We start from the raw sequence: 60,948 nt of genomic DNA, 5'->3' as shown, positions 1-60,948 counted from the left end.
GCCAAGAGGGGATCTCATCAATGTTTATTAATCTCAAGGGTGGATGTCAAGAAGATGGGAACAGACTTCTTACAGTGGTGGTGCCCATCAACAGGATGTTGTTTGAATGTTGGTGTCCTCCCCATAGTAACAGCACTGCTTTAGGATCTGGACACCTATTGTGACTGGCAGCCTGGACACGTCAACCCTCATTTCTTCTCCCTTATCCTGCAGTTGTGCCCACAAGGGATGTTAGTTCACCCATTTCCACCTTTCTGTCCTGCAGCCCCCGCACCTTCTACCTTTTGTTGCCTTGTTTGTTCTGCAGATCTCCCCTGCTCAGGATTTACACATGTGGGGGTTTCCTCCTCTGATACGTCGCTGCCTCTCTCTGTCCGGGACAGGACAGTGTCTTGCTTGCTGGACAATACAGAGGTACTTTGAAACCAGAGCAGCCAATTACTTTTCCTTGCCAGATTAGTCCCAGCTCATGCTGCCCTCTGCACAGACATGATGGTGCTCCAAATACAGAAGGGGTTTATATTCTAGTCACGGGGGATAATGGCTTAGCAGATAAAATTAAGCACTGCTTAGTAAAGGATACTTAGGGAGCAAGTTACTGAGACAGGGTGTAGGACATAGGATGTTTTTGTTGAGTGCTGCTGTGGAGCACAAAGGCACTAAAGTGATCCCTAACAGAGAATGAAATTGTAGATCTCTGTATGTGTGTAAGGAACAAAGATCCTGTCTCTGCAGAGTATTAAGTGTGAGCACCAGTTGGTTTGTGTCACAGGCCTCCTGGCAGTTAAGTACATTGCCACAGCAAGCGGATCTCTTGGTTTTACAAAGCACGGGCTCCTTGAGTTGTCATTGCTACTAAGAAAAGATCAGTTTTCATGAATGGAGTACCGGGATAAGCGCTATGGGTCTTTAGGGCCATATGAGTGCTCCTTCACTGGATTTATGCTGCAATTCCTAGGGCACTTCAGGGATTAATAGTCAAATCAGTTTTGGCGGCGCTGGTGTTGTAAATCCAATGATCCAGGCTAAACTGGTGCCTGGGGAAGCCGGTCTCTTCCAACAGCTCTACATCTTCATTTCCCAATTTATCTTCAGATATGATGTCTGAGGGAGCGAGATGAGTGCGTTAGTGTGTGTCCCAGCAAGAACGCTCCGCATCAGGAGTCGAGACTCTCATCGCTTAAACATGAAAAAGAATGGGTGAAGGAACTGAGAAACATGGAATATGCAAAGACAGCTTTTAGTTAAGAAAGAGAAGGCTCAGAGACGGAAATACGCAAACAAAATTAGTATAATGCATGTTTCTGAATGCACAGCATCACCTGCTCTGCCTTAGTGTGTTAGACTTCTGAAGCTTTTTGCTTCAAGTAAATCACCTTGGAATAGATTTATAGTGATATAGATACCTCATATATTTTATTAATACCAAGTTATAGGTACCAGGATTGGCATTTCTTATTCTATTAAATCTATGTATGGCTTTGTTTCTCTCTAGAAATAATAACAAAAAATAAAACTATGCAAGACCCCAAAATTGAAGCAATCTAACTGTGTGCACTAGGGGGCCATATTGCTGCACCTGTAGGTATTGCTGAATTACAGTGGTGGGGAAAAAAATTGGTGAGGCCAGGCTAGGTAAGTGTCTTGGGGAAAGCTGAGTGAATGAGGAAGCAATTCTAGGAAGAGCTTTATATCAACAGTCAGAGGAAGCTAAAACTTAAGATGCAGAGTGACCCAAAAACAGTATTTAAAGATATTTGTGTGATACAAGAATAGAAGATCAATGTTGTTGTTTGGTGGGTTGGGGTTTTTTTGTTGTTTGGTTGGTTTTTTTTGTTTGGTTTGGATTTTTATATGTGTGTTTTGGTTTTTTTTTTTGTTTGTGCTTTTTGGCTTTTTTTTTTGTTTGTTTGTCTGTTGGTTTTGGTCTTTTTTTTAAGAGAGTAATTATGAACTGAAGTGAGAGATGAGCAGAAGTATGTAAACTGATGTGTGTAAAAAGTGACTCAGCCATAACGGCTGTTATACTTTAGCTAATTGTCATTGCTACAAGAAATAAATATCATAATTCTCTAGGACTGTCTCAGCAAACATTTGAGCTCTCAGTATTGTTTATTCCTCTTGACCAAATCACATTAGCAGCTGAATTTGGTCCCCAGGGACATCTGTACTTGTGAAAAGAATTTCTGTTTAGAAACTTCTGATCTGATTTCCTCTCTCTGATGCCATTTCCCCCTTTTCCCAGGGCTTTGCTGAAGCATCATGCTGCTGGCCTGCGGAGGTCCCGCTGCTGTCCTGGATGGCTGCCTGGTCCTGCTCCCACCGACATCTTCTCTGGCCCTGCGGGGGACCCAAAGCTGAGCCCTGCCAGATGTTTTGGGCATCTGGGCTGACCCTGCTCCGCATACCCTGCTATCTCCTCGCCCCACCTGTGCTGGTAAACCTGCGCCGTGCAATTCCAGGGATTCTGTACTCATGGGTGCCCTGGAAAAACCCGTCTAGGAAAGGGTTGTGTCTGGGGGTGACAGTGGGGCAGGCATGGTGAGACCTGCCATTTACCAGCTGGGTGGACAGAGTATTTGGTATTAGCGGCCTAAATTTTCATTTAATGTCAGCGTAGATTTGCTAGAAGAAAGTTTCTAAGTTTTGTGTGTGGCAGCCCAAACTCTTGCATATTATGGGTCTGCTTGACTGATTTTAGATGGCTGTGGGCGGTTGATGAGCGTTGTGTTTTGATGTGCCCTGTATATCACGAATGTTTCTTTTCCATATATTTTCCATAATTTTTTCTTGTTTGTCATCTCATCTTTTAAGTCATGGATTAGGAAGAGCTGTGCTCCCCCTTATCTACTATACTATTCTTTCTGGCTGAAGGTTCATTATTTCTTTACAGTCCTGGCTCCTTGTTATCTTGAATTGCAAATACCACTTAAGGGTAAATAAAAGATACTAGCTTTTGTGCACGTGAAGAAAATAAGAAAAAGCTTGGAAACAAAATCCGATGTAACTTAATAGCACAGAAATCGGAAGGCAAATAATAATGCTCAAATGATTCAATGATTTAAAACCCAGATTTTAAAGTGAACGCCAAGAAAGAAGCAGGTCTTTTTGGCAGGCTGGCTGCAAAGCCCAGGCCCTGTCACTGAGGCTGCTGGCACCAGAGGGCAGACCAAGACCAGGGTGGGCTGCCCATGCCCAGCTCTCCTGCCTGCCGAGGGCTTCTCGGTGCTCTCTGCTGAGGATTTTCTGTGCATATTGCTATGTGTGGTTATAATTTAACTGTTTCAAGTCTAAATTTAAAAATTCTTTCCTCTTTTGGAAGGCATTTCCCTGTTTGCAGCTTTTTTTAGCATACAAGACTCCAGCTCTCCCATATGCCAACCTCTTCCTGCCTCACAGTAAAATTATCAGTGGAAAGAGGATTTTGAAGGCATTCAATTCACCGCAAGTTAAGGAAGCCACTTGTTAAAACACCAATATATTCTTACATCAAAATAAGAAGCTATATCCTTCTTGAAATATTAAAAATATGAGCAACCCTAGAATACCTGGAGATAACTACTGCAAACTAGAACTACCCAGCCCCGCCTCACAGAGCAACACTGAAAAAGCAACACTTGCTCCCCAAAACAGAAACGAGTCAGAGAACTGAGGCTTTGGCAGCTGCTGTTTGGTTTCTGTGCTTTCTGACATCATGTATGATCTACACACGTCAGGATGACAGACATCACTGCTGCTGCCGAACAGCTTGTATTTGCTAATTAATACCAGCATTCTGTATTCATGTATTATTCTATGACAGTCTGTCTTACAGTTGTTACTTTTGCTGTTCTTTGAGTTTCATTTAGGTCTCGTTGAATATTTTATTTTAAAACATAATTAACATTGGCTCATGTGTGACAGGGATGTATGATGCAAAATGGGTATTAAAATGATAAATTATAAAGTAATAATAGTAATTGGATTTATTGCAGATTGAATAGTTTAATATATTTCATTCGGGTTTGGTTAAACTCTATAAAATTAACATAATTCATTAAAATTTAAAAGGAATACAAATAAAAAGGTTTGAGGCTCAAAAATCAATTATAGTGGATTTTAATTAAAAATGTTTAGGCTTTTCTCAAAAAATGGGTTGTCAAATTCTGCAAGCCTGTGTGACATGGTTTGGTTGTCTTGGCTTGGCACTTTACCCATGGTACGTAGGTTTTGGCCAAAAATGTGTTACTGCGTACTGTATGTTACTGTTTGTAATATAGTGCAATAGAAAAGCGATACCTCTGAGCGCTTCATGCTGCAGCACAGTGGCTGCTGCAGTAGTCGTGCTCCCCTGCAGCCAGGATGCTTCCTCTGGTCACCTCCAAAGCTTCTGGCAGGACCAGGACACCCACCTGCTCAAGGCGTCTATAAGAAAGATGGGGACAGACTTTTTAGAAGGGCATGTTATGACAGGACAAGGAGTGATGGTTTTAAACTAGAAGAGGGGAGATCCAGGCTAGACATGAGGAAGAAATTTTTTACACTGAGGGTGGTGAAACACTGGCCCAGGTTGGCCAGAGAGGTGGTGGATGAACCAACCCTGGAGACATCCCAGGCCAGGCTGGACGGGGCTCTGAGCAACCTGATCTGGGTGAAGGTGTCCCTGCTCATGGCAGGGGGGGCACTGGATGAGCTCTGAAGGTCCAACCCAAATCTGTTATGTGATTCTATGACCACACGCAGTGAGCTCCTAAACACAGAGAAGGGTTTTACATACACTGTGTATAACTTGGCCTTGGGGCCCTGGAGTAAGATGAAGCGGTTTTTACTAGGACTAAGGTGACAGGAAGGAAGAGGCACTTTTTGCACAAGGCTTATGTTAAAATACTTTATGTTTCACTGAAGCATCTTTTGCTGCATTTCCAGAAAGTGTTTAAGCATAAAGTGCTGGGGTCAGAGTCCAGACAAGGGCACCCCCCAGCCCAGGGGCTGTTCCTGCTGCCCAAGCCCACAGAGAAGCAAGAGGCTCTGGCTGTGCAGGGCAGTGTCTGCAGCACAGCTTGGACCAGCCAATGCCTGGAGTTAGGAACCGGGGTGAAATCCCCAGAAAGTTGAAAAGGTTCATTAATTAAACAGATAAAAATTTCTCATTTTTCCTCTGTAATGAGGCATCTTTCTCAAAGGCATCACTATCAGCAGGCCCTGTTCCTGCCAGACTATTTCAAAGCAATACAATTAGGTTGTCAGGAACGAACCATTCTGTTTAATAAAATGAGCCAGTGTGCACCCCTCCAAAGGGACGCATTGCTGAGTCCACACACGTGAAAGCTTCAGCTACTGAGGCTCCCTGTAGCTTTAGATCCTGCTGGTTTGACTGTATCTGTCACAACACCCAGCTCACGCGAATCTTGCCTGTAGGACATGTGTGTCTTCATGAATTCAGGTAGTGTGACCCAAAGAGAAAACAAGTAGAAAGTATTTGTGTGTTGAAACTGGGCTCAACAAACCCCATGTTGTCCCTTTTGCTGCAGTCAGCACCTGAACTCACAGTGTCCTGCACTGCTGCCTGAGGCAGTGAGGTGACAGTGTCTTTGCCCAGCTGTTTGGGAGCAGTGTATAGTCACGCAGGTTATGTATAGCCCGTCACACTGGGCTGGTGATGCATGTAGGCAGCATTTTTTCTTTTTAATGTTCCCTGTATCCACATTGGCTTTTTATCAACCAGTTATAGAGGTGCTGGTGACAATATAAAGCCCAAAGCTTCAAGAGCAATTCAGGTTGATCCTCTCATGAGACTGCAATGAAGGGCACTGACCCTGTGCTCAGGAGTCTCCCGGCAAATCCACTTGATGTTTTCATACATGGGAGGATGAAGAGCAGCGACAGCGCGTGAGGGTCTTGACTCCCACCGCAGGCAGGGTCTTAACAAGCAGTGGTCAGGGTGGTCAGCTGCCCGCACAGAGCAGCTCCCTATCTGTAATCTGACTTCTTCTGAACTGCTGGTGTGTGGTGAGGCAGCGAGGACGTTAATGCTGCATTGTTTTGGTAACTGGAAAAAAAGAAAAGTCCATCCAAAGCCAACCAAAAATCCCCTGTTTGAGGCCAGTGCTCTAGTAAGTGCCTTTTAAAGAAACAATAACCTGGTGGAATAGAAAATATTTTGTCCATCTCTTCAGTAGAAATCTGTTAAACTCTGGAGAGAGGCAGGTGTCCAAGGAGATAAAAGTAATAAATGCATCTGCAGTTCTGGAGTGAGCTAGCCTGTCAGGCTGGTAATTAAATGAAAGCCCCTCTCAGGAAATGCTGGAAGCTAATAGATATACATGGAGATGCCAGTTCATTTGCCTCAGCAATATATGTTAATTTTAGCATGAGATTAATTCATACATTTTTGCAATGGGAAAAATGGTGGGGGTGGGAGGGAGAGAGCTTTCATCCTGTCAGTGATTATTTCAGGTGGTAGAGATTATGAGCATCTTATACTTCTTAAAAACAGAACGGTGGGTGAGAATGGGAAAGAGAAAATGTTTAATTTAAGCAGATCCTCTAAACAGAATTAACTAATCACAGGCTTATAACTGACCTGAACTGCATTTGCAGACAGCTGCTGGGGGATCTTTTGCTTTGCCACAGCTCAGCAAGTACAGAGCCCCAGTTAGCAAATAGCTTGAGTCTCTCTGTCTTGGTGTGGTTTAAAAGGATTTCTAAGAGTCACAGGAGTGTGAAATTAGGAGTGCTGCAGTGGCGGATCACACCTGCGGGAAGAACAGCAGTTATTTGAGAGTGCAGAAAGCTCAAGGATCTTTGGTAGGTGCAGGAAGGGGTTGACTTGTCTGTAAAGTGGTTGGTAGTCACTGACAGAACTGCACGTCTAGACTTGGGGCAACAAGTGCATTTCTGCTCAGGACCTCAGCAGCGTTAGCAATGTGCACTTATCATTGGCAGAGCTGCCCAGCTCCTCCTGGTTTGTGGTTGTCCTGTTCTGGAAGACAACTAATTCTGAGGCCAGACAGACATCGAAGTGGGTGGGATGTTCACCTGATGCAGAAGAGGGGCCTGTGACCCTGCTGTGTGCACAGCAGGGTGTGTTTGTGTGTTATGGTCCTTCTCTGAGGGCTTTTTGACTCTCGCATCCCATTTCCATCATATCATCGCCATGAAGCTCTTATATAACATCCCCACAGCTCTCATGCTCACATTAGAGGATAAATATACCATTAACGTTGCGTGCTCTGCCCTGCGGTGAATCCAGAGTTGCCGGGTCTGGCTTGTGGTGTGTGCCACAGCACAGGCTGTCTGCTGCTGCAGCGCTAGGTTCTGCTGGGTGCGGGATGCTTGTAGAAATGAGGCCCTGATTTACACTTCCAAGTGTGGCATTAAGAGCATGACTATAGGTATTTCATCTCTGAAACACATAGTGAGCACAGCAGGCTTCTTCCTAAAAAAAATCCTCTGATCTGTAAAATTATCAGCATTGATGCAGCAGAAAGCAAAGCAGATTTTCCTTTATTTTCTTCTGCCTTAGAGGAGGAATACTCACTTGCCCTTCAGTGTGATTACAGCCCATTTACCAACACTTCTTTTTTAATTTCAGACCTACATTTTGGAACAGTGACAAGCAAGGGGTGTTTCTTTTCAGAGCCTGGAGCAGTCAGTGCAAAGGTAAAGTTTATTTAATGAAAAGAATAGTTCCAGCTGAATTCACATTGTGAAATTACAGGTCCATTTAAAGCAAAAAGGAAATCGTGGCAGGTTAGGGTCAGGAAGGAAGATATTGACATCTGCTGCAAAGTGCATCCAACAACTGTCTTCAAATTTTTAAGTTTTTATAGGACATTTTTCTTTTCTTTGTATAATTAAGCAAAATAATAGAACTAAAAAATATGCGCTAGATGCTGAAAGCAAGCTCAAGGCTTGCTCAGGATTGCAAGTGGAGACATTATAAATGGTGTCTCAAATGCTGACTGATTTCAGAGCTATGGGCTCTGTCCTTGCTGTTGTTGACCAGGACAGAGGTCTGTGGCCTTCCTGCCTGTGTGTGTGTCCCCAGGGGATGTCCTCCCTGTGCGGCTGGCCAGGGCAGGACCCCCGGGGCCACGATCCCCATGAGGGCTGGCCCTGGCTGCACACCCTTTACTTTGCAGCCAGTGCCCTGGTCACACAGAAGCCACCTCAGTCCCTTTTGTTCCAGACTGCAGCTGTTAAAATGTACATTTTTCATGGGAAAGAGGGTTGCTACCGGCTTTTTGTAATAACACTTTAAATGTTGTTTGTTCTTAGCACTCTTGCTACAGAGACTGGCTGCTACGTCTCTTCCCAGGCACAGCTGTAATGTCCTTCTGGCGCTGCTTTGAGGGCTCCCTGTTAGAGAAGTGAGCTAGAAACAAACCTGGGAATATTTCGTAAATCCTGCCTTTATCAGCCCTGTGTGTTTGCCTGTGAGAGCTGTGGGAGACACAGAGGACTCAGGAGAGCTCGTATCGTTGCAGGAGGGGCTCCTGTGCCGGGGAGTTTGTCTTAGTGAAGCCCTCCCTCCTGCCTGAGGAGTCACTGGAGATTGTCAAGGGGACTGCCAGAGATTTGAGAGACTTTGGGGCATGTCTTAGTGTCTCTGTCTTGACAGCACTGAATCCAGCTGAGCCCTTCCATAACCCTGGCATTTAAAGAGAAATTGTGTTTGTAGTTGTCCTCCTCTTCTGAGTTAAAACAACCAAAAAAGATAGAAATAATCATTTCCCACATCGTCTTGCGTATAAAAATACCAGGCTCCACAGTTGCCCCCATTTTTGCTGCCTGCACAGGCATGTGGTGTCAGCTCTCAGGGTAGAAACCAGGGATGTTAAAGTTGCCATGAAGATGTATTACCTGCAGATTGCAGCTCAAATTCTGCTCTGGCTTGGTTGCACCAAAATATTTTTGTGCTTTGAACAGAGGTGATGAATGAACAAACCAGTTGGAGCCCTTATTCTCCCTGAGCATCGGAGGAGGCGTTTCCGCAGGCCGGTGTTGAGCGCACCATCAGACACAGCGCGGCACTCGCTGCAGCTCCGCTCCAAGGTCCCGGTGCTGCCAAGAGCTGTGAGTTTAAAACTGGCTGAGTCTCTCACACAGCAACATGATTTACTAAACCACTAAGATATTGGGTCAGCCTTGTAAATCATTTTAATTATTTCACTAAACAGGTTGTGGAAATAGATCAATAGAAAATATGGCATTTAGGCTTACAATGCTGTGCATTCATTATGGGAAAGAAATTATATTAACTGATTTAGGAGCTAATAATAACCGAAAATAACAATTTAATGGAAGCCTTCCAATCCTGTGCTTTGAAAGCAGGATACAGCTATACACAATCTACCCATTTTAATCTCAGTCAAGTATACATAGCAATTTTTTGACTCTCAGAGAAACGTCAGTCAAGTAAAGTACGAGTAACTTGCAGACTTTCAGCATCCCATAGATTACATTATAATAAAACAAAAACAAAGACACTGTCAATAACCATTTTTTTATACTGGCAGGGTCACACGAACGAGGCACATGAAAAACAAGAAAATATATTGCAATATAACAAAGTAAGTGGAGGTGTTGCACAGCAGGGGCTATTTTCCACTTGCAATTGCTGTTTCCATGAGACAGTGGCTTGTGCTGCTGGGCTTGAAGGGCACTTTTGTCTCTAAAATATTGGGGTTTTGTCTCAAACATCTGAATATTAAATATATGCTTTATACATGAAATATATATATAAAGAGAGAGGGAGGAAAACAAACCAGAAAAACCTAATCTCTCCTGTGCAGCAAAAGCCGAGTGTCACCGTTCAGTAGTTGGGGTCAGCATTGCTCTATTACAATTATTTTACTGTAGCTAAACTAAATTGGGTACGCTGTGTCCTGGTTTTCTTAATGCATGCACAGTAGTCACCTGTGCTGTTAAAATACTTTCTCCCAAAATAAGCTGTACATGGTGACTATTTAATGCCTTATTGGCCATCGAGTAACTACACTGAACCAAGCGGGCACGATTGTGGGCAGAATTAAACTGCAATCAGTGCACCTCTGTTCCCTGCTCGTTTGAAGCCTGCAGTCTACTGATAGGCAGCTGTCACATCAGCTGTCTCCACTCTGGTTTGCAGGCAGAGTTAAGCGTTTCTTTAAGCCCTCAGGCTAGATAGCGTTTGAGTTATGCGCTTTATCACACCCCTATTAGCTAGGGATGCATGATGAAAATCATTATCAGTGAGTTTATTTGGGAAAACACCTTATTTTGCTTCTTGGTTCAGCATATGAAGAAAAACCCAAACACTTTCTCTCCACTGAGAAAAGCTTATTTTAGAGCAGAGTGAAACTTTGAACAGTGGCGAATGGTGCTGCTCCTGCTTATTCACCTGTCTCCTTGAGCTCCATCCAGCTGTTTTGGGAACACAGAGTGTTGCTCAAATAAAAATAAATGGCTTCAGCCTGATCGCAGAACTGACTGAGCACATTTCCCTGCGCAGGCTGTGCAGCATGATGATCTCTTGCTCCCCAGATCCCACGGCAGGTGAGTTTTAGTGTCCTCAGGTAAATGGCCCCTGCAGCTTCTCCAGCCTCCTCCCTCTCCATGCTGCAGTCGCACTGTCAGCTATAAACAACCACCGCGAGGGGTATTTTCCCCAAGCCCTGTAAATGCCAGCAGCAACAGATGAGCGCTGAATGAAGGGAAACGTGCTGTGTGAACACGTGGCATTTTCATGGCATGGAACATGAGCTGTGCTTTCTCTCATGCTGCTCTGCTCCAAACCTGCAGTGGCAAGGTTCGAATTACCCTGGGTAATGAGCCTAAACAAGGCTGCCTTTTCCATGCGCATTTATGACTAGGTTGACAAATACTTTCTGAAGCTAGCAGAGCTCCATGCGTTTGATTTTGAGATGGTTGGCTTTAGTGGAATGCTTTAGTATAGCACAAGTAGCATGAGACCTCTCTGATGTTAAAATAATCAACTCTTAGGTTAATAATGAGATTTTATGCTCTTGAAAAATATTGCAAACAAGTTCAACTTCTCGCATGTGACACTGCAACAAGCTGGATTTAGAACCATTTACTCAGTCTTGATATTAAATCATGTTACAGTTCAGATTTTGACAGGTGCCTGCTGTGTGTTACTAACTACCATTTGCTGGCGTTTGAGCTCCCCCAGCCCCGGTGGCAGTGAGGTGTCCCTTGCTTCCGAATGACTCTACGTGCTGAAAAAACTGCAAGGTGGCCACATCAACAAACCCACAACAGCATCAACGCACCGGTATGTACTCAGTTTTGGTTTTCCTGTCTTGTCAAACACTGCCTATTTCCCTGGAGACTGAAATGCCAGTGTTATTAATTATTAAAAGACGTCACAATGTAAGGAGTCTGTCGCTGACTTCAGTGGGACTCAGCTAGCTCAGATACAGTCATTAGCTCAACAAGGGACTTGACCATAAACTGAGGTTCATTTTAACCAGGGTTGCAATTAGCACCTTGCTGTGCATTTAACTAACTTGAGACTTTCATACCACTATAAAAGTCAAAATTATATCCAAGGCCTCTGTAAATGGATTACACTATTATCATTATTTGTAGCACTGAATGATTGTATTTTTACTGTCTTGCACTCAATTAGCATAAATGAATCACAAATGTGAGTGTATTTGGTAAAGATCATAAAGTAGCTGATGTTTCCTTAATCAAACTGTACCTTTCCATTGTCTCATTTGAATTTGTTGCCTTTAGCTTCTCCTGTGCACTTTCTCGAGTGCTACATCCCCTTCAGGGTATCAGGTATCCCTGACAGACATGGGTCAGTCTAGGTCATCACTCAGTACAGTTATTCCTTGGCCTGACTCAGATTTACATGTGCGCACCATGTCCTTTTCCAAAGATTTATCAATGTTTGTGAGCAAGCTCAGCTCCCAAGCTCATGTGCTGCTTGGCTTAGTCGTGGCCAGGCACACTGACTAGGTACTCACAGCTTTCCAGAGCTCAGAGCAATGTATGTTCAGTGTAACAATGTGGGGTGTGTCAACAACATCCTAATTCCTGTCAGAGACACAGGACTAACTAGGGAGAGCAGGCTTTTAAATCCTGAGGCACTTGAGGGTCCCTTCAGGAGCCGCCGGGTGGCTTTTCCTTGTGCTGCCACTGTCCTTGCTGGCTCGAAGCTGGGGCAGAGCGCCTGAGGCTGGGCTGTGCACTGGGATGCTGGGCAGGAGGTTTCCTGAGCTGCACTGGCCAGGGCTCTGAGAGCCCAGCAGCCCAGCCCCTGCCGTCCTGCTGTCAGGGCTTTTGCAGGGATGCCAGGAAGCTGAGAAATTAAGAGTCTCCACCAGCATGTTTGTGAGTCTTTGGAGGCTCCAGAGAGTTGACTTTCTGAGAGCAGGTCTCAGAGCACAGACCATGAGAGGGCACGTGTCCCAAGGGGTAATTTGGTAATTCAGTGATCAGACTCTTTGCTGATGTTTGGCCAAGCTGCTCATATCTAGGTCGCAGCAACCCACCATGCTGCTCTTCTTGGGAGGGAAGGATGAGGCAAACCCAGGGTGAGTGTCAAAGTCCTGACACCGACCTTCCTCCTACCCATCCTAACAGCGGAGCAGCTCTCCCTGTGGGGCTGATGACACATTTTTAAAACTGCAAAGACAGTTGATTAATGATATACTGACAGGTGTCTGTCACTTGGATCAACTCTGACAACTCTGGAAGCAGTGAAATACAAGTGTAAATAAATTATAGCATATGTGTTAAAAAGAGCCTCTGCCATGGGAATTTAGAGCTAAATTTCATGTTTACCATAGGTTATGAATACAGAAGCACTGTTAAAAAAGATGAAATTAAAAACTATTATAAAAAACACAGCACTTGGAAATCAAAAGTATCCTACTAATTTTTGCCTGAACAGCTGACTTCAGCTGACAGCCTAAATATCAACACCTGCCTAGTAACTACATAGGCCACCCTAAACCCCAAAATGAATAATGATCTTCACTCAGTTGTCAGAGCAACTTACTAAATTCTGTGATTCTATTATTCTAAATATTTTTCAGGCTTGTAATGCAGAATTCGTATTCTAGTTATAAAAAAACCCCAATCAATTACTGCAGATTTTCAAGACACAAAAATCCCCAAATAAGAGCCCATGTTATGTGGGCATCTGTTTTTTCATCCTGCTTAGCATTCCCAAAGTTTTACCTGTTGATTCCTATTTCAGGGGTACTTACACCAGGATGAATGAAAGTTTTGGACAGATCTGGTCATAGCATAGAAAAAATAATAGCTTAACGTCCTCTTTCTCATCTTCCCCAGAGTAAATTCTGAAACTGTTCATTGGAAAAGTGTAACCCTCAGTTGAATTGTAAGCATTTTTGGAGTTATTTTCAAGATATTAGACCCTTAACTACAGATGATTATCCATACAAGACTTACGAAACATTTTAACAATAACAGGAAATCAAATCTGTAAGCAACAAATAGGGAAATCCATTAGCTAATGCTACAGCACAGTCCTCTTCGATTTGACTCTTCTTAATATAACTGTGATTTGCTTGGAATATCCATAATTGCTCTAATTAAAAGGCTGTCAGTCACTGGAGGAAAAATAAGAGATTTCAATCCATTCATTGACATCAGAATGGAGCCCTAAAAAAGCCATCTTGCTCAGTGCTCTGTTTTGAATTGTCGTTGATGCAGGTCTGAACTGCATAGTTTCCGTGGCTGGCTCCATTTATAATAATATGAATTTTTTACTCAGCAGAGATTGCTGGGTTTTAGAAATATGGCCTAAAACCAACAAACCCTCCCTCCATTCCTCTTCCCCAGCCCCTGCCAAACCCCCATGGCTGTGCTGATAACAGGTGTTGCTGCCGCTCCGGGGCAGGACAGGGGGATGCAGGAATCCCTCACGGCTGCCCTCCTGCCTTGCTGGGCTTCTTCCAGCCTTGGTCTCATTCTCTTTGGTTTAAAGCCCCTTAATTTTCCTATGGAATAGCTATAACTGCTCCTGCATGAACAAAACCCAAATTTGTCTGGAGACCGAAGCCCCCAGCGCTGTGCACCACAGCCCCATAGTCTGCAGTGCCACAAGGCTGCTGGGGGGACAAACACACCACAAAAGCCCAAAAAACAGTTAAAAAAATAATCCCACGTCTTTGCTGTAAGGCAAACTTTTACCATCTAATAACTCTCTTTATTAATAAGCAATAATTTGTACATGTTGGTTGGTATTTTAGCACTCTCCCGTGGCTTGTAGCACTGGCTCTCCCTTACCTGGTGGCAGAGCCCCAGGGTGACAGAGCTGGTGTCCCCATGGGCCAGCAGGCTGCAGGTGTCCTTGACATCCTTGGTCGAGAGCCCTTCGCTCTCCCAGCAACACGAGGCAGCATACTCACGCTACCAATTAATATTCTCACAATAACTTCCCCCCAACCCCCTCAATCAGTCTTTGCTAAAAGCATTAATTAAGACTTTAACATTTTTGATCCCATCAATTTTCTGTTCTTTTCTTATTAAATAGATGTACTAGGGGAGTTTGAATAATAACTGCCCGAAGTTTGGGGATAATGAATAAATGAACTTTGCCAGCCTCTGGCTAAGCATGAAATTTACTGTGTAGTAACAAATGGAATAGCGGCAGCTCATACATTAACCAACCTAGTTTTGACACAAAAGTTTGGGAGCACATTATTTACTTAGTGAGATGGGACTCCAAAATGTTTTATGCAGGAAATGAAAAATGACATGTTCAGTCATTCTTTTGCTTTCTCCATCACAGTGTGAAGCTGCTTGCTCGCCCGTCTTCCCTTTGGTACATCTCTGTCCCTCCTGCCCACACAGCGATGGTTTCAGGACTGCACATGTTATTTCCCTTGGGAATTCTGCCAGAATAGGATCATACCAGGAACAAGGTAATTTTGCTTTTTACTTAGTACTTTGAAGGTCACCTGTGTGCTGTAAAACTACTTTTGTTCCATGTATTTTTACATGTGCATGGCTCCAGCATCAGCTCTGTTACACTCTTGTAAATCCATTCATATTTGTAGAAATCCATTAACTCGCAGTGAATTTATAGCTGTATAACTGTGAGCAAACTATGGCTGATGGTGCAGACTGGAAATATTACAAGGAAAAGTGCAAAGTTCTATTGATTTTCTCTCAGGAAGAATGTGTGTTTCCTTATGATTGTTTTATAGATGACTCAGCTCTGGTCCCTAACAGCCATCCCTCATGTTTCCCAGCTCTGCTGCTTGCTGGCTCTGCGAGGGGGAGCTGCTGCCTGTGCTGTCCCGCAGTGCAGGGCCAGGGACGGTCCCCACCCCACTTTCTCTGCGTGGCACTGCAGGAGACACGCTGCCTCTCCACGGCCCTGCAGTCCAAGCACTTATTCCTAATGGATTCTGACAACAAACACCACCAGGAATGCTGAGATTTATGAAAGAGCAAGATTTGCCACTAGCCTCTGTCCATTAAGGGTACGGCAAAACCTCACTTTGCCCTTTGTAAATACAATCAGCAGAAGTGAGGCAGTTGCCCTTTTCAGAAGAAAGAGCTCTCTCAAAGGACAGATGTTTTAGCAGAAGTCCTTAACATGCTCACAAGCAATAAGGCTCCATGTCCTTTATATTTTTCCATCAAAATGTTTTGCATTCCTTTAGGTGCTTTTTAAAGACTACATCCTGTACTGAAAGCTGGAGCCTTATCTCTAGCCAGTTATTTTCCATGCACTACCCAAATACTGTGCCAAACATAAGTTATGCATTTTGCAAAAATGCACCCCAAACCTAGAGGACTTACGCTGCACATTTTTGAAGGCAGAAATATAGCCAAGGTAAAAGTAGAGCCAGGTTATCTCAGCAATCTGCTCCCTTGTTGAGGTTATCCTGTGTGCTGGGAATGAATTCTCTCTGCATGTGTGCAGGTCTTCACTGGAAATAAAAGATGCCTGTTGCTCTTGTTAGACAAGATTTTTCATCAAATCCTCAGGTTATTGTTTAGTAGTTCTGAGGTTTTATAGTGATTTGGAATATAAGAATTGTTATTCCTACTGTGGCACACTTAATTCTGATCTCAGAAAGGATAAAAAAAAGTTATTTTTAGTTGCAGCTTTAATATTTTTTCACCTTTAATGTGACTGAAGTCTAAAAGACCTTGATAATTCTACTCCTGCCACTGCACACAAACCTTCCAGTTGCTGCCACAGGTAACAGGCTACATTACATAGGGAAGGACAAATGCAAGATGATGTATTTCCTCCCATGTTTTCTGCAAACCACACAGTATGCAATTCAAGACATAATGTACTCCGTGAGTGATGAAACAAAAGTATTAGAGCAAAGCAGATGATGTGTTTACTAAGAGACTGCTGAGCTGTGGTTGACGTTGAAATAGAAGCATAACTACTCCTAGATAGACATGCTCCACTGCTTCAGGCGTCAGCTATTTGTTTAGATACATTTAGGCAGACTTTTCTTCTTCCTCTTGTGGAAAAATTTCTGTTCTGTTCCTTAGAAGGAAGACGAGTCACTGGAATAGGCACTGCCCTTCAGAAAAAAAGCAGCAGTGATTAAGAACTCATCAGAGGACCCACGGTTCAAACCCAGGCAGGTCTCACTTTCAAGATCAGCTTCATGACATGAAGGATTAAAGCTCTCATGATGTTATGGACTCCATGTGTACCTCTGCATTGAATACTTGTCCTTCAAAAAGTTCCCAGACATGAATGCTGGGATTAATTTAGGCATGGTCCAACATTAATATAATTTTTTCTACCTGTCTTTTCCTTTCAGGTTAGAAAAGACTCTCCCTCCTATGTGCGTATGGAAGCCAAGGACCATGCTCTTCAGTGTTTCACACTGATGCACTTCCAGGTTTGCAACAACCATCTCCCTTGAGTTCTTTGGAAGAGCAGTTCTGCTTTTTGGGGGATGATTAAGGATTATTCCCCAATCTATGGGATACTACAGCTGGCATTAAAGGGATGAATATTCTTACAAAGATTTTAACACCTTTGGATCCCCGTGGTGAGTTTGCCCCAGTGCAAGTGGCATTTTATTACTATAATGTAGTAGCATGTATGAAATACAGATGTGGTTTGGTCTCACACCTAGTGACGAGTGGCACAAATCCCTCAATATTACTGGCAGTTCTAGAAAAAGTCTGACCTTCTGAGAAGCTGAAAAATCCCTTCCTACCCTCCTTCTAGAAGGGGACTCGGGTACAAGGTGAAGCAACAGCACATCCTGCTTTTGCTCCACAGTTTGTGCCGAGTCCTGCCGGCGCTGTAGCTGTCACTTTACCATCTTTTCTAAAATGCTACACAAATGAAAGGGTAAGAATCACAGTCAGACACAGGAAATTGCAAAGTACTTCACTAAATTCAGCTAAAGAAGGTCATGTTTCTTTACCGAGTCATCCTATTATCTCACTTAAAATCCAAGCATTTTGGAACAGAAAAATAACTGCTGTATTTACTGTAAAAAAGGCTTTTGCTTCATTAGAGGAAAGGTCACTTGGTAAGACAGGTGACACAATTATGTAATTTAAAAAAAACCCTGAATATATTTTAAACAAATATTAGAAGCGGCTCTAGGGAATACAACATTCCTGGCTGATTCATCTTTTCCCCAAGAGGCCTGGAGAAAACAAAGCAACTGACCTGGAATGCTCCACACTGTCACACTGTCCATCTGACCTGATCTTGCATTAACTGCCCAGAGAAAACTGGTGTTACCACAGGAAAATGCAGCTACAGCTTGTGACGAGCTGTCAGCACCTTCTGCTGTGTGGTTTGGCCATACACGGGGGTGTGTATTAAGTAACTCATTTAAATTTTGTGCTGCACCTTTCCTCAGTTCTCTGTGCTGTGACAAGGTGGGGAACGAACACAGTCACAAAGCCTTCTCAGGGTGGTTCAGGACACAGGGAAAAGCAGACACATCTATAAAAACTTTATTTCAAAATCTTTTTATTCAACTGTTATTCAGCAATATACAATACAGTTTATAAACAAATGTCTTACCTTGTTTCCAATCTTCATTTAAAAATAAATATTATTGACAGTGAATATTAATTATGGTAAGATGTACCTTTTTAATTAAAATGTCTCCAAAAGAAATAATTTAATTAAAAAAGAAAAAGGAAATCCAAAAAACCTAAACACAATAATCTACTAAAAATATTTCCTTTCTTAGGAAGGGCTTTGACCCAACATCTTTACATATTGTCATAAAGATAACTGCTCAACAGTTCGTGCAAAATGAAGAGTCAGAGGAAAGGTTTAGAAAAGAAAAAAAATATTACATTAAAATAGAGAAATCAAAAGTGCCATGCACAGAGCAGGGCTTTCCACCATAGAGTCTGGAAACTAGATGCATTATTCTATGTGGTTTACTTTCTGTGGCTTCCCCAAAAAATAAGGTTTTCCCCCCACGTAGAATTTATCATGCTTCTTTCAGTCTCTTTCTGTCCATCTTTAAAACTGTAGGTATTTTTATTTTGTCAGGGGTTGGTTCTGTTTTTAAATAGGTTCCTTTCTGTTTGGCTGAGGAGTGGAGGAAGTAGTCCGTCAGTGGTTTACTAATAAATGTACAAGCTTATGCAGTATTAACAGGGACATATATAGGAACGGATCTGTAGCATAAATAGGTCCTGTACCTAGAAAAGAAAGAGACAAGGGAGAGAAAGAGATTTTTTTTCTTTATCTTTTCCAATATAGAGGATTAAATGCAGAAGAGAAATACGGGAAGATTTATTTTTATCACTTCAGAGCCAGGGGTCAGAAGCTTAATTTTAATAGTAAAACAGCATCCTCAAGCTATCCAACTCAAATAGCTTTCTCTTCCCCCTCCCAAATCTAATGCCACTTAGGTCATTTCATTATGCATTACTAATGGCATGCCTAAACTTGGCTTCAGCCAAGTTACCAGCAATTGAGATTTCTATAAATACACCTTAATCTGGTATATAGTTTCTTGAGAAATGACAGGTATCAACCACCCATTACTTTAAAGGGAAATGACAAATGCTGTGGCTGTTCTTCTTGATTAACAGGACATGAACCCATTTCATTTGGAATGGGAACAGCAAGACCTTGACATCTTCTTTACCTTTTATAGGAAAGAGCAGAATTTTAAATTAAAAAATGTGCACGGGAGCTACAGAAAAACAGAGGTCGGATGTGGAACACATCTGTTACAGTCATTTCTTCCAAACCCGGGGAGGGCAAGACTGCTCCTGCTCCTATGAGGTAAGCGTATGCAGCACAATATAGTGCTGAGGGGGAGTCATGTACGTGCCACCACAGGAATGCTGGTGCCTGCGCCCTTACGGCTGCAGGTGGAGGATGCAGCTCTCCTGGGGTAGGGGCAGACACTGATGCCTTTGCACACAGCAAGATATGGCATCCACAACCATATTGCAGCTAGCAAGGCTGTTCCTGCCTCGTATCCACTTACACAAAGATACTTGTTCAGTTATTTTATTTTCTAGTTACCTGCTCCAAAAAGAGAGGAATTTGCTATGTGCCACCACGGTGTAGCCCCTCTCCCTTGTGTGGTAGGGCCTAGGTTTGCTGGCCATGCTCTGCCAAGAACGCAGGACCCACCAGCATGGTGTGGGGCACTGGAGCTGCTCCATCTCTGGAACAGGTCACACTCTGCTGCCAGACAAGGGACTGCAGCTTCTCACTGCCCAGGCCCACGCAAACAAGGCCTGGACTGGGCTGCAGCAGCAGCTGTTTGGGTCCCAAGTGCCAATGGGTGATACCTTTCTAAAGCCATGACATGGACTAGCATATGCAGTTGTCACCAACCTTGTCACATGACAATGTGGCCCTGACTGACATCTCACATGGCCATGGGACATTTCCACAGGGTTGTTGAATGCAATTGCAGGAGCCGAGCCAGAGCTTTGACCTGCAGCTGGAGTGCACAGAGGCACCTGGGGAGAGGCTTCATCAATGCTGAACACCCTACATACAGGAGTAATCGATGCTCAAAACACTGACAGTCACCCAAAAAAGTGACTGTCAGAGCCACTTACTTTGCAAAGTGTGAAGGCTTTAAAAAAAAAAGTTTTTGTGTTCAGTACCTCTGGAAAAGGAATCAGGCCACATCTATTTAGGAAACTCACTTCAGGCACCCTAATGTGAATACTTTAGTCTTGGTCTCTGGGAGATGTGAGTCTGTCAGCTGTGGCATGATCAAAGGAAATACCTTGAACAGTTCTGAGTAAACCACTGCTCTTGGGCTTGCTGTTAAGGCTGCCTCGTAATCTATATATACCTCACCAGCAAAGCTAGAGTATTATTATCTAATATAAAAAATAGTTCATAGTAATGTGGTATGTGCAACTGAGGAACTCAAGAAGTATCCCCATAGTGCTATCTCAGACACCTAGACTGTGCGGAGATTATTTAGTTATTAAGGTTTTAATTAAATCTGTGCACACACAAACACATGGCTAAGACTGCCTGTGTAGCAACAGCAAGGCATTAAGATGAATACAGGATTTTTCTTTTTAAAGCTGAACATCATTAACAAACACAACTCAGGTAACTAAAGGAGTAACTTGTAAAATTCTTGCAAAAATACACTAGAAATGTGTGCAGAAAGTGCACAGCACCTGCTGAAGCTCAGTTCCTGGCCAGCACATGGAGCAGACAACCACCAGCCCCAAATGTTTTTTTCTATGCTCAAACCTGAGGGTAGTGAGAATTCCTTTTTCCCTGCCAGGGCTGAACTTGTTCTTGCAATGAACAGGACTGGAGTTTGAAGACATGCTGGCACTCACCGAAAAGAAACCTGCACCTTTTAAAGGTGGAATTCCTGTGGAAATGGTGAGGAACTCAGCCCAGAGAAATGAGCTCTTGTAGCTCAAGAGCTCTTAGAGCCATCGGACTGAAGGGCTGCAAAGGACACCAGGTGAGGATTCTTTCTGGCTTGAACGGAAAGCAGTATGACTCACAACGCCATGCGGTAGCTGTGTGTCTGCTTACCAAGATCATTCTTCTGCCACTTTTACCTTTATGTACTAGTTTTAATCTCACTGCAGGACTGTGAATTAATGCAAAAGTCTTTTTTTTTTTTTTTAATATTTTCCTCTTGTAAAAATTGCCGTTGTTTTTAACTTAGATTCTCTGTCTTCTTAATTTGACAGCAGAACATAAGTTCAGAGTCTGTTAACAGAATCTCAGCAGTTAAATAAAATCTATTTAAAAAAAATATTTAAAAGCAGTTATTCTTACTGAACCCCAAGTACAAACTTCTTTTTTTTCATACTGATTGGGTGTTACTCTGCTCTAAGACTTCAGGCAGTAGAAGCAGATACACAGAGCGTCAGACTTCTCCCTCTGAACACAAGTAAACCAGAAATATGATTTGCAGTAATTTCTCCCTGTTTAGTTAACCCAAGCCCTTGTCATTATGGGTAATGCTGTTTATAAACAAGCTGGACTTAGTGTCCTCGATTCTGCTTGTACTGCAGTACTGGAAGTCTTGACTTTTACTTAATAAATTGCTACATTTGTAAATTTAAACACAATGTGGTCTTGACCGTTAGAATCTGGACAAGCGATTGACCCAGATTTGAGAACACATTTTCTAGCCAAAGACTTTAAATCAGGAGTACACAGTTACTTACAAACTACAGACACAAGGAAACATTTCATTTCTATTTTGAATAGTCATTTGATGCTTTGTTATTGAAAGCTTATTTATCACTACGTAGATTTACAATTTTTCTTTTAGATTATTTACATACACATGGCTTAAAGGGAAAGTCTACACTGAGCAGAACAATAACAAATTGTTCTGTTTGTGTGTGGTGAATTGCTCTCTGGCATCACTCATCCTTTTCGATTTACAACATCACAATGTTTTACTATACTTTTCTATTTAATAATTTGTTTTGTGCCAGCATTCATCAAAGTTTGATTTAAAACAGTTAATCCAGTTGAAAACAAATATTAATTAACCAAGTGACTTGTGACACGTGGAAAAAATGGGATGGTTCTTTTACAAGCTATATTTAACACAGTTTCCAGCAGTTTCCCATTTTTCTTCCTAAAAAGAATGTGAAAAGTCCCTTGATGTCTCTGAGATAGTGGCAAAATGCAGTGGCCCATATAATAAAAAGCTGAAAGACATCAGTAGCCTATTTTCCTTGAAAGATGAGATAACACCTAAAATCTGCCTGCCTGTTCATGCTGGAGCGGGACCCCAGCTGGCAGGGTCACGAGATGTTTCCCCGTCCCAGCTTTACGCAGCCCCCCCATCAGCCTCAGCCTCTTTCCTTCCAGAACATTGTTCAATTAAAACTCTCAAACCTGGCATTTCATTAAGAGGTGGGGGATAAAACTGACCATATAGATTGTCTCATTCCCTCAGTCCAGAAACTTTAGATTGCGCTTGAGACATATTCTTGGAGAAACCGCTTCTATGATCTTGTATCTATGGAAAACATAGGTGTTTATATGGGTTGTTGGTCTAGGATCATTACAGACAATAACCTCCTAGATAAAACACACATTTGGAGCACTTCCACTGAATTGAAGGGAATTTACCAAACTTCAGATCTAAGAGCTTCTTCAAAGTTTTTAATTAAAAAGACACCATTACTAAAGTCACTATACACTCACTGAACCGAAGAGATAATAAGCTACACCACATTAGAATTACTCCACAGTCTGAGACATGAACTTATAAGCTGCATATATCCATCTTCCACTCTTAAATACTTCCAGCACAATTCACACACTGCAGTTTTGCTCTCAGGGTTTTTCCTAAAGCTTTGTAACTGCTGCCTTCAACTTCCTACTCCCCACCAAGGGCTAATTCTCCAGGCTGGTGTATGGAAGCGTAGCCAGAGCCTCTGAGAACTTCAGCACATTCTCCTAGCTAAGCCTAGAGCAACATCTGTAAGGTGAGCTGTTCTTGTTAAAAGTAGTATGTGGCACTATGGAATTCTATGCAAAAACCACCATGGGTCCCCAATGCTCCTTTCAGCTGGCTGTGGATCATCATGCCTGGCACAACTGACAACAGCTCCTGAGCTGCCTTTTGGAGTTGCTAAGCGTGACAATGGTGACTTCCCATGTAGTTACAAGCGCCTGCACAGGCCCTGCTCACCACTGAACCTGCCTAGAAGGAACAAGGCCAAAATTAGTTTTCTACCCACTACACATTTCTATTTATGATTCACTGAATTTTGGAACAGCTTTCCATAACTCATCTCAAGAAAAACGCCTCACAGAAGTCAGCACATGTATTTATTTCTACACAACCGTGCAGGTATCAGCTAGTGATCCTGCTTTCTCATCCTTTGTCCACACCATCAAGGTTTTTAAGGTCAAGCGTAAATCTCCTGCAGCTGGATGAAACTACCAGAATTACCCTCCATACCCTTCTTGAAAATGCTGATGTTCCACTTTCCTGATCCACACTGTGATCTCAAACTCCCCAGGAAACTGGAACCACTACAAGTGGAAAACACTGGCCAGATTTTTGTAGAACTGTGTTATTATTTTAGGTCTTCTCAGTTACACCTGAGGTTCACCCTTTGTCTGCCTTCTCTCTTGAGATACCCACTGCTATGTTCAGGCCTATATTTAGAAGTGAATTGCCAAAATAATACCCTGTAAGGAGGGCAAGTGAAAGCCGCTCCTATCCTAATTTTTAGAAACTCAACAGGTTTTAGTGTTTCAACTGAACAAACAATCCCTTCCAAACATGCATTGGTACACAGATCAGTCAAGTGCTCAGTTACCCTCTGTGGAGGCTCTTCCCTTTTTCTCCTAAATCACGAGGACATTATTAGACATAAGCTACAGGATTAGATGGACAACTGATGTGATCCAGTTCGACAGTTGCTGCAGCTCTGCAGGGCAAAAAATTTTTGTATTAAACACAGCTACTAACAAACAGAAAGAGGGGTAGCTAAACTAGCGGATTTGATTAATGTAGGGAGGTCCATAGAAAGCAAGAAATACTTCTACCTTTATAAAAAAATATTTCTATTTTTTAAGTTACCAGAAAAATATGCAGTTGCATTGTCAAGAGGCTGGTAAAAACCCATCTCCCACTAAAGTTACAAGAAGTAGGGACACACAATATGGGGAACGGTCGGTACATTCTCCCTCAGTATACCTGCTTGCCTTCTGTGGTAGGCAAACACGTAGGGAGCAGTCGTAGCCTTACGGAGAGCCTGACTGCGAGACACCACATCTGGCTGGGAAAACCGCTCTATGAAGGGAAGGTTGTGCCCCAGCAGTGCCCAGCAGAGCCGAGTCACACGGAGCTGGGCCCTTGAGGGGCTGCTCTTGGGCTCTGTCCTCACCTGGAGACAGCCAAACCGACCTCCCCGCCACTCCAAATACCCGCTCTTGGAAAAACTTCCAGAAAACACCAGTACGTGCTTCAAGAAAACACCAGCACTCATTTATAACAACCTCTGAAAGGAAACACTGCTATAGGCAGGGTCAATGTAGAATAGGAACGTATCCTGAATACTTAAAAAGAGTCATTCATTCTATATAGATTATACGGCTTAAATACTTTATATTGGTCTGCATTTAAATAAGCCGGTAACTTTTCTCTTTTGAGACCCGCAGCTGTTCTCTGCTTTGTAGTACATTCCCATAAACAGATTTCTGCTTTGGTACCTGTGAGATGATCTCTCCTCACCAAATATCTTATTAAAGGGAAACAAAACATGCAAGTATGGATTTGTTTCATTTCCAGAACTTTCTGCAGTTCCATGATCTAAAACTAACTTAACAAAACCAGGCACCATTAATTCACTCTTTGACACCTAAATAATGAGAGATACAAAATTATTTGTAGTGTGATTTGCTGGAAACTGAATTTTGAACTAAAACATATATAAAAATAGCTAACACTATTAGTGGTAGTTCAGGTGGTAAATGAGCATCCAGCCCTACACATCCTTCCTCAGCACTATGTGTGCAAGTCCCAGCATTCTGATACATACAAATAGCAAAAAGCACAACTCAAACTACCCAAATCATAAGGCAATTAAGAATAATGGTAGTGGGGTTTCAGTTACTGAGCTTTGAAGAGAGTCTGGGCCATGGTCTCAAATTTTTCATTACAAGCAGGAGGACTAAAAAGCCCGTTGCAAAAAGCTGGCAAGCCCAATATGGTCACACAATTCCCGAAGTCAACACTTTAGGAAAAGAATTGCAATAAAAGTCACACTGGATGGAACCACAGATTTCACATTCTGTAATTGATACAAGTTGTAAATATTTGCAACCCAGAGGTAAATAAGACACTGCAGGTCTCACTTGACCATCTTTTAGACGTGATCAGGATTAGGAGTAAGCTGCCAATGTAGTTGTAATTATCACTCCAATCAGAGTTACTAAAGTTAAGCAGATCCAAGTCCAGATTATTTGAGGATTTTTTTTGAAAAATAACCCTATCCTGTCCATACTTAAGGACGGAGCAAAGTGCGTTAGCAGAATGCACGATGGCACAAGGAAAATGGCTGTATTGAGAGCAAGTGCCTGAAAAAAAGGAGCGCCTGTAATTTCATAAAGAAAGGATCACCTTTTTGCTATAAACAAACAACGGCATTTTGGGAGCAACCCACAACGACCCTCCAAACCTTTCCAGTGATTGATATGTGCTAGATATTAGCTAACTAAAGACACTGACGTGCCCTAGATCTAAGGGAGGTCAGACTTCACAGAATAAGCCAGAAAGGGGCTATTTGGAAAAACCATGGACAGGGTTTGTTCCTCAGTGCCCTCTTTACCTGTGAAATCTCCAGCTTCCCAGAGTGAGGGGGATTCAGATCAGAACGCCGATTTTAACATTTATGAAGCAGTGAAGTAGTTCTAATTATACCAGTTTGCTGAATTTTACACATGACCAGAAGACGATGTCCACTAGAGGACTGACCCGCTGTGCTCCGCCTCCTTCCGCAGGGAGCAGCCGCACACACCGCGAGGGTGCTCGGCGTCCCACCGCGGCCGTGCCAGCGCCAGGTAAGACCAGATATTCCGGCAAGCACTTGCACCCCGTGCAGGCTTCGTTAGCGCAGCTCCTGCTCCAGCCGCGGCACAGTGATCCACGCGCTGCGATCACACTGACTTCTCCACAGAGCACAGTTGCTGCTCTGCCAAACTGCTCCTCTTCCCAGCTAATAAAATTGCCTCCCAACTGATAACAGCCTTGCAATATAAAATACATGGTTGTTAACTGCTGTTGTGACAAATAACACCATTCTCTTGACAACCCTATTTTTTCCAATACAAACCTACTTGAACTGTTTATTATTGACATATGGGACTGCTCTGCCATTATCTAATTAAAAAAACCCCACATAGTAAACAGCAATAGTGAATCTGTCAGCATCCTCACTGCCTTAGCAAAGCCACATCAAAAGCCAGCCCGAACCTCTGTTATTACCAGCACAGACCTGTCAGGCTCTATCATGTACAGAACAAACACCTTCTTCACATAGCAACTGTAAGATTCATTTCCCAGCAGATCCCACGTCATATTTGCTTTCCACCTTGAGACCAGCACCATCACTGTCCTCAGAACTAGTACCAGCAGTAAGATTGCCTCGACATTTCTTTCTGCTGACTGCTAAGTACATCATGTCAAGGGTTAGGGAACTGCCTCATCCACAGCACACTTCAGTGTTACTTTATACATCAGTAAAGCTGCATCGATGTAGCAGAGGTGGGAAATACATAACAATTACCTGCCCCTTGTAAAATACACAGGCTAAGTCAGCTAGTACTGCAAACTAAGGCTCCGTTTTGCAAAGGATCTATTAAATCAGTACATAAAGAACTAGCAGCGTGTGTATATTCCTGCCCAAAATGCTGTTTTTCATGCACAAAAAGACATGGGTGCGCTCAGCCTTCCCTCGTGCAAATTTCTAATTTTCCCTCACTAATCAATCAATCATATAGAAATCTAGACCAGTGCTACGTACAGCTTCCACATTCATTAGAAAGACTTGGAATACTCCTTCCATTGTGTTCAGCAATATTTTTTAAAACATTTTTTCATCTGTAACTTAAAGGTAGTAAAGAAGTTCAAATAATATTCAGATTTCTTCAAGGACACTGCACAGGATTTAGCAGAATAGGTTACTACAGTTTTGTCTGTCCTCTGGGGAACAAGCAGGAACTACTGAAAGGAGGTTACTCAAATAAATTGCATTTCCACAGTACAAAAACGCCCTGGCACAGCTTGTTTCTGCCCTAGGTAATGAGGTGACACAGTACTGCAGTTCGTGCTTTTGTCCACTTCGAGAATTAGTCCATATTACAAACACACAAAAGAAGATATTTGACCTCACTTGTCCCCAGACCAGTCTAATTTGCCTAGATATTAAAGTGCTAGTGATGTGTTTTTAATGAGACTTCTCTTTCCATGTTTATTATCCAGTGACATTTAGGAGGTCAGCCTGATAATTCAGTTATGGTCTCTGTCTTGCTACTTTGTTTAATGTAAAGGAAAATGTGATGAGACCCAGGTCACATTTAACTACAAATAACAACAGAATGTGAGCTCATACCTGGTCTCATAAAAAGCACAGGGGGAGTGAAGCAGACCCAGACCAGACCGAGTGGGAAAGGCAGGGAGCCTAAGCTGAACAGCAACACAGAGAGACTTTCCTTTCTTGCTGTTTTGTGTAATGTTCCTCTATCAAAGGCAAACAAGCTCCACAGGCTGTTTCTCAAAGTAGCAGGCAGGGTCATTCAAATTCTGACACCGCCAGGAGAGCCCTAGACTCAAACTCTTACCCAAAGTTAATCCAGACTCAACCACAGCCACTCCAAAGAGGGCCTCTCCAACCAGCGACAGCTCGTTACACTCCAGAAAACAGCGTGTTCATTTACTTTCCTGTCTCTAAGCTGCAAAAAAAAATACCTTTTGCCTCTGAGTGCACCAGGGGGATCTGACACTCTGCCACACGGTCTCCTGCCTCGAGGCAGGTTGTCACAGCTTGACTCTGTCGATGTGCTGGTCTTACGAGCATCACCAGGAGCTGCACATGCCCAGAGACTGCAGAATTCGGCCCTGGCACTTTATCATCTCAGGCCATGTAGCCCACAAGCAGATCTGCCTCAGACATAAAAGCTTTGTGGGGGGGAGAGGGCGATTGGCGTGAAGTGAAGACTTATTTTCTTCCTTGCTGTGAACACTTCATCTCTGCATAACACATGAGTCTCTCTGCGTCCTTCCTACAGCACTCTAAGCATAATGAAGCACAGTTTCTTGTTTCACACTCCCATCTTTGTTTATTTTATTTAAAGCTTTCACTTCAGAGCTGTGAGGCTAGAGATCAAACAAATAAAAGAGATTTTGGAAGCTGCAGTGTCTGATCTACATTCTGCTCAGAAGTTAAACTAAAAATTGCCCCCAAGCTAATACACAGGCACTCACTTTGGAGACCGTTTGATAGGAGATAACACAGCTGATTTCCCTCCCAGAAGGTCAGTATGAAGATCCTTGGTTATTACTTCACCTATCATATAACAAAGTTAGTCTCATGACTAAGGCACTGGATTTAAGATTAAGAGAACAGAAATTAAGTTTTCATATTTAATTCAACAGCTGCCACAGACTCAACAAAGGCGGTCATTGCTCTCCCTGCCGTTCGTCCATCTCGTCCATCCGGACTATGAACTTTCGGGGACGCAGACACCACGTGTCTTGCTCAGGGATGCTCCTGTATCCCCCCTGCTTACTCAGCACAAACTAGGAACACTTCCAAACACATTAAAAACACTCCGTCACTTGTTCACCCTGATTTTTTCCTGCAGCAAAAGATTCTACTTGCACACAAGTATTTAAACAGAAAGACAAATATTATTTTCATTTAGAACAATATGGACAGCAACTCATCTGATAGCACTAAACCTGGCAGCCTCAGTAACTTGTTCTCACTTTCCTACCTTACCAGCAGACAAGTAGTAATCTCTTGTGAGACCACAGCACCAAGTTTTTATATGGTAATATAACCATTACAGATACAATTGTTTGAGTAGCTAATATTTCTGGCATATTGGGCAATTTTTCTGATACACTGGATCTATTCCCTTATATACTATGACATTGATCACAAATTCCTACCAAATACAACTTCAGGTAACACGTCCAAAACTATGGATTTTCTATTTATACTTGGTAGAGATACCAGATGAGACTCTGTGCTCTTTAGAGAATCTCAGTAACAGGCATATTTATTCTAATAAGTTCATTTTTCAGTTCAAATAGAAGATGGAGGCAATCCTGTTTCTCCATGGTGCATGACTGGGACTCCAACTGTAGTCAACAAGAGCCCTGCAGGCACATCTGAAAGCAGCATTTGATCTGTAATCACATTCATTGGAATACAAGCACATAGAGGGCCTGTCTTAATACAGTGAACATATTGGGAAGATTTCTATTGCAAGGAAAATAGGATTAGAACCCAATTCATGCAGGACACTGCGGCTGGTGCCATGCCATCAGCTTGTAGGCAGAGCCCTCCAGTGCATTAAATGAGGGTGTTTCTTAATCACCGATGGCAAGTCCATTGTTTGAGGACATTTCTGCTTTTACACAGAGGAAATATCCCTGTGTACAATGAAAAGACTTACAAATGCTAAAGACTTTTGAAAGTAAATGTATTAGATGATTCAATTATTACACACAGATTTGGTGCAAGTACTTATCTGTGTGTGTTGCTGAGCTCGAAATAGGATAATAAAGTATATGTATTATGCTCCTATGTATATATATATTTCATACAGCAACACAGGCTTGGGTCCTGCACTGTTATACTTCCTATGTGAGCAAAGATTTGATTTGATGGCCCTACTGTGTGGAAAATTAGCTATGACACTGCCTTGAGGGGACAGACTTGAAACAGGACCTCTAGTTTACAGAGAAGAAAAAATAAGAAGTATTTCCTATAAAGAGACTGCATTATTTACAGAGAAAAATAATTATTGTGCCTAAAATAGCTCTGAAGAACACCACTTTAACATACAAATAGGGCACTCTGAAGCTCAAGGATGCCATTTTCTTTTAAAATATTTTGAAGAAAGTTTAGTGCTTATCCAATGCAAGTGACAGCACTGGAGACCCAAGTCTCTGATTTCCTGACAAAAGCAGGTGATATCCCTGCATGTCCTCATGACTCTGGCTTCCACATTAGTATTTTATCCGTATATCTTTATTCTGGGTAGGGAGCAACACTTCACATCTAGAGGAGATAAATCCATTTTTTTTCCTCTTCACCAGGCTTCTCTCTTTCTGCTTCAAACTAAGGGCCTGGCCCAGACAGCCTTTCTGAAACACACCAGTGATGGGGACTGGGACGGCAACCATCTGCTTCACAGAGCAACCAAAGAGACATCGCGTGGTAACGAGTCTCAGACAGTTCTGCTCCAGAAGGCACCTGAATCAGGAGCTTTGATGGCCAAGTTATTCAGCTGCTTATCTCCTGAGCCATGCCGTGGCTGATGTTTTATTGATAAGTAATTACAGGCAGCTCCAAACTGCCACAGGTATGGAAATTGCCACAAACCAAGTAGAAGCCTGTTATTCAGGGGGTCTTGATTAAGGCAGAGTAAAATTATGTTATTTTTACAGAGGAACATAGCAAAATACAAAATCAGTTGCCTCCCTTGTATGCAGACAACAGCAGTTATTGGGTTATACCTGATTAAGCCAGTACAGTGACCCAGAACAGGAGTCCTGTGCTCTCTCCGCTGCCTTCAGCTTTCTCCCAGGATGGAAACAGCCACGGCGTGGCACTGTTCACAGACACCAGCGTGCACAGGAGAAATGTCACAGCAGGAAATGTTGGTTCAGCGTGTTTTGTAACCCCTTTAGTATCAGCCTTCATCTGGAGAATCCCACAAAATATTATTCTGCATTCCACTACCTTTTTCACTGATTTAAATAATTCCATTATCTCCACTGCTGGCCACAACACTTATATTTTATTTTCAGAATTTAATCCAGCCAGGAAACGATACAGCAGTGCCACATTCCCAAACCATAGGCTTGTAAAAAATCAGAACAGACAGCAGTTTAGATGATCTGGGCAGGGGGTCTTGCCCTAACAGACATCTGTGACATGCTCTCTCGGCGGCACAAAGTCACATCCATCTGTTGAGATGGAACTGAGCCCATTTGCACTTCCATCATCCTGGTTTTGGTTCACAGGCACAACATAAGCTCCGGGTTCAGTAGGCAGGATGCACAGTGCTGCGAACCCTAAACCGAACTTGTGCTGTCAGCATGGAAAACACAGCAAGAATTGTCACCATGGGTGAGTGGAAAGAGGAAACACTAAAACAAGCAGCAGCTCTGGGCTCCTAGGAGGAAAGCAGATCTTTCCAATAGGAAAATTCTGAGCATTACAGCATTCCGTTTAATTTCTGTGGTCAGTGAATTCAGCAAAAGCAAACTGAACTTTTTTATATGCCCACAGGCTCCTGTAATTAGAATTCAGAAATTATCACTTTGTCTTCTACTAAAAGCCGATGAACAGCCAGCTTAGTTTTAGGAATGATAATCAGTAAACCCTAGTTTTCACACATATTTCTCCATGAGAAAGAAACTAAATTATTCAGAAAACAGCAAAAGCTGAGTAGCCAGAGAAAACTCAGCAGCTGTAAAGCATTAGTGGGTCACAGTGACCCACATACAACTGATTTCCATCACCGTGAGCCAGGCCTGCAACTGTTTGCCCTGAGAGTGTGAAGAAGTAGCAGGGCGATGTGTGAACGTTCCTGTGTGAGGATTATGAAGCTGCGTCAGAAGAGACCCAGCAGAGAGGAGAGCTCAGGGCTTTCCCTGCACAGTCAGTGGCATTAAATTGTTTCCCTTCTTCCACAGATAACTTGACAGGGACATTTGTTCAACATTAACCAAGTGACAGTGGCTGAGAAGAGAGCTAAAGCCCTGCCAGAGCAGCACCACACGGCTTGAAATACCTTTGCACTGTAGATTTAAGACTCTGTGTTCTTAGTCCTACAACAGCCTTCTCTGACTAGCCGTAATATGGTAATGTGGCATTAATAACTTAATACAGTATTAACTGATAGACAATCAGTATTAATACAGTGTTTACATTTGCAAGCCATTATAGAATGTAGTATCTCCAATTCTTATCCTACCAGTAATTCCAACGCGGAGCTCATTACACAGCAATTGACATTTCCCTTCCGAACCTGCACCCTGCTCCACATGGGCCCCACGCCTGCCCCTGTAACCACTCACCAATTGTAACTCTCTGCAGAACAGCCACGGCATTTTACTCACTTGAAGCTGCAGCTACTCCATCCGAAAAGCTGCCAGGGGGCTCTGAAAGTGGGGCCTCCCGCAGCATCTACCCGGAGGCAGCAGGTCCCAGCTGCGCTCACACCCATCTCCCCAGCCCCACATCTCCGCGCTGACTTCGGGCAGGGCAGGGAGCCCTGGCTTTTGGCATAATTTAAGTACATTTGCTATAGATTCCGGTGTAGTTATTTAGTTTTAGCTTTAACTTTAGCATCGCAGCAACACGCCTGTCTATGACAGAGGGGCCCGAAACCGAAGGGCGGGACTCAGGGCGGCACGGCCGGGGGGAGTAAGGGGGAAAAGGGGCTCCTGGCCCTACCTGACCCGTGCTGCTGGCGGAGGATGGCGGCCTGCCCGGGCGGCGGCGAGGCCGAGGAGGCAGCGGCGGCCGTCGAGGTGGTGGCGGTGGCGCTGGCGACGGTGGCGCTCCCATCGGCCGGGGGCGGTGGCGGCGGCGGGCGCTTGCCGGGACCGGGCGGCGGCGTGGGCCGGGCGGCGGAGCCGTGGCGGCGCGGGGCCACCCCGCTCTGGATGTGCGACACCGCCTCGGCCGCCTGCACGTCGGGCGGCGCGAAGCGGGAGAGGACACGCAGCAGCGCCTGGGCCTTGTGCTCCTGCGTCTCGTCGTCGCTGTAGTCCGCCACGCGGCACTCGTAGACGCCCTCGTCCTGCCGCCGCACGCCCGACAGACGCAGCCGGTGCGAGATGTCGTTGCCCTGGACGCGGACAGTCTGCAAGAGAGCGCACCGCGGGGCGCCGCCTCAGCAGCGGCACCGGCTCCCCCCGACCCGTCCCGGGGACCCCTCTCCCCTTCCCTTCGCCAGCAGCGACCCCGCTCCCCTCAGTGCAGCCCCGGCAGAACTCGCTCCCGCTCCGGATACGCGGCTTTTGCTGTCCAGAGCACCGAACCCGGGCTAATACCCCCCAAAAGCGAATGCACCCGACATTAAAACCCAGCACTTCTCTGTTAAAGCCCCACTTCGTGGTCCCAAGGGACCATCCACAATCAGACCCTGCTCCCCATCACGCCCACGCCACTGCGGCCTCCTCCCCACTAGCGCTCTGCCACTGCCCCCCGCGTGCCCACCCCAAGCCTGGGAGTCCCCTCTCCCCCTGCCCGGCCCCGCACGAACCGCCCCGGCCCGTGGAGCAAGCCCAGCCCGAGGCGGTGCCCGCAGCCCCGCACGGCTCAGCACCGCGGAGAGGGGCCGGACCCCAGCGGCCGCCTCGCCGGGGCAGAGGCAACCCCGGGCCCGCAGCCACGGGGAAGGGGCGCGTTTCCTGCAGGACAAGGAGAGAAGGGGGTCCCCACGGCGACTAAGGTTTGCAGATGGCAGGGAAAAAAGTAAACTTCTCTCCCGATCCGGCCCACAGTCCTTTCCAAACGTGGCTAAGGGCTGGAAGGCAACCATCGCCTCCTCTTGATTTGAGAGGAATGAGACGTGATTGCTGCATCAGCAACAGATGGTAACGTTTTGACCAAGCCAGGACACACCGAGGAGGGGAAACGTGCCATACTCCTGCTGTGCCGCAGGAGCGGGGCTGCCAGCGAGACCAGCTGCATTCGTGTCAGGAAAGGAGGGGGCATGCGGTAAATCCCAGGTGTATGGGAGGAGGGGTGTGCACCACCCAGCTCGAGCTGCACTTACACTGATTTTAGTTGCATCCTTATTTGATACCTAAAAGAACAGAGAAAAGGGGGATTAGACTCAACTCTGCCAGCGGTCCCGTCCCACCCCAGTGCAAGGACGGGACATGGACAGATGCAAGTTTCCCTGTTTGCCTTTCATGCAGCCCATGTGTGTCTGAGGAGGGGGAGTTCCACACGCGATGGGGAAGGCAGCAAACCAGTGCTCAGGTGGGGGCACTGTTTTGGTAAAGCTCCTGTGGTGTTCAAAGCAGCACTGCCTTTACCACAGGTGCAAAGAGCAGCCAAAGAAATGCTTGTTGCATGCTGTGCTGCTCTGTCACTGACAGTCACTGGGGAAGATGCTTTACCAGCAGTATTAGCTCAGCAGTGAAGTGCTTGAGCAGGCCGGATCCGCACTGCTCAGGGCAGAGCTTTGGACCTGAAACATCCTGGGAGCAGGTGCTGCTCAGCAGGTTTCATCCTTGGTTATTTTTTTGTCTCCAGCCAACTACTGTAAACCTAAGTGATGCCTCAGATCTCACTGATGCGCCTCCCAGGGAGATGGTCGTCATTCTCCAGGTATGCCCTGTCATCATTTATTGTAAAAGCAACTCACAGTTTTATATAAGGTTAAAGAAGACATTTAAATCCAAGCAATTTATTTCCCTGCCTGACAACTGACTTACACTTTTCCCAGCTAGGCGGCAGCGCATTAGCTCAGTGTCTATATGCTTTGCATCTCTATTTGAGCTCTGCAGGAAAACAAGCGTGCCACAGAGAGGGGAGCTGGCACAGGCACGGAGGCTGCCACGGGGCACCCTGCCGGCAGAGGGGCCGTGGGGCTGGTGAGGATGATGTGCTCTGCAAAGTCAGGGAACTCGGCCTGGAAATCCTGCTTTACCTCACTCCTTGTACAGCACTGTTTGGCACCAGCAAGGTGTCTTGTGCTGGGAGGAGGCTGCAGAATGAACTGGCTTATGTTGGGGAAATGCAGCTAAAAAATTTAGACTAGAGCCTACTCTCATGCCAGGCAGCTTCCTAGGGGGAAGGGAAAGGACACGCAAGATTTAACTCTGCTTCATGCATTTTAATTACTATATCCGACCGTGTGAAAATGCCTTGCTGAGCTGCAGATATGGACATAGGCATGTACGTGCACCCCCAAGAAAATGTGTGCATTTGTATATGCAGACTTAACATACCAACAGAGAGAGGTGTACCCCTTGTGCCTTTCTCTGCTCTATCAGTGAGCAGAGGCTCTCCCATCTTTTACGATTCCTAGTGCAGCTCACAGAAGCACTGCTTTTTGCTTATCCCCACTTCATGCTACAGCTATTTTTGACTGCCTCTCTTCAATCCTTGTTGCTGATTTTGCAGTGGGACATTTATGATTTTCTATGTACAATCCTTAAAGCAGTGATGTTTTTTCCTGAGGTGAAGTCTGCCATGGTGCATGCCCTGTCTTCCTCTGTCCTCAGCAGGGGCTGGGGACACCAGTGCTTCCATCCACTCACTGGCACTGGGTAGAGCAAGCGCTCTCCTCTCTGGGACTGCTGAGTTTATTTTGATCACCCTCTGAGCATATTGCACCAGATGAATAGATATATCTCCACAGTACTGTATTACCTTGCTCCTGCTGCCGGGGACACTGATGGCAAATTCGTGGGCAAGTTCTCTGGCTGGTTCTTTAAGGTACCACCACTGGATTTCCAAGGAATAAGAGGTGGATCCGCTGGCTCGGAAAGCACAAGGCATCTCAATATCATCGCCCTCCCTAACAGTCACATCTTTGGGAACTTCAGTAAAGGTAGCTGGGAGGGGAAGACAGAGTTACAAGGGCTGGTTAACGGAAGAGATTAAAAGACAAGATCAGTGCTTTTCAGTGTAACGTGAGCTGCTTCAGCTCAAGGGCTAAGCACTGACCGAGACACGGGTTTCCCATAGCCCGGTGACCGCAGGGTAAGCGGAGCATCCAGGACGTCGCACCCGGGGCCGGGCCGAGCCGGTCCCCGCCACCCTGCAGCCGCGGCTCCAGCGGAAAGGGAAAGTTTGAAGAGGACCTTAAAACCCCTCGGTCCTTCCATTTTTCGGCTGGATACCGGGGCACCGGTGTCCCCCTGCCCCTGATCCGGCTTGGGGACTGTCCCGGGCTGCGCTCCCTTCCGCACTGGTAGCTGCGAGGCACCGAGCCCGCGCTGCCGGCAGCTGCGGCCGCAACAGAGCCACCTTGTTCTGCAAAATCCCTCCCCGGGCAGCGCTCCCTGCCCCCAGCCAGCAACACTTCCACAGGAAAAAGCGGCGGAGAGGACGGGACTTGGAGCGGTTGCCGGCAGGAGCCAAGCAGCGGGAGCGCGGCTGCGGGCAGGGCGGCGATCCCCGCCGGCCCCGGAGCCCCGCTGCCTCCCGCCACCGAGCAGTGTCCGGAGCGGCGGCTCCCCGCAAGAACAGGCAGAAGTTTTCTACTCACCGGTGACTATGAACAGCAGAGGTGCGTTGAACATCAGGTAACAGAGGGTGCAGAAGAGCCCCCGATTTTCCATCTCATCTATGTGGGCTGCGGGCGGTGGCCGGGCTCGGGGCGCAGCCGGGCGCGCCTCAATCCATCGCAGACGGTGGGGCTGGGTCAGGGCTCCTTCCCAAAAAGCCAAAGCCACCCGACTAACCTTGGTTTGTGGAGAAGCAAATATAAAATCCACAGCCGGCTGCTAAAACTCGCTCGCAGCTGAAAGCGACGTTCCTGGGAATGAAGCAATAAATCTCGTCCCGGTTCTTTGCTCCAGCACTCGGTGCTCCGCCGCCAGCGGGATTCAACTGCCCTGCGCTGAATGGGGGCTCCTGCTGTCCGCAAGCGAGAAAGCGACTCTGGGCTCCCCTCCGAGCCCCATTACACTGATAAGTCTGCTCTCGGAGCTCGCAGCAAGGTCCAGCGAGGCGGCAGGGACGAGCCTCCTCTCCCTGAGCCTGGGGAGCGCCCGGCGTGTTCCCGTCGTGGCTTGTGCTCTACCCCTGCACAGAGGAGGCGCGGCGGCACGTCCGAGCCCGCCTCTCCCCTCCCGGGCGACGAGCAGCCCCGGCCGCAGCTGCAGCCGCGGGCCCGGCCCCCGCCTCCGCGGCCGCGCACCGCTCCGCCCACAGCGGGGAGCCCCCGCCTGACGCCCGCCCGCAGCGCTGCCCCGGCCCTGTCCGCCGCCCTCCATCCCCGCCGCCCTCCATCCCCGCCGCCCTCCATCCCCGCCGCCCTCCATCCCCGCCGCCCTCCATGCCCGCCGCCCTCCATCCCCGCCGCCCTCCATCCCCGCCGCCCTCCATCCCCGCCGCCCTCCATCCCCGCCGCCCCGGAGCTCTGCCGTTCAACCCAATCTCGGCGGCGCCCTCGACGTGTTGCCTCCCGCTCGTCTCAACATCCCGGGCTCGCTCTAGACGTAATTCAAGTACTTGAAGGAAGAGCAATAAACTGGCTGCTTTTTTGCTGGCTCCTGATCCAAGTTTGGGTCTCCTCTTGCGGTGCGTGCCCAGAGCTGAGTGTTCAGTTGCTGCCAGGCTTCCAAAGTCGCTATGTTTATTATTTGTTAAAAATACATTAAGGAAAAAACAAACCCTGTTATTAGTTTAGAATACAGTATCATAAAAAGAAAATGTTTCTGTTGATCATCTGTTTCTCAGGCAAACGTCCCAATTAGAAAATAGAAGCACTCAAAAGTCAAGTTAGTAAAGGCATTACAGTGAGTTACAATGACAAGCAAAGTCTGATTTCTGCAGCAAGTAATGTGAGAGAGCTGTATTTTAATAAATTTAAGGTGCCTTTTGAAAATATTTGCCTTATTTCCCCACGAAATTCCATTAAAAGTCACCACTTTATTCAGCTGCAACTTCATTCAATCACTGGGATGGCCTGGGAAGTGTGTTTTATGATCCACAGAAAATTTCCTTTATATTTTTAATGGTTTAATTCTGTATCAGAACGCAAAGCTGGATACACGAAGATTCCCATGAAACAAATTATTTAGAAACATTCACTTCTGGAATAACTAAATCAGACCACTTTATAAACGGGTTCTAGTATCCAGCTTCCCAGCTCACTCCCTGTCCATCCAGCCAGACTGCAGGAGGCTTAAGCAGCTGGGCCCTGCCAGCTGCTGGCTCCCTCTGGGAAAACCCACCCACATGGTTTCCACCGGAAAGTTTCAATTAAATTTACACAATCCTGAAAAATACTGAAACTGCATCAAATCAATATTGCCTATTAGAATTGTTTTTCTTCAGAGCATTTTCAGCCATTCCCACCCATCACATCATGATTTAAATCCTGCGAGAGTCCTCTGGTAGGTCTACAACAACTCGCCTGAAGACCAGCTCCTTGCCTTCCTCCATAGTCTTTACCTGCAGCCTAAATCCTGCCAGCAGGCAGAGCGCAGCTCCCCAGGCAGGTGGAGTCAGCCCCCACCAATCATAAAAGCTTTTATAGTTCTATTAAACACCATTTAATCAAATAGTCTAATAATCACGCTTTGCTTTTCCACCCAAAAGCTCAATGTGTTCCAGGCAGTAAGTAAGCATCATGATTTCTTTTCACATATGGCCTGAAGCTATATAGCACTGCAGCAAGTTTAATTACCCGCTTGCCGGAGTCCCCGTGTGGTGCAACCATGACAGACATACCTGAGGAAGTAAACCCAGCAGCCACCCCGCTGGGCAGCAGAACTTTCGGTCAGATCCCAAGAACAGGGTCACTGGGTCCTCTGCTAGTGAGGCAGTTCCTCAACTTCATGCCCTCCGTAGCAGGATTGATTAGAAATCTCCCAATGGATAAACAGAATCAATACAGAAGCAATTTTTATATAAAATTACTAGCGACAAATTGTATTTGAAAAACTTTTACTTAAGATTTTATTAAAATTGATGCTTAAAAATTTCTTCTGAAATTGAAGCATTGGGGAACTTTCTAAAGGCTTCGAATGTAAAAATACCCAGTTCATGTTTTGTTTCTTAGATATTAAAAAAAAAGTCATAAAAATGAAGAGGAAAAGCAAATGCACTTAAACTTAGTTCCATTTTAATAAATCTAAGGTTGTTATTATAATAGCGTTGCTGAAGTGAAGACAGTTTTATCTTGAATGTATCCCTCAATTTATAACATTAAACTTTCAGTTCTACTGTATTTACTACCCACCTCATTTGATTTTATATGTAGCAGCTGAACACCAAGGCACTGATATCTTTGTATTCAATTAAAGTAAGGAATTAGGAACACAAGTGTGGTTTTCACCATCTTAAGTTAGAGTAATAACAAGACTCTTTATGTTCTCCTCTTCTACTAAAACTATAATGGCGAGCTATTGTGCTCTGCTCTGACTAGCAAGTACTCTGTGCAAATCATTTTGCTCTTAGGATCATAACAACATTTGAAGTCACTTATTGATTCAATCCTGCCAGCAAACGGGACTTGTACAGCACAGAAGCTCTCACCAGCCTGCACTCAGAGCCGAACGGGTGACAAACGGCAGGAATGTCACAGGGAGCATCTCCCTTTGCAGTTGCTGATCCTGCAGCATCATCCACACCAGCAATTTGCAATGAAATCAGGGAAAGTATTCAGGTGCTTAAAGTGAAGGCTGTGTTTTGTTGAGGAGCATATTTTTTTTTCTGTAACTATCACTCAGATATTACATTAAGCTGTGTGGCAGATAGGTGACAATATTTTACACCTAGGCAAGCTGAAAGTGGCTGTTTTTATGGATAAATCCTATTGGATTTCCATAGCTTTCCACTTCCGAGTCAGATTTTAGTAGAGAAGATTGCTTCTGCTCTAGGATATGCCAAAACACAGTGGTATTTGTTCTGGCAACAGGAGTCTTCGCCACTTTATCCATGTGACTTAATCCCTAAGCCATCCCCAAGGAGATGGTGGCAGGAAGAAGCTCTGAAGTCCCTTCCTGGCTCCCAAGCACATTTCCAGGGAAGCCAGGAGGAATATGGAAGGACCATTGGATGAAACCAGCAGAATTCCCCCTGGAGGGACAGTCATCTTTGTCATCTCCTACTCTCATCCTCATATTTCACTGTTGGCCCAAATCCTCCTTTGAGATGAAATGCAGGAGCATCACTGACCTCAGGAGGTGATGGTGATTACCAGTAGATGAGTATCTGGTGCTTTAAGCAGACACAGACTCACAGGACTGGTAATGGGCGAGTGCTTTCGCTGTTGCTGGACCATGTTTTATAGCAACTCATGAAATCCCATAAGCAGCTCCAGCACTGTGTGTCTGATGACATTTAAGAACATTTCTCCCTGTAATTTTTTTAAATGACTAGCAACTCCATTATTTGAATAACCAAAATAGTTTCTAATGGCTGCTTGAGGAGCCTTTAATTCATACCCTGCTGTTTGGAGTTAATCCATTCAGAAATTAAAACAGTGCAGGTCACCTTTGAAAAGGAGAAAGCTGCAAAAATATCCCATTTTATACACACAAAGCATATGTGAGGAGACATTTACTTTGAGTTGGTGTAAAAATGCCGCAACATACTTGATGTGACGTGGCATTCTTACCATATTTAAGCAACGTTCATCTCTGCCTTAAATTGTCTGGCAAAAAATAAGTCCTGTTCAACACTCTGTTCTTAGATTTTTGTTAGTTTTTCTTTTTTTTTTTTCTTTTTTTCTTTTTCTCATTTTCCTCATTAGACTGACAAGTTTTCATAGTCAGAGGCCAGTTTTGCTCCTACTGATGGAAAATAAATGCTTTTGCACATGACTCCTGTGAACGCAGAGGGCAGCCCTGGCCCTCTGCCCTCGTCGGGGAGCAGCCAGCGCTGCCGCAGCGTTCAAGCAAACTCTGGGGCTTTGGGTGCCCCCCCAGGAATGGGAATATGCTCCTGGTGCACTGACTGCTGCTGAAACTGGATTGCCTTTGGAAAATGGGTGAGGGCCAGAAGCAAATCTTGGATGCAAACAAACAAACAAACAAAAAGCAAAAGAGAGCAATGCTGAAATGTTCACATCTCTGCTCCCAGCACAGTGACCTTCACTGTGGAGCTTCTCCCTCAGAGTATCTCATAACAACACACTGGCGACTGCCAGCCCGGTTGTCTTTAAAATGTCACTGGTTTAATATCAAATCAAGAGGTATAATTGCATTTTTCTTTCCTTCTCCCCACCTCCTGAATTCCAGTCCTGATCAGGCCCAAACCAAACTGACAGTGTGTTGTGTTCCCATAAGAAGTCTGTAAAAGGTCACAAAAGCTGCAAGTTCAAACATCTGGATTGTTTTCACTGTGCACGATGACTTTCCTGTTTCCCCCCTGCAAGTGATGGGCTGCACCGCCTTGAAGTTATTCCAGGATCCAGGTGATAGGCAGGAGTCTAACCCAGTGTTTGAGAAAGACTTGATTGGTCTTATACTAGGAAATTCAAGGTTTAAATTGTCAGACTGTGCTGTCTCTTTGGTTTATTCATCATTACTCCGGACAAGTGGCATTTCCACCAAAAAGCTTCATTTTACTTTCCATGAAACTGATTAAGGTAGAAAGCACACTTCTGCGTTCTGGCTAGGCACAGTTCACAGAATCACAGAATACCAGGGTGGAAGGGACCACAAGCATCATCTGGTCCAGCCTCTCTTGGGAGAAGCACAGTCTAGACAGGATGGCCCAGCACCCTGTCCAGCTGAATCTTAAAAGTGTCCAATGCTGGGGAATCCACCGGTGGTCTCCCCAAGGGAGATTATTCCAATGGCTGCTCTCACTTTATGCAGCAGCAGAATTTTTAATTGCCTTTAGTTTCTACTTTATCTAGCTTTCTTATCTGGTATTCTTTGTTAAACGATCTAACAGTATGAGACACTTATGCAAGAACATACGGAAAGGGAGGGCAACATATATTCATAATAATACAACAATAGCTCATCTTCTAGTACACTGTGCTTACAATAAAATCAAAAGCAGTCAGAAAATATTACGCTGTAATATTTATCTCAAATTTAAGGCATACAAGCCTATTTTAATAAAAGACATGATGCTGGCTGCCCAGCACTTAGATAATAGTATAAGATGGTAAGAATGGACAACAAATAAAAATCGTCATCTGTCAGGTCCATCAGCATGCGGGGCCGCCGTTCAGCAGCTCACCTGCAGCAGGTGGGACATGCTGCACCTCCACTGCAACCTCTGCATAGGAAAAGGGATCTGGTAAATTTATTGGGAAGAGCTTGAACGAGGTGGATCACCCAGAGACAAAGACAACTTAGCTCAGTCTTGGGCTTTAGAAAAAATCCTGTGCTTTTCAGAAGTATACTAAATCCAGGGAAGCAGCCAGGCTTCAACATTACCACGAGGAGCTCTGACTCCAAGATGTTCTGGCAGTGCCTGATGTTTTGGAGATGAGTATTGTTCGTCTCTGAAGTGTCTCTACCTACATACTGTGGTTATTCCCTGAGTAACATGTTTTTGTCTAACTTACAGCAGGATGTTTATAAACTATATTCGCTCACCATCTTGTAATATCTTACATTTTAAAGATAATTATTATAAAGTAAAATTTTATGCTTTATAAATTAACATTTGTCCCTCTTCTGTGGAAAAAAGTAATATAATCATCCTTTGAAAGAGAAACATGTTGATAAAACTCAAAACACTCCACATTTGGGTCTACAAAATATTTTTAGCAATTGTTTACCAACATCTTGATTCATCACATTCTTAAAGTAGTATAAGTAATAGGGAATTGAAACAAAAATATTATTAATAAAGACTGAAAAAAGAACACTACTAAAAATGTTACTAAAAAAAAGAACATTAAGTCCAAGAGAGAACACCGCTGAGTTAGGCAGTACCTTGTACTTCTCACCAGGCTCATATAAACTAGTAACATCTCCTGCGCAGAAAACCGACATAGATTTGACCTCAAAGAACTCCCAGCACCTCCTATGGAAAAAAATGCACATAAGAAACCAACAGATCAGACAAGATCTGCAGCAGCCTCTTAAATGCTGAGGCCTCAGTTTTGCAAGGGTTTCTGTGTGAGCTGCAATGTAAGTGCCTCAGCAATCTGCCAGCTCCCAGTGTAAAGGCTGAGGAGATGAAGCTACTGTGCAAGATTTTAAAGAAGGATACATGTTTTCCACATGTAAAACTTTTCGCTTTAAAAAAGCTGAGATTATTCCTCCTTTTTATTATTTGCATTGCCAGGATCACATCATGCTAGGCTTTCCACTCGTACAAAGCTAGAAAATAGAAAGATTTAGAAATTCAAGTCACATCTATCCAGTTTTTCAAGAGACTCAATGGATGACTGAAGAATTAGTATAATTACTGCAACATCTCAGATACTAAGCAAATAAGGCCTGATTAACCAGGGATGGGAAAAATAATTTTATTTGCTTAAACTGCATTTTGATTTGTCTGTTTGTTTATTAATAATAAATACTTGATAAACTACTGGAAGAAAAAACATTGCTCTTAAAAAGTCACGTCTTGCATTCCTCTGGTCAAGAGCTGAAGCTAAAGCTGGTATGAAAACATTAGTGATTAAACACCGTTGCAGTAGGTTTCCTGATCTGTGTGCTGGGCCGCTCACAGACACAAGTGGCTGTGGCAGAGGAGATGCTGCTTGCGCAGAAGTGAGGAAGAAAGCTGAGTCAGCAGCACCTCGGCCTCACCACAGGGATCACCCAGGTATGAGGGGTACCCTGCATGTGCTCACCTGTGGGCCTTTCAGCACGACCGATTGTTTTAATAACAGTTTAACATAAAATACATTTTATTTTACATAGATCTATAGTTCTCTGTTTATACAGTGTACATATATAGATACTCAGTATTCAGAGTTGTTGTGCTTAAAATGATTTACACGATTTTTCTATATTAAATACCTTTATAAATGCCACTTAAGCTCAAAGAACATAGGGGAATACTCCAAATAGATGCGAGTTACTGCAACTGTCAGTTAGGGATTTAAGTACATAGCATGCCAATGTGCTACATCTTTGAATCATGGGTGAGTGAGACAGCAAGAGAAAAGGTGTTGACAGTGAGAATCTGTCAAGTTGATAAAACCAAACTTGTGACCTTTGTTACATCAGTTCAATCAGAAAATGTACAGAAACCCCATTTTTCCAATAAATACTAGAGCATAAAAGATGAGAGTGCAAGAAAAAGCAAAGTTCAAGTAGAACAAGAATTTTATGCTATATATAAAACATTCAACATGGAAAATCAGATTAGGCAAAAACATCTTATATTAAACACACCATATCTGGGCTGACATGCAGAAAGGCTTCTAAGTATTCAATTAATTTTCCTTTACAGCTCAAGACTGTATTTTTATTTCCTAAGGAACTATTTGCAGCTGCTCTCTGCCTCAACCACAAAAACCTATCCACTTTTAATAAAAGAATGCAACACAACTCATTGAAGCCAACGGTTTCAAAAAGCATCCATTAATTTTGGATGCTTCTGGTTTTAGATATCTCCCTTAATGAGCTTGAATGTAAACATGCTCTTAATAATTCTGCCAAAACTAGGCTAATAAGTTGATGTCTTAATTTATCAGCTGAAACACCTGACCTCATGCTGTACCGATGAATCAGATGCTCTGACTTAATAATTTATATTACTTTTCTTTATATGAAATAAACAGAAACTCTGGGCCAGATTCACTACTCTGTTCCCATTCCTCCCAGCAATGCTGGCACCAGGAGAAAGCAGCCTGGATGGAGGTGCCAGCAGAGCATCCCTGCAGCAGCCAAACTGAGAGGGTTCACCTCCGCACCCCTTTCATCGAGCATGTGTTTGTGGAACAGGGATGTGCAAGAACGTGTATTTTTCAGTTAGCAGATAACCCTTTCACCAATAATGGATCTCTTCAGTCTGTTGGTGAATCAACCCGCTGCGTGCTGTTTCAGAAAGACTGTTAAGAGACTATGGCTCCTAAATTAGAATTGAAATGACTATTTTGTTCAAGCAGGATCAATTACTCACTAGTGTTTCCTCAGTGCTCCTTGTAGTAAGAAAGCTGGAGGCCTGATGCACGTGGAGGAGTAAGTGCTGATTTAGGAGGAGACACTATGGAAGTTTGGCCATGGCCTGTTGATACATTAACATTTTATGGCCATGGTAGGAAGGACCCAGACCGAAGAAAAATCCATCCAGAAAATCAAATGGCTTTGCCCCCCAAACTGAAATAAACTAGTCAGAGGGTGTATCTGGCAGATGCTGGCAGTCACTTGTGAAGGGCTTGGAAACAGGGATCGCTCCAGCAAGCGACCTGATAAACTGATAAACACAATTGATGCCTCCCTCTGCTTCTCAGCTTCTGGCTGGGAAGGTCAGAACCCGCTCCTAGCTAGGAGGAATTTTCTCTTGGGTAATTTTCCTGGCAGCCCATAAGCCTAAAGCAATTTTTCCCAAAAGAGAAAGAGTTGCACGGCCATGAAGGACCAACAACACTTGAAGAATTTATGGGATTTAAGTCACTTCCTTGGTCACGAATGGCCCAGGAATAGGAGCCGCTCCCCATCCTCCAAAGAGAACATGGCACCTGGGAAGAGGCTGCAACAAGCAAAGCAAAGATGGGAACTGAAAGGCAGATTGCTCTTGATTCCACATCCTTTGCGTGTGAACCCTGATGTTTTTCTCAGTGTTCTCAGTGAAATGAGATTAAAAATAATCCTTTCTCACCTCTCTTCTCCCAAGATCTGAACTGGTTAACTTCTGACAGGGGGGTTTTCTGTGTCAGCCCTTTGTACAGATTCTGATAGAGAACACCAAAACCTAACCTAAGCAACACATTTGGTAGGTGTGGATGAGAAGTTGTGCATAACAGAGCGGTAACTAATGATCAATTTTCACCAGACAGGAGCTTATCATGTGGAAAGAGGGTGGGCAGAAAATACTGGCTATAGACAAAGCCCAATACACAGATGAAGTATTGAACATATGGGAAGATGGAGTCAAGAAAATGCACAGGAGAGTTTGACTTTTACAAAAAAAAAAAAAACCCAACAAATAATGTTCTGCTAGTTTAAAATAATGATAATGAGCACCGTAGAAATACACAAGTTCCAGCAATTAATCTGCAAAAGCATCCCGGAAAAGAGTCTGAGACAAAAGATGATCATGAAATGAATTCTTAGAGGTAACCAGATAGTTCTAACAAAGTATTTCATGGAGAAATAATTACATTTGCAGAGTTTTAGAGAAAAATTGCAACATACATTTGTTCAAAGTGGGGTTTTTTAGGGGTAAGCACGTGTTGGATTTCAGATGCTTCCCACTGAAAGCTCCGCTGACTGTCAGGAGGCTAATTTAGGCGATAACATGTAGATAACAAAACTTGGATGCATAAATATGTTTCTCCTTTCCTTGTCTCCTACGTAGGTAAGACTTCTGACACTCAGATGTGACTGTGCTCTGATTTAAGCCTTCTGCACGGTGAAAATTTTTGAGCAGCATGATTATTTCTCAAGCTGTAATTCAGTCATGTCCAGTTCACTGCAGGCAGGCAGTCAAACACAGAGGCCGGTATCCAGGTGAATTGGAAAGGACAGGCTTCATAGCATGCTTGGAATTAATTTGTGTTTCTGGGACTCGGGCTGTATGGATGACATTTGCGAGGTATTTCAGCTGGCGGGCAGGGTACCCACCGGCGGGCAGCCCGGCCGAGATGTGCCCAGGCACATTCTGTCCCAACCCCAGGGACCCACTGCCTGCTCAGATCAGAGCCCACCTTAAGCATATTGCAACCGACGGGAAGATGAAGGTACGTATTTGATTAGCCACAGAATAAATCATGTCACTAAGCAGAAAGGTATTTGAAAGAAGCAGTAACAACTCTATAAAAATGCTAGAATTCAGATATTTACAGCTACTTTAATATTAAGGCTTTTACTTCACTAATCTGAAATTAATCCACCATGTAAAAATAGATATTTGTTTAAATAAATTGACTACTCTGCTAGTTAGAGATAGTGATTTCCAGTGTTCAGAAGGTCTGCTTCATTTTGATCTTTTTTAGGAGGTAATCCTCATAATCCTGTATAAAGTTGACTATAATATGTGTTCTCCCTTTGAGCTCTTTGCATACAGCAGTGATCCTGCCACCTCTCACCAGCTTCTGCTACTGAGGAGTTCAGGTTTTCAGGAGGAAACCAGGAAGCCATTATGAAGACGTTAACTGCATGAAGATGTTAACCTGAATGAATTCAGCCACAATACTGTTAGCAGATGAATACTGTGAGGAAAACTCGAAGCACTGATTAAAGTTTTCTATCCCAGCAAAATCAGTATTTTTCTTACAGCTGCACGCATACTCATGGTCTATTCCAGTGCTTCCAACTTAAGCCACCGTATGTGGAAGTTCAGTCTGTTTTTGCAGCATTATTATTCTGTGTACGAAAGCTCTACATATGATGTTTTCTGCTTATCTATTTTTATTGCGTCTTTCTTAGCAATAAAGTCTCTCTGAGCTGTGCTTTACACCTCAGAACAAGTCTGTTGGCCAGATGGCTGCTCTAACAAATGGGGAGAAATGTCAGAAGCATTTTTGCATAGCTGGGCAGTGAGGCGCACCAGTCCTGCTCCTCGCTGCCAGCACTGGCCACCGCACACCGGAGCTGAGCACGACTTGTTTCTCAGCATGAGGGCAACAGGCACAGGGCAGGGACCAGCCCTCCAGGGACGATCCCTGCACTGGGGAGAGGCTGCTTGGCACTGCCTGAGCTATCTGGCTGTGTCTATGAGACCTGGTCCCGAAAGCCAAATCCTCACCAAAATGTTTTCTGTGTTTGCTTCCCGGATGGCACATGCAGCTTTGGCTATGAACACTTCCCCCAAAATTTCAAAGATAGCTTTGAATAGGAAACTCCTAATTGGCTTTTAAAATCCTAACCTTACCATGCTTCATCTTATATTGATTATCAGCAGTGTATTATCTACTTCATAGAGTATCATTTTATCTTACAGGTGATGATTCCTCACTGCTCCTTATGATTTTGCACCAAATACCTTCTGCTGTCAGAGAAGGTGTTTTTTAAAGTCCAACTTCATGGCCTTGTTCTGTGCATGAGAAATGCCAAGTCAAATAGGCAGGATTGCTTTGCTAATGAGACTCTGGCGAAGTGCATCACAGTGAATCATTAGCTAATGATTATTGAAAATCCTGACAATAGCAAGCAACATTTTTTGCATTAGGAAGCTCTTCTGTTGTCTATTGTTTCTCTGTCAACGTGATACCATCAAGTCAAAATCAGATTTCTGGAAACCAGAGGCCTGAAGTTGGTGATGGTAGCAATGGCTAAAAGAAATCATATTAATTCCTTTTAAAAATAGTTCCCATGTTACAGCATGGCCCTACAGAAAGGAGAGAGGTGCTGTGGGAAGCAAGAAGGATCTGCTGGAATAATCTGTGGCTTTCTGCATGGAAAGTTACTGGTAACTAAAACAATCCAGGGGAGGGACGGACAGGAGAACTTGTTCAGAAGACCAAAAAACACCCCCAAAAAACCCCAAAGCAAACTAACTCCCCCCACCCCCAAAAAAGGAAAGTCTTTGTTACCCCAGAGAACAGCCAGGGCTCACAGAGGAAGAGTGAGGCCCTGGAGAGCAGAAGATATTTGCTCTCTGGGAAATTTTTCATTGTGCTCAACCACCCTGGGAAGCAGCTGGGAGAAGTGACAGATGGGATATGGGGATGTGAGGGCACAGGCAGGGAGGCTGTGGTGGCCTCCTGAACATGGGGCAGCTGCAGCACATGGGCACCACCCTCATGGCGCCTCCAAAAGGTCTCACCTCCTCAAGGGTAAAGTTAATAGCAGAGATAATTTAAAAAGGCAGGTAGATTTCTCCCTCCAATGTAACTGCTATAATAACTCATGGTTTTGAGATACTATCACGTTTATTTAGCTTTTCTTGCAAGATATTTTTGGTTGTTGTGTTGGTTTTTTTTTGGCTGTACTTGGATGGACCTATATATCCAGCAACAAAAAATTCAGTATTTTTGGCAGTTATTTCTGACCTTTTCTTGAGCAATAGCTGATAGCTTTCCAGACTCTTTGTCTAACAGTAGAGGTTAAGCTAAGACTAAAATGTTCACCTGATTGCACTTGAACTTGTGGCTTACCCAGGTAGAAAAAAAAGCTGCACTTTTGACATAGAGCTGCTTCCAAAAACATTGAACAAGTATTTGGGCTATAACTTTATATGCTACTGAGTTGTATTGCACAGACATTTTTCTACAATATTCCACACAGACTGAAAACCGCTTTTCTAGTTTATGAAAAGTTAATACGATAGCATGAATTTATATAGATGCATAATTAGAAATGATAGCCTAGGGATAAAATCTTATTTGTAAAGTTAAATTTGTTTAAATTAAAAATGCAGCTAATGACTCACCTTTTTCTCTCCAAATATATTACATCCCTGTATCTTTACGAATTCTGCAAAGTAATTGATAGGCTTTAGTATAACCCTGATAATACATGAAGGCACATTACACAAACAAATGTTTTGGATGGGGTGAATCCACTGTTAATTATAGAAAGGCCTTCTTACAAATCTAGGATACCATCTGTCCTAAAACTATCCTGTAGCTAGCTCTCTGCCTTCATTCTGTGCAGCTGTACTTTGCCATTGCACTCAAAATAAATAGGAGTATGCTACAGTACAAATTAATGAATAAATGTCAAATTACTAAAAATGTCTGACCACATTATTTAATCTCTTCATCATGAGTCAGAAATTCTACCTCTGTTTCTTCATCATCTGCATTTACACGTGTACGCTCCCTCAAAGCACATTTTTTTTGTTGTTGTCATCGTTATTACACATTTTAATGGTTGGTTAGATTTGTCAGATTTTTGCAAATTCAATGAAACGCCAGACAGAGAAAGCACACGAAACACAGCGTTGTTTCTACTAAAGAATTATTGTTATTTCCACATTTGACTTGTGCTGATGTTGAGAGACAGAGGGAATGACAAAGGTGTTCCTGATGCCGCATGCTAATGCTGCCAAACTGAATGCCAAAAATCCTTTTTATCTTGGACTCAACAATGTTTTGTTTTTTTTCTCTGCCTTTGGACTGGAGGTTTTGTGAGTCTTTAGTTGAACACTCTTCTGTGTGGAGACTGTATCTTATCTGCAGGACAAAGAACCACATAAACCTTTTGTTTAGGTAGGCAGCAATGGTGGCAATCTGTTCCTTGAGTAGGACATTATTGAAATACCAGTGTGGAGTGCCATGGAGAGCCTGTTTTTTTCACCCAGCTGTCCATATTCATGATTCATTTCTCATGGCTTATTATCAGAAATTTTCTGGCAGGTGCTTGATGAGCACTATAGCATTTGTGTTTAAACAACTGCCTTGCTTGTGCCCATGCGTAATTCTTTCTTCACCTTTGATGATGCTTCTCCCCTCAACCCAAGGAGTAAGTTTCTCTTCCATCCCTGTAACAAACCCTGGCTACTTTTTATATAAATATTATTATTTACATTTGTTATGATTAGTAAATGCAAAGGGTGCGAGGCCTGCTAATGGAATTGAGTGGCTTCTTTACCCAACCATCTTAGCAGGAAAAGGCTCTCAGGACACCTGGTGTTTGATAACTCCACTGGTCTTCTTCCAGCCTGGGATGAGCCAGGAGTGCGGCACAGGTGTGTGTGTGACCGAGGGCCAACACGCCTGTGTATGTGGCTGAGTGGGACAGAGATGGTAGAGGTAGATAGACTTGGGCCATTTCTTCCAAATTGCTCTACAAAAACTGGATATTTTTAAACAGTGGTTTAGAATCTACGGAGCCACCCGCATTAGACAGCTAATAAACTCCATCCTACAGGCACAACGGAGAAGCTCCTGTGATAGAGGAAAACAAGCTCTTCAAAGTCTTAATTTCAGCCCCTTCATCTTACGCTCTTTTCCACATAATAGTGTCTAATCACAGCACACACAAATCAATCCTGTCTCAGGGTCACCATTTCCTCTGTTCTTTACCCTCTGCAGCTGAGAACCTGTGCAGGCAGTGACACCTTCCCTGGGGACTGACTCATGCACTGATGGTGCTACAAGAAGGAATAGACCTCTGCACCACACCAGCCTCACACCACCTTTCCATGGTCATCAGCTGAGCGCATTTTTATACCCTATTGAAACACACAAAAATACACTGTCCAATTTGACAAAACTTCCAAGTAATTATAAAGCACTTTTTGCAATTTCCCATGTAATACCCTTTCAAAGTTGTCCTGTTTTCTTTCTCTTTGAATGCATATTCAGAGCAGACTGATTTGTAGGCACACAATGAGAAGTTGATTTTGAAAAGAGGTAAATAAATTATACTGGCTGGAAAAGGGATTCTTGCTGCCCTTTTATTATGATGTGCACACAACTTGCTACAAATTCTTTACTTTGCATTTCTATTGCGAAGATAAATGAAATTGTCAATCCTATTCACATTTCCTTTTGATGGCTATATAAAAGTAATAGCCAGAGTGCCAAAAAAAGCTTTCATTAATTCTTCTATTTGTTAAGGTGAAAGGAAGACTATTTTGCAAACATAGCGGAATAAACAGACTGCAGTGAGATGTCTGCTCCTTTTCCAGAGGATATACCTTCTGCACGATTCCTGACTTCAGGATGACTCTGAGCAGATCTTAAAATCAATAAAAGACTTCTTGATTTCAGATTTCTGTAACTTTATCTCAGCACTACACCACTCCAACACTAAACAGGATAAGTGAAATGCTGTACAGTAATGCTGAAATTTAATCCAAGGTATCTGACCATAGTTAGAAAAAAGAAATTAACAAAAATGTGTATTAATTGCACAGAGATGCCTGAAAAAAAAATCTCAGCACTGCTTTAGATGTGTTTGTGTGTCCATAAACATATAGATATTTCTTCAAAACCATCTTGGGAAAAGATGCCTGTCATAAATAATATTTATTGGGAGTAGTTTGGAGCAGAATGAGCCTTGAGTGCTGCCATGTAGCTGACACAGAGTCTACCAAAACTTACTCTTCCTTGGCAGCACACCCAAACGGGTTACAGCCCAGCAGGACAGCAATGAGCTACCTCCAGTGCCAGGAAGGTGAAACACAGAAAGATTTTTGCTTTCACTACAACGGCCAAAGATGAAACCAGTAATCACTTGTGGATGAATAAGGATGTGCACAAGCTGGAGGAGGGAGAAAGGTAGAAAGCCATCTTGAAGAGGCAGTAGAAAGGGGAAAGCTTAATGTGAGGGAGGAAGGCCATGGAGAAGGGAGAAGGCCACTGCACAGGCCAGCACGAGGCAACCAGCCATGGGACTTGCCCTCTGAGATGGCCATCGGGACAAGGACAGATGGAGCCCTCAACAAAGAATTAGAAGAATCCGATGATGATTTTTGCAGATCACCTCTGGAGCTTCTGCAGATGGAGGTAAATCTGTCTACAGAGAGAAGAAATTCTTACAGTCTCAGATGCTGATGTGGACTCTGATCCTCTACTTTTTTGAAAGCACTGTTTTTTTCCCCTGTTGTTTTGTCATTACTGGCAGAGGAGTGGGATTTATTGGATTCAGATTTTGAGAAAACAGCAGGTATCAAGAGACAAATAAAAGTCTGGAGACTCTGATAATTAAGACAGACAGATTTGTAAATAGTCTGAAGCTCACCAGCATTGTTGCCAGCTCTGGTGAGCTCTAACCTCCTGCGCTGCCCAGGAAGGGTTTGAGCAAAGAGTTCATAAATGTTTAAGTGAGGAATGAATCTGGTCCTCTATGGGACATGGAAAGGGCAATATGCCCCTGAACTCCATGAGACAGGTTTAAGTCTAAATTACCACAATGAAGTTACCTTATTTGTCCCTCTTACAAGATGCAAAAGGTCTCAGGACAATTATTTCTGTCTTTTTTATTGTTTCAGTGTGGAGCTTAAAACACCCCTGACCTTTTATCACATCTATTGAGCTATATATCCATGGCTCAGGAGACAATTAAAAATGAGATACATGCTCTGTGTTTGGCAGAAAAATGCAGTACTAATTCATTTCCTGGCTTCAATAGTCTGACTGCGTTTAGTTTTTCCTTCTTGCATTCACATTTGAATCTACCTCATCTCTTCCATTGTGTTTTATACAACTTTACATCTCCATGTGTTTATGTGTCTGTGTAAATCTGCAGAGTCATTTTTTTACTACACTTCTTATTAGCACAGAATATACAAGACATTCTCCAAAGGTTTGAGTTTTCAGAATATAAAACTCTCTTGCTTGTTTAGATTTGATTCAGCCTTCTCTAAACGTGATCATAAAGCATTCATTCCCAGGCACCCGGTGGCCCACAAAGCGTGATATCGACTCCACTCCTAGTGCAGCCGCGTGTGATGTTATTCACGGCCAAAGTCCCAAACCATCTTTCTACTCCACTTTGAAGGAATCACTCTCTTTATCAGCGAAGAAAATGAGCAGCTTGTCTACTACAACATTCAGAAACCTCCCCTTCCATCTCTCTCCCTCCTTCAGTGGCAACGTGAACATCAGAGATGGGAGAAAAATGTTATATTTTCTGAAGCAATTAATTTTACAATAGTTCAACTTTAACACCTTTGGACGTAAGCACAAATGGGAAGAAAAATTAAAGCTTAGATTTACAAAGCCGTGAAAACAGCAGTAAACTGGTAGCAAAAAAGTGCTTCCTTATCATCAGCAAGCAAAGGATTTAGCCACTGGGAGATGTTTTAAAACCTTTTTTTTTTTTAATCTACATAAACACTATTTCTGATTCCATGTGAAATTTAGATCCAGTTCCAAAGGCTTCAGAAAAGAACAGGCAGGAAAGCCTGAGATCTTGTTTGAAAACAAGAGCTATCTGAAGGTATAGCATTTCCTAATGAAGCCACAGTTTAAGTATCAAGTTTTACACAAAGCAGAAAGATAAAAGCTCCAACCCACATCTTGTACGAAACTCAGCTGTTTTTAAAGACGATCCCTCATTTTTTATTACTGTGTATTTTGTCAGTTCTTGTGCCAGCAGTGAGTGTGGAGAGAAGTCAGCACTCTACATGACCTGAGCTACTGGCAGGCTGCACATCTGATATTTAGAAGTGTTATAAACACGATTTTGAGCAAGGTACTGAGTTACAAGCCATCCCCCATGACAAGAGACCACATGAGCTCAGCCAGCCCCGCTGTGTGCAGCACCAGGCATCCCCTTGTGCTTCCTGTTCTCTGGTAGCCGGGCTGGTGTCTCACATGTGGGCATGTCCTGTGCTTTCCCAGCTAGATTGCTTTTTCTCTCTTTTTATTTTTTTTTTCCTTCTTTCCTTTCCATTTTTGATTTTTTCTTTTCCCTTGACACTTAAAAATGATATAAATATTTTGGGCTAGATGCTCGTCTCCCAAACTTCTAATAGTATTGAAGCAGCAAAGGTGTCTGTGTTTAAAAACATAAGGCACTCACTAGCTACTTGGCTGAATGTTCTTTGCTATGCAAAGCTCTGTAATATTTTCAGTAGTGCCTTATAATGTCAGCTTTCAGAGTATGATAAGGTATCTCTGCGGTTTCATATTGCATCAAGTGGAAATCCAGCATACAAATGACTAGCTCAGGCATATTTTACACAAAATTATTGAACTTTTTAAGCTGTTTCTACTTTTACATAGTAAGTGGAATAGATTATATGGTATTAAAGCATTTTTAGGCCAAGTTTTTACCTTTTGGAAAGATCACTTAAATTAGGAATGTTATATTTATGGACTATTATATGTTTGTCCTCCTGTAGATTCCCCTCTATCACCCAAAAGAAAGGACTGTATGATGTCAAAACGATCAGCAAAAATCACTGCTGTTTGGTAATAAGGCTACATTGAGACAATGCAACTACCAACCCATATGATATACCTAATTTTACATGAATATCTCTTTCTTGCCTGCTGAGTGGCTCTATACCTCATGCTCAATCATTATGTTAATTACTGAGGAAAAATCCTTCAGGAGGATATTTTTTTTTAAAGCCATATGCAATGGTGTGGCTAAAAAGCACAAATGCCTTTAATTATAGTAACCGCGTTTGCAAATTAAAGGCATAATAACCCATTTGCATCTGTGTAAATTGGGTATTAGACCTGAAGTCAGTACTCGTTTGTGTACATCTAGTTAAAAAATAAAGGAGTAAAACATACACACAAGCATAATGTTTAGAGTTTGCGATGGACTGGAACGATAGAAAGGGTGTCAGGTCAGTAAATTAGTGACACCACGCAGAGAGAAAATGATGGGAGATGCTAGATGATGGCATGAGAAGCAGGGAAATTTGCTTCTACATTTAGAGACTTTTTGTCACAAAACCAGTGTGAATACTGTCACTTATCCTTCACTTTAATAAATCTGCAGGATGAGGCTTAGGAATATTTTAAAGTAATTGGAGTACAAAGCTGGCATCCTCTCCTGGATGTGAAAATATCTCAGGAGAGCTTCTACTAGGGGGCAACAATATGACCATGAAACTTTGTCTTCCAGATCAGGATTCAGGGCTTCAGATTCTTCATTGAATTGTAGATCCGAAACTCAAATTTAGATTGAAAGAGCTTAAATATATACAAGGAACATCTGGAAGTTCCTTCTCAGACACCGAATAAGCAAAGGCTTCAAGACTGGGATCTTTGTTCTTGTGTGTTTTGTTCAAATATACAACAGCATTAGTGTCAAACAAATGGATGTACTTGAAAGAGCTACAAGGAATTACAAAAGACTCTTGCTCTCTTCACATCAGCTGTGTGATGCTGAAGCTGCTGCTGTAAACAAACAAGCAAACAAACAAATCCCAGAGCTGCACGGACAATGTTGGAGACATCATTAGCCATAGTTGGGGAATGAACCAAGATGTCCTGACACAGGGAAGCAGCACGCGAGTTGAGTCATTGTTCAAACCTGTTCGCTCCAGCCGCTTTGCAAGGCAAGGCAGCAAGGGCTGTATAAGCAACATGAACTGATCTCAGGATACTTTTGAGGCCCATTGTGAAATTAGTAACAGTGCAATGAAGTCCTTGTAGTTTAACAGTGGTAAATGAGCATTTACAAGAGAAAATAAACTTTACAATTCAAAATGCAATCCCTATAAATACTAGGTCAACTCCTGCTGCCTTGATTTACGCAAACACTCTGGCCTTGGCAAACCTGAAGAGCAGCCCTGCCTGTAGCCAGGGCGAGTGCTCTGGTGACAGTCAGTTATTTCAGCTTTATATGTTTCCCCGTGGGGACCGCACTGGGAAGCTTTGTTAAGGGCTTATGGTCCCAACGCTTGAGCACAGGGAATAGGGAGTTTCACCCAGAGGGGATTAAAACTCTGGTCCTGCATGTCTTAGCAATCAGTAACCTTGTCATGTTCATTCAGTTTGTATTTTGTAATGGTCATAAATCTGACATTAAAGTACATTTGCTTAATGGATCTGTGCCAAAGAGCACAGGAATATAAGTAATACTTACAAGGAAAACTACTAAGAATAGTGCTACTTCTTCTAAGAGATGCAAAGTGATATTATTGATTAAGAGTCTTCTCTTCCTCTCCCACAGGGGGTATTTCTGTGCTTGGTGCATCTGCAGGGCAGTCTGGGCTGGAGGAGACAGAGCTTGGACTGATGACAGAAATTAGGGGAAAACATTCAATACTGAGATGAGACCTGAAGGAGCTGATTCCTTGTTTCTGGAGTTCTTATACTTGAAAAACAAGGAGATTTTACTCTCCATCTAGATTTCTTTTTTTTAAATATCTGCCTAAAAGAAAATCTAATTTTATCTGGTGTTAGGCCAATTAGTACTAGTGCCTGCGGAACCTATTAACAGCATCAACAACAGCAGATACGGTAAAAAATAAAGCTGGTCATTTCTGTACTCTCATCTTAATTGCAGTCTTAAATCTAAAACTGTTCTGCTCATTAAAATAATTCTGGAAAGAAAAACTCTGGGTTTTTTTTTTTTGAAAAAAAAAACCAAACGAACCCTTTTATTTCCTATGTTCTTTTCAAAAAGCTATGGTAATTATTTTTATAGTGACAAGAGGATTATTTGACTTAATTTAATATAGAGGATTAGGTTCTCAGAAAAAAAAAAATGCTGTAAAGTACGCAAGTGAAAAAAAAAAGTTTACTTTTTCCTATATCATCAGAAGAACTTCCCCACCCTTCTATGAGACAATCCTGCCATGTGGTGGGTAGTGAGATTTAACCTGGAGCTAAAACCACCTTGTTCCTGGAAGCTTGTGTGCTTGAAGCAGCACTAGGAGAAGAACTGCTACACCAGAGAAGCAACCAGGCCACTTCCTCAAGGACCCCTTTTTCCTCACATTGCAGCAAGGTCATGACACGAGAAAAGGTAAAAAGTGAAGAAAGAGAGTAATTCTGCAAAACAGAGAGGAAAATGGTACAACTAGTTACTCCTTTTGTCCTGCACCACGCCTGTCTCCATTCCCTCTCGGCAGCAGTTACAGGGCAAGTCACCTTTCTCATTTTCATCTGCAGAACCCACTTTACTGTCTCCACACACCAGGGATGACATGAACCAAGGGACTCAGTGTATCTCAGCTCTGACAGGTTTGCAGAAGAGACAGGACATGCTTTGTTTTCAGAAACAGTTAATATAACCCACCAGAAGGACAAAGAGAAGTAATTAAGCTGTATATCAGCCCTTGTTGCAAAAGGTGTTTCATTAGCAAAGCTTCAGCCATGAGGGGCCATGCTGAAGGAGCCTTGAGCATCCATCTCTCTGGGCATATGTGTTAATCTTCCTTATCACGTCCTGGGAAATGTGGGGCATTCCTGGAACAGGCTGGTATGAGTGCCACAAAAAAGCAACAAACACCTGCATCTGAGACCCCACACTATCTCACAACTCTAGAAATTCTTCTTCCCACTCCCACCCCCCTAGTTCTACACTGAAAGGTGTCCAGGTTTTCTCCTTTCCAATCCAATTTTTAGAAATTCTTTTAAATTAAGTTTAGCTGTGAATTAATGGAAATAAATTAACTATGAAGTATATCATGGTGGTCCTGGTCTTGCAGTCTGTGGTGTGCTGATAAATGATCAGCAGCATAAAATAGCTGTTAATAGACTTTAAAGCCAGAGGGGAAAATTATGATCATCTAATTCTGACCTCCAGCACAGTGCTGGTGACTGGACACCCCCCTGTAACTCCTGCGACAGGGCCACCGCTAACATTTTTAGCTGGATGAGCCCACCAGCTCCTTTACATGGAGTGAGACAGATCCTCCCCTGGTGAAAATCAGCGTGGTCACAGCACCTTGTTACATCACATTAAAATCTGGACTGTTACTTTATTTTTTTATGATGCCACAAATCCTGTTCACTGAAGCAGTGTTGTTCTCATTTGTTCCCTGCCTCATCCTTCTCTCCTAAGCTTTCCTATTGCTCTTTCCATCCCAGCTAGGTGTCCAGCTACCAGTTTTCCCCCATCCTCTTTGCAAACTGCCCCCAGGCCCTTCCCCTTTCATGGTGACATTATCTTCTGTTGTGGCTTGACCAAATCCACTTGTTGGCTCTGCTTTTTAGGGACAAATGCCAATATCTTGCTCATGACAGCACCATCTACAGAAGAGTCTTTGCTGACTTTTTGTTTTTGCTACTTCTGTAGCCTCTTGCCTCCTGGAGGCCAACAATGACCACCACGTGAGCAGACGTTCACGTGTAGCTATACAAGCGGGTAAGGATCACCCACTTGGGAAATACTTCACCACTTATAGGCAAATCACGAACAGAGAAGAGAGACAAACGAGTTAACTGATTCTCTATCAATCACTTTGCCATGTCTACCTCTAGAATTGTGAGCACTATACCCCTGTTCTCCTCCTACTTAAAAAGTTATGATGCCCCATGGGGTTTTAAAGTTAATTTTATTACTAGAAAAAAGTCCCAAATGGAGTTTGAGTCCTGAGCACTTGCCAGTTTTAATTTGCTCAGCCCCATTCTTTAACTTCAGATGTGTACAGGCCCTTTTTATGCGGATGGGAAAACGTTTGCCAGCTCAGACTACTACCACTCCTATTAAATAAATACATAGATAAGTAAATAAATAAAGCAGTTGCACAGACAGAAGAATATCTGGTCTTGTTCAAAACCAGGCAAATTCATGACCTGACAGACAGTGGCAGGAGAAAGACCAGAGTGGGCTCCACTGGCTCCCTCCAGGGAACTCTTCCCAAATCCCAGGAGACCACTGGAGGAGAAGCAATTGCTGAAAGGCACTTGGAAATACTTGCAGTATTTTCCTAGTGACATAGGTTCCTATGCAAGCACTAGTGCACGAAGCAAAGCTATGTAACACTTTTTCTGGATTACTCTAATAAAAAAAGTGGGGTGATCTGAATTGATTCTTGAACGTGGCTTTCCTGGTTAGCACTGTGTAAGGCCCATTACAGCACTGTCAAGCCTGGAGGTGATGAGGGCATAAAGCACATTTCGATCCTGAAGAGCAAAATAAATTACTTGGCTTGGACAGATGGAAAAGGACACTTCTTTTCAATGCTATCTAGCAAACCAGGAGCAGAGTTTAGTCCAGTGAGATCAAAAATAGCCCAATAAAACCTACGGTCTGCAGCAGTACAGATGGCTTGCACCATCTCCTAATCCATTTACTTTTAGAAGGTGAAAAATGGCAGCACTGGAATTTTAGGTGAACGTTTCACTACAGGTGATCATACTACTGAGCATTGTTAACTCAGGCTCTCATCTTAAAACTGTATTCTTAACATTTAACACCTCACTCTCCTGTCTCATTCTCTCTTCAAAAAGACCTTAAAACCAAGCCAAGCTTTCAGCATCCAATGCAGGATCACTAACTTTAGGGACTAATTTCTAAATCTTACAGTATATCATCGCCACCCTCAGAAGCAGGTGCTGATTATCGCTTTCACAAATATTTACTGCTTTCTAATTCTTGAATAGAATATATTATGAAAATTTCCATATGCCGAGGCACAGCTTGACTTACTGGGTGAAAGACGACATCTCTATTTTGGATTCACACTGCTGAGAGAACACTTACTGTATTGAATTCATACCTCATTTAAAATTGCCTTTACAGATAATAAATCCAAATGTTCCTTTGATAATTATTCTGTACTAAAATTAATGCCAAATAATGTGCAAGCAAGCAGGCAGGCCTTTGTGGGTATGATTACAGCATTTACTCCTCTTTGGGAACTGCTGAAACTGTCTACATAAATAATACCATGCCATTATCCTTAAAGCAGCGCATTTGTTTTACAATGAACCCTTGCAGGGAGAACTTTCACGTATATACTGTTGAAGCTTTCTGTGCACCTTAATCATCTATCATATCCTTTAAGAAAAGATCTCGTAGAAGAGAACTCTTCCTCTTCCCCCCACTTGTGCTTGACATAAGACCATAATGGTTGTTAGGCATATTGGAAACACCCCCATCCTTCTAAAAGACAATTTATCTTCTTTATTCATTGCACTTGGATGCCTTTGTAGAGAAAGAAACTTTTACTGTGCTTTGTCTGAAGTTCATTTAAGTGCATATGTTGTAACTGCGCGGTGACCTGCTAGAGCTGCAGACAGTGTTTCTCCCAGCCTGTTGTGTCTTAGTCCTTCCCTGCCACCCTGCTGCACCACAGCATCTTCTTCACTGCGTCCAATCTTTTTGCTGGGGCACTGGCAGGTGATGAGCTGCCTACCTGGGGCACTGCTCATTAAGCATTTGGCTCCCAAACCTTGCATGAAATCTATCAGACACTTGAAACAAAACCTGTGCCCAGTGAACACAGTTGACAAATTATAACCTCATCCTATTTGTTGCCATCAATGAATTCTAAGTCAAAAGCCATATTTTCTGCTAAAGTAAGCTAGATAAGTACCAGGAATGGTGAAATAACAGCTTTGTTACAAACAGGAGGGGCCTGTACAATACTGAGTCCACAAGCATGGAATTACCAAGCTGCTCCTGAGTAACCTTGGCATTAGAAAACCAAAAATACATGGATGAAGAAAAATGGAAGTTTTGT

The 60,948-nt window shown here is 43.5% G+C and overlaps 1 protein-coding gene across 1 annotated transcript; it reads right to left on the bottom strand.

Annotated features, from left to right (window-relative positions):
* Positions 1 to 18,547: 18,547 nt before the first annotated feature.
* On the bottom strand, positions 18,548 to 36,479 carry VSTM2B (V-set and transmembrane domain containing 2B; the record flags this gene model as incomplete). Its single annotated transcript, XM_080352093.1, has 5 exons — positions 36,404 to 36,479; positions 35,563 to 35,747; positions 33,956 to 33,985; positions 32,626 to 33,037; positions 18,548 to 18,636 (listed from the first exon to the last, which is right to left on the bottom strand). The coding sequence occupies exons 1-5, from the start codon at positions 36,474 to 36,476 to the stop codon at positions 18,548 to 18,550; spliced, it is 789 nt and encodes a 262-aa protein (XP_080208219.1). The 5' UTR covers positions 36,477 to 36,479.
* Positions 36,480 to 60,948: the final 24,469 nt, after the last annotated feature.

Source organism: Nesoenas mayeri (assembly GCF_963082525.1).
Source record: "Nesoenas mayeri genome assembly, chromosome: 12".
NCBI classification, from domain to species: domain Eukaryota; kingdom Metazoa; phylum Chordata; class Aves; order Columbiformes; family Columbidae; genus Nesoenas; species Nesoenas mayeri.
The sequence above is the reverse complement of the archived record's forward strand: the minus strand, read 5'-3'. Positions and strand labels throughout refer to the sequence as shown.